The sequence below is a fragment of the Harpegnathos saltator genome, unplaced genomic scaffold, assembly GCF_003227715.2.
Source record: "Harpegnathos saltator strain DR-91 unplaced genomic scaffold, Hsal_v8.6 scaffold23, whole genome shotgun sequence".
Taxonomy (NCBI): domain Eukaryota; kingdom Metazoa; phylum Arthropoda; class Insecta; order Hymenoptera; family Formicidae; genus Harpegnathos; species Harpegnathos saltator.
In genome coordinates this window covers 460,242-529,148 of record NW_020230017.1, presented here as the reverse complement: position 1 = coordinate 529,148, position 68,907 = coordinate 460,242, and the positions used below count along the sequence as shown (strand labels likewise).

The 68,907-nt window shown below is 46.8% G+C and overlaps 1 protein-coding gene across 1 annotated transcript; it reads right to left on the bottom strand.

Annotated features, from left to right (window-relative positions):
* Window positions 1-18,096: 18,096 nt before the first annotated feature.
* Window positions 18,097-18,441, bottom strand: LOC105180639 (uncharacterized). The gene has a single exon (XM_025298660.1). The coding sequence runs from the start codon at window positions 18,439-18,441 to the stop codon at window positions 18,097-18,099; it is 345 nt and encodes a 114-aa protein (XP_025154445.1).
* Window positions 18,442-68,907: the final 50,466 nt, after the last annotated feature.

Below are 68,907 nucleotides of genomic sequence, written 5' to 3'. Positions count from 1 at the left end.
GTTATCAGAGCGTCGAGCAGATAAAGCCTCGCGAGACGAAGAAGTCGAGTTTTACACGTTCGTCATTCGCAAGCTATTCGGAAATTGACCTTGATTGTTAGTGTGAAAGATGGAACTCAAACATTATCCGATTACATTGGGCAATTTTTGAAATTTGATTATATGGAAATAAAGTTAATGATTTCCTTACGCATCTAGTGTATGTAAAATCACCTCTTGCGAATACTATTGAAGCTAATACGCTATAGAGACCAAAAGGGTTTCTAGATGACTCACATCGCTATTATTTATCTGATCACGATAAAATAAATTTAATTATCGATTATTTGAATAGAAAACTCTAGCAGTTTAAGTCTAATGGTCTCTGCTACTTAATTAAAAATTATAAATGCTATGTTTTAAAATTGAAACACGATATTGCTTATGTTGTCAAAATTTGACCTTTCATTAATGTGCTCAATGTTATAGTTCTTATAGATTTAACAATAAATCTATGTTCGATAAATGTCGTTACTGAATTTAAGTTTTGATAATTTAATCGACGATGAAAACAATGTGTTTAGAACCTTATAAATATCTTGTGATTATACGGGCGAATTGCTAAATCTAGCTTTATTAATTAATCATCTTATTTAATTAATTTAATATCCTAATATAAACAATTGTTTAGAAATAATTATTTTCAATAACATTTAGTAATAATTATGCCCCCTTTTTTATTTAATATCGAGGCTATCAAAGTTTATGTTGTACGGCAAATAATAATATATCGAACATCAAGAATTAAAAGACATATTAAATGATCTACAGCTTTGGAATAAAGTCACTCTAGATCTAAATAGTGGGACGTTGTTAATACCAACTAACATATTATATTCTGATTGGAAGTTACGAGAATGAATGTTGCATATAGTAATGTGAAGAAAAATACATAGTGAAAACTGAAATATAAAGCATTTTTATTATGAAGCATACATTTTAAAGATTAAATCTAATCTAACTATATACTAACGTACATGAATTACAAATTAGCCTCCTTTGATTTCTAAATGTCCGACCGATAGGAGCACAATAAATAATTCTTTGAAAATTATATGAAATAAGTTAATTTATAGAGTTTTTGTACTGTCAATAACCATAGTGCATACGCGATAAAATTTCATGTAACGCAAGTATTAAAAAGGTTAATACGTAATTATTACCAAGTTGATGCCTTTTATATACAATTATGATGTTACGCACAAAAAATTATAGTGGATTTAACTATGTGAGTTAAAATAGTATAGATAATGTCTATTAAAACTTCTGCTTGCATGAGTGTAGTAACGTTGGAGTACAGATCATGTAGCAAAATAACTGTATTTTTTTAAAAATATAGATGTGAAGACAATATAATATAGTGTCTTACTTTAATCCAGACCTTTTTCTAACTTTGACTATGCTCTGATGAAGTAACGTTGTGAGAGGTATTAATTCGAAGCAAGTATGTAATGGAGAATGTTAAAATTATAAATATTTAACTATGTATTGAAGTATATAATATATTGGTCATATTTAGTGTGTATTATTAGGGCAATCTTCTAAGAAGGAAAAAAATCTATATTATTATACATGTGAGAAATCTTAATTTTTAAATATTATTAGTACGTTCATACCTATTAGTATTTTACAACTATCAGGTATTTACACGTTAATTTTATAGACTGGTACTAAGCCATTCTAGAAGATTAATCAAAAAGAGGATATACGTTACTAGAATATAATTATTAATATAAGATAAAAATTAAAAGAAGTAATTTGCTCAGATTAGGTGTGAATCGACATCTTATAGTATCGACATAAGCAAAGAGACGAGTATCATCCTCTCGATATGACTGCTCAATGTGAAGCAATCGTTCAAAATTTAATAACCATTAATATAATGTATCATAGAAGATATAGCTTTCATGTGAATGTAAGCAAATAATCTACATCGGTACTATTTCAGCTGTTTCTGAGGTGTAAAGCGACCAAAGCTTCAGCAATGATGGTAAATAAAAAACATTATCGGCGAGACGAGGGGACATTAATTAATATTGAGTAAGAAATCAAGGGGCGCGATTATATGTTTATATTTGTGTCCCTTGTACCGAGCTATGTATTTTTGCGGGAGTACCCGCGACTGTAAGTATTTGTCGCCAAATATTTTTTGTATTTTTGCATATCAGCTTCGGTGTACACAGAATCGTCGGGATTCTTTTGAATATTAGCTCGTAAAGACCGGGTGTTCCAATGTATCTGTTTCGCCTATGATTATATTATCGTCTCTGTCCACATCGATACGTTTATCACCGAGCATCGCTCCGTCGTTACTAAGACGTACGCCGTAAACATAATCTATAGTGTTATCTTTTCCACTACTTAGCACAGTTCCCATGTATTTTTGACCCAACGGACCAAAAATGATCACGTAAAGTTTATTGTCCTTTGTACGTTCGCAACTGACGTCTAACGGATGTCACTACCGGTTTATCGGGGTTTCGAAACATTCTCATCATCATTATCATCATCAGTGAGTAGATTGTCGATCGGTGAAGGTTCATGTGACATTCCATGTAGTTCCTCATGTTGTAGAGCTCCGTCGATGTAGGATTATCAGAGGATCGTTTAATAGTTTCCGTTTCGGTGTAGTCAATGCGACTGGTGAAAGTTTTGCCATACGCTTTATCTTTTTTCGGGTTTAATATTACACTCTTTGTTTCTCGCTGTATTCATTGATAGTGGCTCAGTTCTAACATCAACGTTACTTTCCACATTAGCGCTGCTTCCCGCGATTTGCTTGAGAGGTTCAATAATAGGTTTAAAGTGTCTCTCCAATGCAGCATTTTCCACCATTCTACCGGTTTTCAAAGCGCGATACTTCTTGCGGATCGATTCGCTCGTTTTCGCAATCTCTTCCGCTACCTTTTCACGATTCATGATCTTCACGTTACTATTCATCATTGATATGTTTGTCTTGTGAATGTTGAAGATGTTACCACGTTGAGGTTAAAATGACAATTATGCATCTCACAGCACAGCAAAGTCGTTAAATCCTTTCCTGTATCGTCCATCAGTCATTGAGCTGTCCTTATCAATCACTGTGAAACCATATTTATCCTCCCAACATTTGCAACACAATGTACTGAAATCCTCATATAACATGTCAGTGTTCACATGATTGTTGTACACATGTTTCAAGTTGGTATCATCCTGTTTAAAGAGAATCAGAAAATTTGCATTGTCCCGTATAAGATGCTTGGGTATTTTTGCATACGTTTGACAGAGATAGAAACAGTCAACGCTCGAATGACGACCCATTGCAAAGTATTCTCTTATCGTATCTTGTTTGTCACATGCAACGTCATCAAAGATAAAAATGGAATTTTTGGGCGCTTCGGTCGTTGGAATCATCGCTGTTATTGGAGAATGTAATGTATCTAATTTCATCTATCGATTTCAGCAGATTTTCCAAGTAGCGATATTTGGGTTGTTGCAACAATTTCGAGTACATGTACAAGTTTTCGAAACGTAGACCGTGCGGACTTTCCAACAAGCTGATGAGAATGTTTGTCTTGCCGCAATTCGAGGGACCGCATATGATGCCGCGTATGGTGTTCGGAAGCATGTTTCCATGCCTGCGCGCCTCTTGCTCAAGCATTGATTCCGTTCTATTGTCGAAATTTGTCACGCATATCGACATCGGTTGCTTCACGAACCGCATGTTTCCCCCGTGAGTCGCAAAATTGATTTCGTTAATGGATCGTTGCCATTTAATTTAAATGTGTCGCTGATTTAACTATATATATAAGCGCGACGATCTCGGAAACATTCAGTTTAGAAAATGTTGCTCCTGTTGACAGATACTCATGATATTCGAGAGCTAACTTCCGAACAACTGAAATATATACCGAAGATTGTTCTGTTACGCGAATTTGCAAAGTATATTGACGATTTGCAGGATAGACTCCCGGAACATTTTAGAGTCGATCCAGAGGTTCAGCAGTATCGTCGGTATTTGGAACATTACAATCGTCCGTGGCAGCAAACGCATATCGACGGTCCAGCACCGCTGATCAGGAACTGTAGTGAATGTCGTCAACAAAAGTCAAAGTCAGCAGTGTTCTATTGAATCGCGCGATAAATGCGCTTCCCATCGAACTACACATTCCCGGATATCAATTTTGTGGTCCTGGAACTCGCTTGGTAAAACAATTGGCCAGAGGTGACCAAGGCATTAATTCATTAGACGCGGCGTGTCATGAGCACGATATAGCCTATTCGCGTAGCAATAATCTCACTGATCGGCACGCGACGGATGAGATTCTCGCGGTGAAAGCGCGGAAACGCATAACTTCGAAATAATCAACTCTAGGCGAGAAAGCTGATGCTGCAGTCGTTTGGGCTGCTATGAAAGCCAAAACGAAAATCGGCATGGGCATGGGCATGAAGAAAAAGAAGTCGTCCAAGAAAGAAATCCGAAAACGAGCACTTCCAGTAGCAAAACTGGGTGGTATTTTACCAGTTCTACCATTACTGGGAGTTCTCGGTCCACTAGTAGGTGGAGCGGCGGGTGTCGCAAAAGCGGTGAATGATGGCAAAGCCGCGCAACGCCAGCTGGAAGAATTAAAACGTCATCATCGCGCTATGGAAGGGCGCGCTATGGAAGGTCGCGGAATCTATCTTGCTCCGTATAAGCGCGGGAAAGGCGCTGCAGAAAAAAAACGTCAAAGAAACGCTAAAATTACCTACGGGTGCAATGACTAATGTACAGTTGGAAAGACTAGCGAGGCGTATGCGTATATCTTTCGTTCGAGATGTTTTCATACGTGACGCCTTACCGATAGATGAAGTACGTCAAAACGAGAGCGGTATTATAAATTTAGACAACACAGAGGGACCAGGTACTCACTGGGTGGCGTATGCGAAAAGAGGAAATCGCGCAGTATATTTTGACAATTTTGGTAATCTTCGACCGCCCAAGGAATTTATTTGATACCTTGAGAGCGATGTAGTGAAAATTTTGTACAATCGCATATCATATCAACATTACAACCAGAGCATTTGCGCGCAATTGTGCTTACAGTTTCTCCAAACGGTAGAGGATCAATTTAAATGATGATGATGACATTCCACTAACAGCAGTCAGAATTCGTTCGGCAGTTTGCAAACATGTCGCTAACGCTTACGTTGACTAGTAACAGTAGCACCCTCACGGTGAGCTACATTCCCGCTATAGATTTGAGCGATGGTGATTACGAGCTCGGTTTAACGGATTTCGAAGCATACAATACGATACCAAACGTAAATTCGTCGAATAATAAATTTTACTATGGTGTTAACGATGAAGAAATTACGATTCCTGAAGGATCGTACGAATTGCGCGCCATATACGAATATCTAAAACGTGCAATTTCACATTCTCCAAAAGCAGTGCGTTCCAAAAATAATCTATATAGAGATGACGAGAATGAATATCCTATAATAATTCGTGCCAATAATAATACGATGAAGAGTGAAATAAAATGTGTTTATAGAATAAATTTTAACAAACCAAACAACATTGGCTCGCTTTTGGGATTCTCATCGAGTCATATATTAGAACCGCACCGATGGTACGAATCGGACGCACCGATTAAGATTATCAACATGAATATCATTCGTATAGAATGCAGCGTTGTCAGTGGTGCGTACAGTAACAGTATGCGTGTACATACGATACATAAATTCTCGCCAAAGTGCCACCAGGATATAAGATATCGGAAACACCGACACATGTCATTTACCTTTCAATCATCGCACGGAGCATTACAGATTTAACAGTGCGTGTAATTGATCAAGAAGGGCAATCGCTCGATTTTCGAGGAGAAGAGATTACCGTTAGATTGCACGTACGACGGCGACATAATCTATGAAGTGCTTGTGGTGAATCAAGTGGAACAGGTGAAACAAGGAAATATACTTTTTATGAGACGCGCGATTAATAGTACAAAATCCCTCGTTCGAAAGAAACTCAGCACGTTGAACGTTGAATTTTTGAAATCTCTGGGATTCATCGTACGAAACGATTGAGAAAGATGATTGACATTTTGAACATTGGAAGTGAACCGGTCTTTGACGAGCGCATCGTCAAGATTGAGACACATACGTACAATCCATACGCTAACACAACGTTTGGACATAGCGACGAAATACGAATACCCGAGCAGCAGGATTTATACATATTGCCATATGAGAGTTATCTCTATGTCGAGGGGAAGGTAACGAAACAAGTTGCAGTCGATGATGCGACTGTAACGTTGGGATATAATGGCGTTGCATTCATGTTTGATGAGATCCGTTATGAACTGGATGGTGTGGAGATTGATCGTAACAGAAACGTGGGAATAACTTCAACACTCAAAAACTATGTATCGATATCTTTTGCCATTATGAAAAATGCCGCGTGGGATACGACTGACACTATTTCGCCGGACGGGTATTTCAACTCTTGTATACTGCTCAACGTTTTGCTAGGATTCTGTGAAGACTACAAACGTATAGTGATTAACGCGCGTCACGAATTGACTCTATTACGATCGCGCAGCGACAACAACAGTCTACTAGGATCTTCAGCGCTGGATCCTAAGATTGAGCTATTCAAGATACAATGGCGAATGCTTCATGTAATCTTGAACGATATCAATAAACTTTCCATGCTGAAAACTTTGGAGGATGGACGATACCTGAGTATGAGTTTCCGCTCGTGGGATCTGTATGAATTTCCTCTACTGCAAAGTACGACCAAACACTTGTGGACCGTCAAAACTGCTATTAATTTGGAGAAACCTCGATACGTTATCTTTGCGCTGCAGACTGGCCGGAAGAATGTCATGTCAGAAAATATAATTCGTTTCAATGACTGCAAATTGATCAACGTGAAGCTCTATCTGAATTCAGAGTGTTATCCGTATGACGACATGAATTTGGACTTTACAAAAAATAAATACGCCGTACTTTACAATATGTATAGACGTTTTCGTAAATCGTATGATGGATGAGACAATGCTGAAGCATGGTTAACAACTACCGACTTTCTGCGGCTAGGTCCTTTTGTGGTTGTCGATTGCTCGCGTCAAAATGTGTCCGTCAAGAGTGCCACTGTGGATGTGCGCATAGAATTTGAGTGTAAGGAGAATATACTGGCGAATACTACTGTATATTGTCTCATCCTGCATGATCGTGTAGTTGAATACAGCCCGCTAACCAACATGGTGCGCAAACTTAACTATTAGGAGCGCAAAAAAGTTCTGAGCCTTTTTTGCAAAATTCAAAATTTATTTAAAAACAAACAAAACTATATTAATCAACGAAATATTCCCCGTTTGCATCGATGACCTTTTGCCATCTTTCGGGCATCTTGCGAATTCCCTGATGGTAGAAGCTCACTGGCTTCGAGGCGATAAAGTCATCAATGCATTTTCGTGTCTCTTCAAGTGTCACAAAATGTGTATCAGCCAAGAATGCTGCAGAGATCGGAATAGATAGTAATCGGAAGGCACCATGTCTGGGCTATACGCCGCGTGCGGGAGAAATTCCCAGCCTAACGCAAAGATATGGTCCTGAGTCACTTTCGCAACATGTGGTCGGGCATTGTCATGAAGCAGTATCACTTTACGACGTCCTTTGTCAGTAAATGGCCTCTTTTCTTCAAACGCATCGCTCAAATTGCTCAATTGTTGCTGTTAGCGATCTGCCGTTACTGTTTCACCTGGCTGTAACAACTCGTAATACAATACACCTTTCCAATCCCACCATATGCAAAGCAAAACGTTCTTGGCGTGGACATTGGTCTTTGGCGTCGATGTCGAAGGTTGACCAGGGTCAACCCATGATTTTTTACGCTTCGGATTATCATAAAGTATCCACTTTTCATCACCTGTAATGATTTGGTGCAGAAAATCCTCTTTCCGGAACCTTGAAAGCAAAGTGAGTGCCGTGTCACGCCGTCGATTTTTGTTGTCTTCGGACAGTGCATGCGGAACCCATCTGCCTTCCTTTTGAACTTTTCGCATTGTATGTAAACGTGTGGAAATAGCTTGTCGCGTAACGCCAAGTTGCTCTGCAAGCTCCTTTTCAGTTTGTGCAGAGTTTATATCCAACAATGCTTGCAGTTCGTCCGTTTCAATCTTTTGAGGGCGTCCAGCACGCGGTTCATCTTCAAGACTGAAATCTCCTTGGCGAAATTTTTGATACCACCTTTTACACGTAGCATAACTTACAGCTCTCCATTTTACCTGTAACGTGACGTCTACTAGCAATAGGCGACGGTGGTTTAGAAGGTTCGAGCGCTCGATAGCAACCGCGGGACCCAGATTCGAGTCTGGCCTATACCGCCGCCATGTTTTTTCTTTTGACGTATGCGTGACGTTATCACACACATACTGTAAGAACCTTCACTAGACGTCTACTAGCAACAGGCAGCAATGGTCTAGGGGGTTCGAGCATCCGATAGCAACCCGCGGGGCCCAGGTTCGAGTCTACCTACAGCCCGACGCGTTTTTCTCTCGTGACGTCACGGCCGCCATCTTGCTCATAGAATCAAAAATTCTGGGGTGAAGGGGGAGGGTACCAATAAAGAGGGGGTACCAATAAAGAGGGGGTATCAATTAAGAGGGGGTAGCAATTAAGAGGGGGGATCAATTAAGAGGGGGTACCAATAAAGAGGGGGAATAAATTAAGAGGGGGTATCAATTAAGAGGGGGAATCAATTAAGAGGGGGGATCAATTAAGAGGGGTATCAATATAGGGGGGGTATTAATTAAAAAATATTAATTAATAAATAATGTCTTTTGCATAATTAATTAGCAATTTAGGTTAGAATTCCCCTATTCCATCTACTTATAATAATAGTATTAAAATACGGAATACCTACAAAGATCCTCACCGATCAAGGTACGAATTTTTTGAGCAGCATGTTCAAAAATACATGCAAACTCCTAGGGATAGAGAAGATACAAACGACGACATATCATCCGCAAAGCAATGGTGCGCTCGAACGATCGCATCGAATGTTAATCTGCGATATCTGCGATATTATATAAACACGGATTAAACGAATTGGGACGAATGGGTTCCCTACGCGATGTTTATGTATAACATGACGCAACACACAAGTACGCGTTTCCAAATATTTTTTTACGACTTTTGCGACATGAGGCCGAGCGTTGTCATGAAGAAGAATAACTTTATCATGTCTTTGCTCGTATTCCGGTCGTTTTTCTCGCAATGCACGGCTCAAACGAATCAATTGTAGCCGATACCGATCGCCCGTAATGGGATCTCCAGGTTTCAGCAGCTCATAATAAACAACACCCTTTTGGTCCCACCAGATACAGAACATGATCTTCGAACCATGGATGTTCAGCTTTGGTGTTGATATTGAGGTCGATGGCAACAATTGACCGGGTTTGGCGTAGTATTTTTTCTTCTTGAGGTTGTCGTAGAATATCCAAATCCTCATCTCCAGTTACAATCCGATGCAAAAAAATTTTTTCTTTGTTGCCTTTGAATCAGCTGCTCGCAAGTGAAAAATCGCTTTTCAACGTCTCTCGGTTTCAGTTCATAAGGCATCCAATTTCCTTGTTTTTGAATAAATCCCATGCCTCTCAATCGTACGGAAATGGTTTGTTGAGTCACTCCCAATGATTCTGCAAGCTCTTCTTGCGTTTAACTCTGATCTTCGAGTAATGCCTCTAATTCTTTGTCCTCGAATTTTTTTAGCTGTCCAGAGCGAGGCTTGTCTTCGACGCTGAAATCTCCATCCTTGAAACGTCGAAACCATTCCCTACATGATTTATCAGTTGGAGCAGCGTCACCATAAACTTCAACAAGTATTCGATGGGCTTCAGCTGCACTTTCTTCCAATTAAAGCAGAAAATTAAAACCTCCCGCAAATGCTGCTTGGTTAACACAAAATTCGACATTGTCAACACTGTAAAAAGCAAAGTTTTTGTATGAAACTCAAAGCGATATAAACTGAATATTATTGACAGATGTCTAACCTCTCTGAAACCGCCAAAATCAGATAGGGGGGTAAGGCTGGGGGAGGGTAGGATGTATACGCTGGCGTATGCAGAATATCTAGCGGTTTTGGCGAAAGACGAGGAAGAGCTGAAGGGAATGATAGGGAGGTTAGAAAGATATTTTGAAACGAAAGGATTGGAGGTAAATATAGAAAAAACGATAGTAATGAGGTGTAGGGAGAGTGGAGGGAGATAGAGGAAAGTGGATTGAAGATGAAAGGGGAAAAGACTGGAGAAGATGAAAGAAAATAAATATTTAGGATTTGTGGTGATGAAGAGTGGGGGATAGGAGGTACAGGTGAGGGATAGAGTAAGGAAGGTAGCGAGGGTAATGGGGCAAGTATAGGGCCCGGATAGCTGGCCCCCAGGGTGCACAAAGCCGGACTGGCCGTGGCCAGGCTGTTGCGCGCTCAAGGGGGCCCAGGATGGCAGGCTCGTCGCCTGTATGTCGGTGCAGTTCTCTCGATCGCCCTGTACGGGGCACCTATCTGGGCTCCTCTGTTGCTGACCACCGCGGTGGCCAAGCGGCTAATGAGGCAGGCCCTTAGACCCCTCGTGATCAGGGCGATTCGGGGGTTCCGCACCGTGTCATACATGGCGGCGACCACCCTGGCCGGCTCCCCCCTGTGGAAATCCTAGCCGAGGAGAGGAGAATCCTCTACTGGCGGGTAAAGGAGCTCCGCGAGGGGGGAGAGCTGATAGCCAGGGGCCTGAAGGCCCTGATGATCCAGGCCAGAAACCGGACCCTGCAGCGGTGGGAAGGCTTGCTAGCCGACCGAGGGTCCGGTCTCGCAACGGCCGAGGCTGTCCGCCCCTGTCTGTCAGAAATGACAGACAGGAGGGGGCGTGAAATGTCCTTCCACCTAGTGCAGGTATAGATCGGGCATGGGTGCTTCGGGAGATACCTGCACCGGATAAGGAAGGAGCCCACCGCTCGGTGCCACCACTGCCCCGAGCGAGAGGACGCTGCATATCCTAGCAGCCTGCGCAGCATGGGATGAGCAGCGCCGGGTCCTGCTCGGGGCGGTGGATTGCCGAAACGGGGAGCTCTCGCTCCCGCACCTAGTGCGAGCTATGTGCGGGAGCGAGAGAGCGTGGGACATGGCGGCCTCCTTCTGCAAGGAGGTAATTTCCCAGAAAGAGGCCGCCGAATGGAGGCGTCGGCCTGGCAAACGCCGTCGCAGAGGACGGCGGGGCCGGTGCTCCCCTGGGGGGGGAATAAATAGCGGGCCCGAGGTGGCATCGTACGAGGAGAGGCCGCTGGCCTACACGGGCCGGCGCCTCCCTCGGCCACCTCGGGCCAGGCTCCGCCACTCGGAGGGGAGCGAGGAGGACACCTCCCGCTCCCCCGAGTGATCGGATAGGAGGGAGAAGGGGAGGTGGAAAACCCGATTAGGGTCGGGCCCACCTCCCCAAAATCCCCCCTCTCCCTTCAGGAAGGGGGGATATGGAGGAAGGGTGGGTGTCCCCTTCCTCCAAGGTAACACCAGAAGGCGAACCGGCGGGGTTACCCGCCGGGGACCGCACCTCTCCCACTAATTCCCCGGAAGGGGAAGGGGGTGCGGTACAAGAAGGCGAGGGGCTCTTAGATTAGAGCCCTGGGGCCGGGGGGTTGGGGAGGGAATGCGGGAGCAGTTCCCCTAACTCCCCTCCTCACGGTCCGACAGGTAGACATCCCGCAGGGGTTTTAGTCGGTAAGAGTCCGACATAACTCCCGCCCGTCCCCAAGGGGGCGGGGGCATCCATGATGGATTTCCCCTGCGTGAACAAAAAAAAAGTATGGGGCCCGGATCTTCTGCGTCGGTCGCCACCTTGTCGTGGTGCAAAAGCTTGATGGTCACTATGATCCAAAGTGATCACTCGACTGGTGATGGACTCGACTTGGAATCTTAGGATTCCAAGTTCGAGGGTGATCCGAGGAGAGTGGCTACTAAGTGCGACCGGCCTACCCTTTTACTGGTAGGGGATGGGTTGTACGGGTGACCGGGCTCGTGAGCATAGTTTCCTATGCATCCGGACGAGGGGAGGGAATAACCCAATATAAAAACCCAGGTGATCGGGTTCGTTAGTCTGATTCGGACATCCGAACGAGGGGAAGGAAACCCAACGGAAAAACCCGGGCATCTGGGCTCGTAGTCTAGTAACTAGACAGCCAGAAAGGATGGAAAACCCAACCAAACCCCGGGTAAATACTCGGCAAATAACCCGGGCGTTCGGGCTCGTGAGTCAGGTTTCCCAGATCACCAAACTAGGGGAAGGAAGAACCCCGACAGACAAATCCGGGCAACCGGACTCGTGAGCATGGTTTCTAATGCACCCGGACGAGGGGAAGGAAAACCCAATGGAAAAACCCGGAGATTGGGACTGTCAGCCCAATGGGAGGAAGGTAGTTTAGATGTAGGGTAGCGGAGAGAAAACTCCGTTAAAAAATCCGGGAGATTGTGTCTGTAAGCTTAGGAAGTTTTAGGAGAGGAAAACTCCAATAATAAACCGGTTGGGCGATCGGGCTCAAGAGCATGGTTTCCCATGCATCCAAACGAGGGGAAGGAAACCCAATGTAAAAACCTGGGTGTTTGGACTCGATAGCCCAAGGGCACTCAAACCGGAGAGGAAAACTCCGAATAAAACCGGATGGGCGATCGGGCTCGTGAGCGTGGTTTCCCATGCATCCGAACGAGGGGAAGGATAAACCCACTGGAAAAATCAAAAGAGAAGGAAAACATACAACCCGGATATTCAGGCTTGTAAGTCCGGTTTCCGGATGACTGAACTTGAGGGAAGGAATAACCTCGACGAACAAACCAGGGGAAGGAAGACCCTATTAAGCAAACCCGGGTGATCGGACCTGTAAGCATGTTAGTGCACCCGAACGAGGGGAAGGGAAATCCAGAGGAAAAACCCGGGGAAGGAAATCCCTGATAACAAAACCCAGGCGATAGGGACCCGTTAGTCTGCCTGACAGACACCCAACGAGAGGAAGGAAAAATGCAAAAACCCGGGATGTGGTCTCGTAAGTCCAGTGGGGCAGCCAAGTGAAGGCTGGTTGTGAGTGAGCGTATGGATCAGGTGGTGGTGGCTCTGAGGCATGACCGCGGAACCCCGGCGGGAAGCCCTAGCCGGACCCGCCTTGGTTGGACGCTTTGGCGGGGATGTGTACCTGCTGGAGTTGCGACCGGGGTGGGCTTGATAGCCGGGGTACTCAAAGGGCGACCTGCGGGGAGCTTCGGAGCTGTCTAGCTGGAGGGAGGTTGGGGACTCCTTGCCGGACCCTGGAAACCGCGTCGGCATAATTATCAGGAGAAGGAACTCCGATAAGAAACCCGGGCGATTGGGCTCGTTAGTCAGGTGGCACCGGACACCCGAACGAGAGGAAGGAAAACTCAACAGAAAAACCCGGAGAGAGTACTCCGAGAAGAAACCGGGAGTCCGGGCTCGTAGGTCTGGTTTCCCAGGCCACCGGAATAGTGGCAAGTGTACCCACTGACAACCTGAGCCGATCCGACTACGGGGTAAACCCTCTGTCGGGGGATGGAATGTTCCCCGGCGACGGGAGCACTCCCCATTCTGAACTGCACAGTTACTACGAAGCCGCACAGACTATTGAAATGGAGATTCGTTCCCCGGTGGGGGGGGTGCTGCTGTGGTACGGGGCAAAAGGCGGGTGCTCGGACTCGTGAGCTTGATAGGTCAGGCATCCGAAGCTAAGGGAAGGAAGAACCCTGAATAATAAACCCGGATGATGGGATTCATTAGTCTGGCAACAGACACCCAACGAGGGGAAGGAAATCCCAATGTAAAAACCCGGGTGATCGGACTCGTTAGTTCGGGGGTTGTACTGAACATCCGAACGGGGGAAGGAAAAACCCAATAAAACCCGGGGGTCGGACTCGTTAGCCTAGTGAGGTTGCCGACCATGAGTGTAGTGTGAAGTCCTTGGGTGGTTCCTGTGTGGTTTAATTCCTCTATATAAGAATAACCCGGAGGCAAATAATCCCGGGGGGGGGTGCTCTGCTTTTCAGGGTCCTCATCCTGGTATTGGGGGGGGGGTGTCCTGGGTGCTTACGGGTGCTTCCATGCTTGCTGCGTTCTGCAGAAGTCAGATATCGATGTTAGCGGAAGATGCCCTTTGGCGCCTCATCTAGAGTCTTGGGACTCATCTAAGGCCCGCTTGGTAGTAGGGTGAGGGTGCCTTCGGAGATGGGGCGGACTCACCGGGAGGAAGGATATTGATGGACGTCCAGTGAATGAGAGTGAAAATGAGAGTGTGAATGTGAGAGGGAGAATATGGAGTGAGTGGTGAAAGGATAGGTAGCTATCTGATGGAGGGATGAAAGGATGAATGAGTGAGAGTGTGAGTGGGAGGGAGAGAGTGAGTAAGAGTGTGAGGGAGTGAGTGGGGGTGTGAAAGGGGTGTGGTGGGTGGGGGGAGTGGGGCAGAGAGGGTGAATGATGAGTGAATGTGTGAATGAGTGTAGTGAATGAGTGGGAGAGAAGAGTGGGGGTTGAGAGGGTGAATGATGAGTGGATGAGGTGAATGAGTGTAGTGAATGAGTGGGAGAGAAACGGGAATGAATGAATAAAGGAATGGATGAATGTATAATGAGGGAATGTTTCCTGAAGGGGCTGGGGATGGATCTTCATTCAGGATGGGAGGTTAGCTGAACAGTGTAACTGTTGGCTAAGCCCTGAAGGAATGGGAGTCCTGAATGACTAGTCCTTCCGAGGAAATGAGTCTCCTGATGCTGGATCGGGCGCTGTTGGGGGCAACTCTGATGCGCACCAGCCAGCATTTTGGGGACAAGCCACGGTAGCTGGCTGCCCGGTGGCTGATCCAGGGAGCACGATGGTGATTGAGTGAGAGAGGGATCGCTCTCACCGGAGGACAGGATGGGATGGTTGCTCGGAAGTGCTGGGCCGGCCCGGACGGCTGACCCACGGGTTCGGAGGCAAAGGAGCAAGAGGTCGATCTAGCTGAAGAGCTGTGCGGGATGGCTGCTGGGCTGGTAACTGTAGCGATGGTGGAGCGCGGTGAAGCTGCGCTACCTGGCGGAGTGGCAGAAGATCGGCCCTCCCAGGGTCGCTCCCTTTGAGCGGGGGATACCTCGGTGCATAGGGCCTGCGATGGTCGGCTGTTGCGGGTAAGCGAGCAGCGAGCCTGCACGGCCGTAGGCGCAGGTGTACGTGTGGCGGTGGTCCTGCTCCGGGGTTGAGCGATGGGTGAAGGACTGATCGGAGTCTGACGCCGGAGGATCATTGCAGCTGTCTGTGGCTGGGGAGAGGGCAGGTTAACTCCTCTCCAGTGGACGGTCAGTAGTAGACAGCCTGCAAACGATTAGACCCCCTGTGGTAACAGCAGGGGGAAAAGGGGGAATGGACAAGCCTGGTGAAGTGACGGGCCCCATTCTCCTAAAATCCTACCTCCGATATGAAGGGAGGTGGGATAGGAAGAAAGGGTTTAAGTGCCGCCCTACCTCCTAAGATCAGTTGATCCCGTTTTGGAAGAGGAGGAAAAGGGAGAGGGATAGATGAGGGAGGTGGAGAATTTGTGTGGGGGTGAGGGAGGCGATGGAGAGGGAGGATGAGTTAGAAGGAGCGGCGGAAACGGAAGTCAAGGTATGGAAGGAGAGGAATGAAGAAAGAGAGAGAGAGAGAGAGAGAGAGAGAGAGAATGGAAGAGTGGAGGAGTGTGGTATGTGTGTGCGGAGCGTTCTCTCTCTCTCTCTCTCTCTCTTTCTCTCTCTCTCTCTCTCTTTCTCTCGCGGGTGGTATGTAAGAGAGTAGAATTAAGAGAGTAGCATGTAAATAATAGTGAGAGGTGAGGAATTGTAACCCCAAGGGAAGTCAATAAATCGATCGAGTGCCGGTCCGTAAAAAGTTCTTCCAACGGTGGAATCGATATCTCTGGCATGGTTCATCTGACAAAAACTTAAATATTTTCTTAATCTGCATAAATGTAATTTTCGTTAAGCGTAGCCGTTTTTTTTTATTTTAAAAATTATTATTTTTTAAGGCCTCTTGAATAAAGAAAAATGTTGGGAAAGTCGAGGTTTTTTTAACATGCCGCTTTTTGAGAAAAATTAATTTAAAAAAACGTAGAAATTGATATATTTTTATAATATAAGTAATAATACCAATTGGTATATGTTATATACGAAACTTTGAAGACACAATAGGTGCAGTAAGAAAAGAAATTCTATCACCCTTTCACAATAAATTATTTTGACCAAAATGTCCACCTATAAAGAAAAATGTAAAGAAAAAACCCCTACGGTGATTTGCACCGGATAAGAAGGGGCAACGGTGGAGGCTGGCATACATAGACAGCATATCTTAGAGGATAGCAACCTTTGACTTTGAGAGACCACCAGCTTGTACCACTAGGTACAAGCATTGTTACTTGTACCACTAGGTACAAGTAACAATGCCTCTCTCTGTAGTCGCCGTGCGCTCGGGATAGCACTAGAGATGTCGTTTCCGAACGACATCTCTCAACGTTATCTAGGGAGAGGAGAGTGTCATGAGCGTGGAGCGTCAGGTAGCTCAGTGGTTTAGAGCAGTCGTCCGGTAAGCGAAAAACCCGGGTTCGATTCCCGGTCTAGCGACTACCGCGCTCTCAATATTTTTCTCTCTTCGGAACGAAAATAAGATGCAGGTCCCGAACGCACGGCGTCCCGTCGCCATCTAGTGCGCCCTCCTTCTTTCATGGTGGTCACTTCTCAAGAAAGGCTGCAATATCTTATAAAAAAAGAAGAAAATAAAGACAAAAACAGCGAGAATTAAGAAAAAGAAAAAAGAAGAAACAGTTAGCAAGAGAAAAAACTAGAAGAAATAGCACTGAAAAAGAAAATAGGAGGCAGGAAAAATTAGAAATCAAAAAAATAACTAAATAATGGCTAAATATCTTTATAATATAAATATATTATATATTTTTTATATAGCTTTATTGTTCCCCTTGAGGTTACAATTTTCCCTTCCTCCTATCTTTTACACTCTATTCTCCTATTCTACCTTACAAACTATTCGCATACGACCCGCACGCGCGAGAGAGAGAGAGAGAGAGCGCTCCTCATACCCACTCTCATTCTTCCACTCTTCCATTCTCTCCCTCTCTCTCACTCTCCATTCTTCTCCTTTCACACCCTGACCTCCGTTTCCGCCGCTCTTTCTATCTCCTCCTTCATCCCCCACGCCTCCCTCCCCTCTCCAACACTTCTCTACCTCCCTCATCCACCCTTCCCCCTTCCCTCCTCCCCAGAACCTCCCTCTCCATTTCCTGCCATCCCTTCTCTTCCCCCCACCTCGTACACTCCTCCCATATGGGCTTCCACGTCTCCTCTCCTCTCCCACACATCCTGCATCTCCTTTTTTCCTCTTCCTCCCAGTATCTACTTCCCTTCAATTCACACCCCAGCCTGAACCTCGCTATTCTCTTCCATCTACTCTTCCCCCAACCCCTCTTTAGATACTCTGGTATTCCCCTTCCCTTTACCCTTCCATATCCCTCATTAAACCTTGACTCCTTTATCCTTTCTCATCTTTCCTCCTCCTGTCTTCTCCTTTCCCTGCTTTTTAGTTCTTCTCCCTTTATCTCCCCCCTTCCTCCCTTATCTCTTCTATCTTATCTATTTTCCACCCTCTGTCCTCAAAAACCTTTTCCTCTCCTCCTCCCATCTTCCTACTTCTTTTCCTCTTCTCGCCCTTCCCCTCATCTCTCACCTACACATTCTTGCTATCTCCCCGCCCCCTCCCTCTCCCAACCTCATCTCATACCCCCACGCTCTCATTCCCGCTCTGCACCTCATTCGATCCCTCTGCATCTCCTCCCTCACCATATATCCCAGTGCCTCTCCACCCCCAGTACCCATCTCAGATATCTCTCATGCAATTCCTCTATTTTTCTTCTCTCTCTTCATCCCCAAATCTCCACCCCATAACTTACCACCGGTCACACCAGTTTATAAAACAGCCACATCCTCTTCCCCCAGTCCTTTTCAAATCTCCTTTTCCCCATTCCTCAAACCTGTCCCATCACCTTTGCTGCCTTCTTCATCCTATCCCTCAACTGTGCATCCTGCCCTCCACTCCTCCTCACCACATAACCTAAATATTTATATTCCTTCACCTCCTCCACTCTCTTCCCTTTCCATCTCCAGTCCATCTCCTTACATCTCCCTCCATTCTTCCTACACCTCATTACCTTCGTCTTTTCTCTGTTAACTTCCAACCCCTTCCCTTCAAAATACTTTTCCAGCCTTGCCATCATTCCCTTCATCCCCTCCTCATCTTCCGCCAATATCGCTACGTCATCTGCGTATGCCAACGTGTACACTCTCCCCTCCCCCAGCCTTACATCCCCCATCCCCTTCTCTTTAACTCTTCATCTATGTCTGCTATTAGTAATATAAATAATAGCGGACTCAATGGACACCCTTGTCTTACCCCCCTACCCGTCCAGAACCTTCTTCCTTCTCTCCCCCCTATTCTCATTCTGCTTCTCGTCTCCCCTAATACTTCCTCACACCTTCTGACCAGTCCTTCCCTTACTCCCCTTTCTCTTATCATTTTACCCAACACCTCCCTATTCACCGAGTCAAACGCTGCCTTTAGATCCACGAACAGTACTACCATCCTCCTGACCCTCCTCACCACTTGCCTGTTTATTAAATAATTCAATACATATATGTTGTCCACTGCCCCCCTTCCCCTCCTAAACCCCGCCTGACTCTCCGGCAATATCTTCTTCCCCTTATTCTTTTTTTTTTGGTCACGCAGGGGAAATCCATCATGGATACTCCCTCCCCTTGGGGGGGAGGGGGTTATGTCGAACCGACTAAAACCCCTGCGGGATGTCTACCTGTCGGACCGTGAGGAGGGGAGTCGGGGGAACTACTCCCATATTCCCTCCCCAACCCCCCGGCCCCAGGACTCCCTTCCGGGAGCCCCTTGCCACCTGTGTGCCGCGCCCTGTTCCACGAAGGGAATCCAGGGCGCGGTCCCCGACGAGGGTTACCCCCCGCCGATTAGCCTTCTCCTGTCTCCTGTCAAGGAAGGAGAGGACATCCACCCCCTCCTTACCCCCTCCTTGCTAGTCAGGGAGGGGAGGATTTGTAGGGAAGCGGGCCCGGCCCCAACCGGGGCACTGCTCCCCCCTGTCCCTACTTGTCCGGTCGCTCGGGGGGAAGGTAGGGAAGGCGTCTCGCCGCCCCCTACCACCCCCTACTACCCCCTTACGACCGGTGGCGGGCCCGGGGCGGCCGACGGGTCTCCCGACCATCGCGGGTCTGTGAGCCCCCCTCGGGCCGGCGCTGCCCCGGGCCCGCTGTCGTGTCCCTCGTCCCCTGGGGGCGTTGTCCGCCCGGGTGCTGCTCCCCGCAGCCCTGGTACAGTCTTCGCCCCCACTCGGCGGTCTCCTTCTGGGACATTACTGTCTCACAGAAGGAGACCGCCGCTGTCCACGCCTCCTCGCTCCCACACATGGCTTTGACCATGTGCGGGAGCGAGAGCTCCCCCTCTCGGCATCCCACCACCCCGCAGAGGACACGGCGCTCCCCGGCCCATGCTGGGCACGCGACCAGGATGTGGTGCGCCGTGTCCTCCGCCGCGGGGCAGTGGTGGCATCGAGTGGTGAGCTCCTTCCTTATCCGGAGCAGGTACCGACCGAAGCACTCGTGCCCGGTCAGCACCTGCGTCAGACGGAAGGATAGTCCACGTCCCCTCCTGCCTGTCAACTCGGATAGGCAGGGGCGGACAGCCGCGGCCGTCGCTGGCCCGGGACCCCGGGGGTCGGACAATAGGTCCGCCCATCTCTCCCGGGTCCGGGCCTCGGCCTGGAGCCTTAGACCCCTCAGGGCCCTGACCGACACTATTCCCTCCCTGCGGAGCTTCTTCACTTTCCAATATAGGAGGTGACGCTCCTCTGCGAGTAGCTCCATAGGGGGGACGCCGGCCAGGGTGGTCGCCGCCATGTACGACACGGTCCGGTACCCCCGAACCGCCCTGATTAGCACGGGCCGCAGGGCCTGCCGCAGTGCGCGATTGCCGCCGCGGCAGGCCCCTAGCTGTGGCGTCCATACGGGCGCCCCGTACAGGGCGATCGAGAGCACCGCCGCGACGTACAGGCGGCGGGCTCTCCATTCTGGGCCCCCTTGGTTGTGCGTCAGGCAGACCACCGCCAGTCCTGCCTTGTGCACCCTGGGGGCCAGTTCCCCAAAGTGGGGTCCGAAGCTCCACCGGCTGTCCAGCGTCAGGCCGAGATACCTCATCGTCGGCCCGACGCGGACGTGAACTCCATCTACGAGCACCTGGGTCCCCAGCGGCGCCCTTCGACCCCTGCCGTAAAAATACACGGCCTGGGTCTTATTGGACGCCACCTTGAGACCCAGGTCTCTGATGGTACTCACCACTGACACCAATGCCGTCTCCGCGCGGAGGCGGGCTCCCCCCCAGCTCTCCCCCCGGCTACCACTAACGTGTCGTCTGCGTAGTAGACGACGTGGCAACCGAGGGGAAGCGTAGTGCGCAGCACCCGGTCGAACGCGATGTTCCATAGCAGGGCGTCGAGAACCGACCCCTGCGGAATACCGCGCTCCATAGCGCGCCGGCCTTGGACCCCGCCCTCCACCGGGAAGGCGAGGTCCCTGCCCCCGAAGTAGGCCGATAAGATTCGCCAGAGATAGACGGGCACCCCGTGGTGTTCGAGGGCCCGTCCAATCTCATGCCAGGGCAGGGTGTTGAAGGCGTTCGTTATATCTAACGACACTGACAACAACACCCCGCCCTCCTCCTCCACGACCGCCCGGGTCTGGTCCCGGAAGCACTGGATAGCATCCAATGTTGACCTTCCGGGCCTGAACCCGTATTGGCGGTCGTGGAGGTCCGGCCCCTTCGAGGACAGGTGCTGGACGAGGCGGTCGGCAATGATGCGCTCCAGCATCTTGCCCTCGTCCAGCAGGCATATCGGCCTGTAGGCCGACGCACTCCCGGGTGCTTTGCCCTCCTTGGGGAGGAGGACCAGTCTGGCCCTCCTCCACTCTGGGGGGAATACCCCCTCCTTCAGACACCCGCTGAAAACCCTGCGTGTGGCTTCAGACAGGTTTCCCTCGCCGAGGGCGAGGGCCCAGGCCCGGCCAGGAATTCCGTCAGGGCCAAGGGCTTTCCCCTTGGCCCCGAGCCGAGCCTTTTCCTGGCCGCAGTGAGCTCCTCTGGACTCACCGCCAGACCCTCGTCCCAATCACCCTCCCCCAACGGGGGGGTCGGGATCATGGGGGGCCCCATTCTGCCCTCGGAAAGAGGGCATCCAGGAACCCCTCGAGGGCCTGGCAGTCTAATGTCTCCGTTGGTGGGGGCGCCCATGGGCGGATCTTCCCCATGACCCTTTTGTATGGGCGCCCCTACCCTGGATCGTCATCCAGGGAGCTCACGATCTGCTCCCAGGCCGCTCGCTTGGCCTCGACGATGGCGACCTTGAGGGCTTTCCTGCCTCTCAGGTAGCCCTCTTTTGTCCCTGCGGGGTCCCCGCCTCGTCGCCGGGCCCTATAGTGCGCACGTCTGACGTGGACGAAGGAGTCTCGGAGGGCCTCCAACTCCTCCGTCCACCAGTACATGGCCCGGCGCCGGCGGGGGTGGGATTGGGGCATCGCGACGTCGCATGCCGACGCCACAATGCCCACTATTTCCCCAGTCCAATCCGCGGGGCTGGGGTCCCACTCACCTGGCCCCACATCTAGGTGCCAGGTGGCGGCAAGGACGGCCGCCCGAAACCTGTCCGAATCTAGTCGATTAAGAGCCCATCTTTTGGGGAGGGGAAAGTTCCCCTCCCCTGGGCAGCGGGCCAGCACCTGTGCGGGTTTGGGGAGGCGAAAGGCCCACGCGATATGTCTATGATCAGACAGCGATTCGCCCTCCGCCTCCACCCTCCATTCGTGGAACATCCCGGCGGCCGAGGGGGTGGCCCAGGTCAAATCTATGACCGAACTCCCTCTCGGCCGCACACAGGTGCTAGTTGAGCCCCTGTTCATTAACAGGAGGCCCAGCCCCGCTGCTCAGCCGATCACTGACTCGCCCCGAGGGTCCCTTTGCCGAGGACTGCAACCCCACCCTTTCGAGTGGGCGTTGAAGTCCCCGGCAATCACGACAGGTCGGGGATGGCACCTACGTACCAATTCCCCAATCCTGTCGAGGATCCTCTTCACTGGAGCGAGCTCCCCGAGACCGGCCTTATTCCTGCGGTAGGGGAGATACACCCCCACCACAGTGATGGGCCCCCAATCGACCACCACGTACGAGGACCCGTTCCCCCTAAAAGTACAGGGAGGGGTCCCCGCCGCAGGGTTCGCCACCATGGCCGCCGAGCTGTCCGGGCTGCCGAACCAGTTCGGACCTGGTACCGGCACCCAGTACGGCTCGGCGACCACCCCCAGCCCGGCGCCCAGCTCAGCCATTCTCTGCAAGCAGAGATCCTGAGCCCGGGCGCCGCGGCCGAGGTTGGCCTGTAGGGCCCGGAGTAGCGTGAAGGCTAAGCCTTTCACGCTTCCTCCGGGCTGCCTACTTCAACCCCCTCCTCTTGGGAGACTTCCGACGGCTCCGCCGTCTTGGTCTCCCCGGAGGGGGTTTCGACCGTGGTGGCCCTCAAAGCGGGTGTCTCCGCGGAGACGTGGGGGGTCCCTACTTGCGTGGTCTCCTCCTCTGGGGGGTACGAGGGGGAGCCAACCTGTAGAGTAGTCGGGGGCAGCGCTCCCGCCAACTCCCCTTTTTCTACCTCCGATGAGAGTGGGCCCAAGGGCTCCACCCTTCTCACCTTGCTCGCCTGTCCGTCCTCATCAGGGTCGTTGGCTGCTTCTTCTCCCACTCCTTTTCTCTTCCTTTGAGGCTGAGGCGTTTCTGGCTCGTGAACCATCTCCGGCTCCCACCCTAGGTCGATGAGGTCCATGGAGACGACGTCCACTTCCTCCTCCGGGATACCTGCCCGGGGGGGGGGGCTGGAGTCACTCCGGCCGTCTCTTCCTTCTGTGGGGGGAGGCCCGTCGACTCCCTTTCTCCTGGTTGGTCGAACTCGGTCCTCCGGCGATGGCGGTTCGGGCCTCCCTCCCGCTGGTGACTTCCTTCTGACTGTTCCCTTCCTTCTTCTTCCCCCCACTTTTCCTCCCGGGAGGGGGTTTGCAGGCAGGTCCTCCGATCTTATGACCGGATGGCCTGCCTGCCTCGGCGCACACCGGGCACCGCACCGCCTCTTGGCACCCTTTGGCGCGGTGGCCGGGGTTACCACAGCAGTAGCACATACCGTTGCGGTCGACGGCGCTCGTGCACCGCTCGCGTACGTACCCCCGTTCCAAACAACGGAAGCACAACGCTGCGCGAGCGGGCAGCGCCGTCACTCCGGCGCGGGTCCGTCCTACCGGGACCCGCTCCGCGGCGGCGACCTTAGCGGCCGCCGCCAGCGGACACCGCACCACTATTGCGCCTATTCCTCGCTGGGAGACGCTCATCTCGCCGGAGGAAATTTCCTCCGGCGGGGAGCACTTCGGCTCTTCCCTCTCCGCTAGCTTCTGCTGGGGTCCGCTTGGCCGTCGGATCGCCTCCAATAGCTCCTTTGCCGGCATTCCTTTTCCTCCCTCCCGGGCCCTTCTCTCTTCCTCCTCCTTCCTCTTTCTGTCCCTCTCTATCCTCCTTCTCTTTTGCCTCTTCCTTTTCTCCCTTTTGATCCTTTCCTTGTCTCCTTTCTGCTCCGCGGGTGTTCGCGGGGCCTGCATTCCTCCCTGCGGGGCCTCCTCCTTCTTCCTCTCTCCTATCACCTGAACCCTAGTGGTGGTGGTGGTTGTCGCCGGTGTCCTCACCGCCACAGCCGCCCGGCCCCTTCCGCCCGCCGCCAACAGGGAGTCAAGCTCCGCCCTCATGCGGCGGAGCTCCTCCCCATGGTCGCAACCTTTGTGGGCCGAGACGGCTATGGCAGCGCCCAGCTGTTCCTTTGCCTTTTCGGGTTTCCATGTCGGGGGAGGTGGGTGCTCGGGGGGGTTATCGTCGTAGGACGGGATGTCTATGAGCACCCCCACCTCCGCTTCTTTCCCTTTCGAAGGAGGAGGGGAGGGAGGGTTGATTTCCCTCCTCCTCTTCTTCTTCTTCTTCCTCTTCCTTTCCTCCTTCCTGGTCTTCTCCTTCTCTTCCTCCGCCGACGTTGTTATCGATGTCGATCCCCTGGCCGCCTCCGCATATGACAATTTTTTCCCCCTGGGGAGCAAGGAGGGGAGAGGGGCGGGGGCCGAGGAGGTGGAGGCCTTTAAGGCCTCCAGCTCCTCACCCAGCCTCCTGTTCTCTACCCTGAGTTTTTTCAACTCGGTTCTCAGCTCCTCTGCCTCTCTCTTAGTCTCTGTGGGTTCTTCCCCCCGACTGTCGAGTTCCGCCGTTCGAGCGAGCAGGGTGGCCATCACCGCCTCGGAGGTGGCCACCGCGCAGTTCAGCAGTCCCACGAAGGTCCCTTTTAAAGTGCGGGACCTTCGCGAGACCAGCCGAACCCCGCCCAAGGCTCGGCCCATCTCCGAGGCCAGTTCCGCCACCCCGGCCTCTCTGAGGAGATTAATCGTGGCATTGTCATTGAATACCTCCTCGACCGGGCGCTTGTCCCCGAGCGAACGAAGCATGCCCGTGTCGAGGAGGATTCTGATGTATTGTTCCAGCCTAATATTCTCCTCCTCCCTCTTTCTCTCCATTTCTATCTCCTTCTTTTTCTTTACACTCACCCTTTCGCCCGTGGTGGGTCGTCTGCCGACTCCCCTCCTAGTTGGCTCCAGGGTTGGAGTTTCCCTGCCTGAGGAGCTGCAGCTAGTACCGGTGGCCTCCCGCATCCTTTTCCTGCATCCTCCAGTGTCCCTGCTTTTGCCAGCTTCCTCTGCTGGTCCCAGCATTGTCCCGTCAGGAGCCCGGACTTGTATTCTGCTTCCCTGTGGGAGCAGAACGTCGGAGCGTACCACCACACCGGCGGTACACCCCGACGCCCCCGCTGCCCCGACAGTCCCCTTTGTCCCCCTCTGCTCCCGCTTAGAGCAGAGGGGTCCCGGCCTGCCGGTTCCCGCTATCGGGGCTCTCTTCCCGGACACCGCTGACCCTGCTGTCCCACGTTGGGTGGCCGCCCGCGTCACCCTAACCGGCGGGCTCACCATGCCATCCCCGTGGTCAGGGAGGCGCTGGGTCGAGGACGGTGGTCGATCCTCTATTATACGCGACCCCCCAGGGGCTAACCCCCTGGAGTTCGCTCGCTCAACCTCCCCGGGGGGAGGGGAGGAGGCGCCTGCCAGGCGGATTCCTTCCACCTCTCTTACCTCCATCCCTACATCTGAAAAATCACCCACCGAGGTGGGTGATTGGTCCATGGACGGGCTGCTACGCCCGTCCGTTAGTGACCTTGAACCCGAAGGTTCTGAGTCCAAAGACTTGTTGGGTTTTTTAATAAATTTATCGGAATCCATTTTGTTCCCACGAGTGCGGCAGAAAGTGGGCGTCGACCCCGGGTAGAGCCCCGGGTAATTACCCGGGGTAAGGCTAGCGTGTCCCCTGGGTTCGCCAGGTGCCCAGGGTGAGGAACCACTAGCGACAGGTCACGCACCTGCCATTCATCCCATAAGCGTGGCATGACTCAACCGTAGGATTACGTGGTTTTTATAGAGGACCCGTCTCGCGGTCCGGCCAATTAAGGCAAGACCCCCGGCCCCAGAGACATGACCTAGGGTTACGGTGTTATAGGCTAGGGTCTGCCGGGGATGCCCGAGCCCCCTGCACCAGAGTGCCGAAGCACCCTGGCCCCTCGCAATGAAAGGTGTGTGGGGGTCCCAATGGGACCTCCCAGACCCCCCCTCGGTGAGGAGCCGAGGGGGACCCTACAGCACCCAACCTCGGGGGGTGGGTCTTCCCCCCCAGGGCTCCCTCCTTCTCCGTATCAAAAACCGGAATCGGGGGTCTCACCCTGGGGGGAGGCTGTCCCTCCTAGCGCGGTCAGGAGTGTTCCCACAAGGGGTCGGCCCACCCCTGACCGCTCCTACCTGGCCCATGGGTCCTGGTGCGGGGGCCTCTAGCACTGCGAGGCCACTACCGCACCGGCAGATTCCATGGGCCTGGGGTGAGGGAGTGGGTTGGGAGAGCTACTCGTGCTCATTGCCCCCCACTCCTCCCACCCCGCCTCCGCTAGGAGCGAGATTGAGGCCTCAACCTCCATGGTCTCTGCCTCGGAGACCCTCTCCGGCCTAACCGCCGGAGGAGGGTCCGGCGCAATTGGAGCGGCCGACGCTCCACCCGCCCCAGGCCCTACCTGATCCGTGGGCGGCGGAGGCTGGATCTTTCCAGCTTCCGTCGCGCCCATCCCTTCCCTATTGGCCCGGCAACCGATTCTGTCGCCATATTGGCGGCATCGTCAGGAGGCTGCGGCCGGACGACAGCCGCAACCCCCCGCGTGCCGCCTTCTTCTTTTTCCACCTCCGCTTACGAGAAGGAGGTACCCCCCCTCTCGGGGCAGTCAGGGGGACCGCCCTACACGCCCGGCCACCCATACGGTAGCCGGCATCCCGCCCCTCTTTATCGCACAGGGGGCACCGCACCGCTGCGGCGCACCCCTGCGCGATGTGACCGGCCCCTCCGCACCTAAAGCAGCGGTCTGCCAAACCGTTGTCGATCTGGCAAGTCGCCGCCATATGACCGTAATGGAGGCATTTGTAGCACTGGAGGGGCCGGTCCTGCAGTGCCCTAACCTGGGCCTTCCCCCACCCCACTACGAGTCCCCTGGCTGCGACCAATTTTTGGGCCGGTGCAAGCGGGCACCTGACCCAAACCCCCTAGTCCCCCGGACGACCTCCTGATCTCCCCGATCTGGAGATTATCCGGGGGACAGCCAGTGGCCTTCAAAATCGCGGCTCGCACCATTAATCTGGTCACGGAGTCCTCCAGTCCGACGAGGCGGAGCTCCGTCCTTCTCATCGGCCTGGAGACGACCGCGTCCCCGCACAAAACATCCTGGAGATCCCTAGCCAGGCGGTTGGCTTTACTCCGACCGTCTTGGCCAGGGACCTCCAGGATGACTCCCCCGTTCCTGGCCCTTTTTATTTTAAAACTGCCAGGCTCCAGGCCGACTTCCTGCAGGTCGACCTGGAACCTCGCCTTGGCCATTACCTCCGTTATTGAGGGACCCCTCGGCAACGCGGTCACCGTTACGACCGGGTTGCGCGGGGGGGCCCTCAACTGCGGCTTCTTAGGGGCGGAAGGGGGTCCCTTCTTCGGGGCCCCCTTTCCTCCAGCCTTCCCTCCCTTGGGAAGAGGTGCCGCCTTCTTCGCGGCTCCTCCACCCATTGGCAAAGGAGGGTCAGGGCGCTCCCTCTTCCCTCCCTTACCCTTCCCCTTGCGGGTGGACACGGGTGTCCACCCGCCACGCCCCTCCCCTTCGGCCGCCGATTGCCGTGGAGGGGGGCGAGAGAGGGTGGCCCCGCTGCTCGCAGCTGCCGCTGCTGGAGAAGGCAAGAGCCTCTCCAGCGCGCCTCGGCAGCGGGCCTCCGCACGGGCGGAAGGCCCCACTGGTGGCGCCCCGATCGCGCGCCCTTGGTTCCTCCCTCCCACGCGTTATGGAGAGGAGCCCCTCCTGCCGAGAGCTCTTCGTCCTCGACAGGAGGGAACTTCTCCCCCGGGAAGAGCTCCCCCCATCTTTGCGTGGCGGACAAAGTGTCCCCTCCCCCACGCGTACAGGGAGCTGCACTCCCCTCCCCCCGATGGGAATTAACGCCCCCGAGGGGAGGGAAGTGCATCTCCCTGTCCTGCCACATTTGCAAGGCGGATTCCTCCGCCGCGCGCTTCCTTTTTTGGCGCATTTCGGCCCTGCGAAGGCCGACGGTGGGTCAATCCGACCCATCCTCGGCCTCAGCAGGTCCGAAAGCGCCTCCCTACGGGCGGTAGCCATTTCGGGCGGCGCACCCGCCTGGCACGCGCCGCCTGGCCCGTCGCATGATGACGACGGGGGGGTGCCGGGACCGTACGCCTCCTCCAGCCGTGCCCTGGCTCCGAGTACCGGGGCGCTTTTCTCCTTGGTCGTCATATCTCCATATATGCAGGGGTTTTACGTGCCCCTGCAACATAGGTGTGAGTTCGGGGTTTTCCTTCCCCTAGACCGGTTGCCTGCCAAGGCAAACGAGCCCGCTCTGCCCGCGCTGTAGGGTCCTTTGGGCCCCACGAATGAGACCCTCCAGACTCTGGATAAAACCTGGAGGCAACTGCCCATCCAGGAGTATTATGGACGCTCTTAGTCTGGCCCCTCTGTACAGACCTCTCCGGCATGGTAGAACCTGCCAGGAGTGGAAACCCCCGCCGGCGCAGCTCTGTACTTCATCAGGACACGCAAGCTCCCCCACCACGGCAAGGTGGCGTCCACGGGGGAGTATCTTCTTCCCCTCCACCTCTTCCCTCAGCCTCACCATCAGTATCGCGGCGTATATTTTATATGCCGTCTGAGTCAGTGTCACCTCTCTATACTCCTCTACTCTCTCCTCTTCGCCCTTCTTCCTTATCGGCACTACCACTCCCTCATTCCATTCCTCTGGCCACCCCTCCCCTGCCCATACCCTTTCACATATTTCCCCTAACCATCTCTGCACTTCCTGTCCCCCGTACTTCCATACCTCGTTTGGAATTCCATCTCCTCCTGCTGCTTTCCCATCTCTTAATCCTTTTACTGCCCTCCTTATCTCCTCCTGCTCTATCCCTTCCTCCCCATCATCTTCCCCTCCCCTATTTACTTCCCTCCTTACCCTTCCCTCTACTCCCCCTAATATTCTCCTAAAGCATTCCTCCCACTTCTTCATTTCTATCTCCTCATTCACTCCCCCTCTCCTACTCCTTTCCCTATTTAGCATCTCCCATATCTGTTGTTCCGTCCTCACTTCCTCTAATTCTTTCACCCATCTCTTTCCTTGTTCCCTCTTCTTCTCCTTGCATACCTTCTTATACCTTAACCTCTCTTCTCTATATTTTTCTCCATTTCCTCCCCTTTTCCTCCATTCCCTCAGCTCCCCCCTCAGTCTCTTCTTTGCCTCCCTACACTCTTCATCCCACCACTCCCTCATCTTCTTCTTTTTCTCTCTCCCCTCCCTCCCTCTCAACGTTTCTCTTGTCCCTTCCTCTAACATCCTCCATTCTTCTTGCACTCTCTCCTCCCTTTTTCCCCTCCTCCTGAACTCCTCCTCAAACCCTTCTAATTCCTTCTTTGACCACTTACTCTTTCTTCCCCCACCCCTTCTTACCTTCCCTCCTCCTCCCTTTCCCCTTCTTCCCCTTCCCTCTTTTATCCATACAACTACCGGCTGATGGTCTGATTCCACTCTCTCTCCTACTTCCATCCTCTCTACCCTTTCCATTGTCTCTCCACTTCCCATTACATAATCTATCGCCGATGGCCCCCCTCCCCCCATGTACGTCCATTCCACTTTTTCATCCCCCTTCGTATTCCCATTCAATATCCACCACCCCCTCTCTCCTAGAAATTCACATAGCTTCCTTCCGTTCTTACACACCTTCTCATCCTTGGACATCCTGCTACCCTTTTCTCCTCTCTCTTCCTCCCCTCCTCCTCTCGCTTCTCCTTCCTATCTCCCTGTTCTCACGTTCCAATCCCCCCCTACTATCGTCCTCCCCTCCCCCTCTCTCCTCCACCCACTTCTTCATTCGCTCTAACTTTTCCTCCATATCCCCATTCACGTAAACCCCTATTACTCTCCACCACTCCCCCGCCATTCTCACCTTCCTCACCATCATTCCTTCAACTTCTTCCTCCTCTTCCCTCCTCACTTCCATCCCTTCCCTCACTCCCATCACCATTCCCCCTATTGCCCTTCCCTTCCTATTCCTTCTCTTCGCTCCCTGACATTCCCACCTGAATCCTTTCGGTAACCCTTTTTTCACTCTTCCCCAACCCCTCTCCTCCGTCCACGTCTCTGACAACACCATTATATCCCATCCTTTGAGATCCTCCCAGAATTCCCTATCTTTATTCCCCAACCCCGCCACGTTCTATAATGCCACCTTGTATACCTCACCCCTATCTCTCCTCCCCCTATCACCTCTCCTCCCCCTGCCCCTCCCCCGTTCTTTTCATTCCCTTTACCTCACCCCATTTTAGTTTCCCTTCATCTCCCACCACCTTTCCCCTACTTCATCCCATCTCTTCTTCTTCCCGTCTACCCACATCTTCATATATCCCACCTGCACCCTCCTACCCCTTCTTTTTTCCACCTCTGTCTCTCTCTCTATCCTCCACTTCGTCTTCCTCTCCTCCACTGTTAGATCATCCTCTATCCTTTCTCTCCTCCCTCTCAGTTTCTTCTTCGCCTCCATCACTTTCCTTTCTTCCTCCAAACTTCCTAACTTCACCAATACCATCCTCTCCCCTTCTTTCTGCCCTTTTCATATCCTCTTCACCTCCTTCATCTCTACCTCCAGATCCATTCTCCGCCATACCTCCTTAACACCCTACTCCACTTCTTTCACTCCTATCTCTATAGGACCCCCTCACCACTATATGTTTCCTCCTTTCCTCCTTCTCCTTTTTATCTATCCGTATCTCCAACTCCCTTATCCTTCTTTCTCCCTCCCCATTCTTCCCTCCTTCATCCTCTCCCCTTCCCATTTCTTCCATCTCCCCAACTTTTCCTCCATCCTTTTTATTTTTTCCTCTCCTCCCTCCTTTCTCTCTTCCATTCCTCCCATTCCTTCTTTCTCTCTTCTCTCTCCCTTCTCAATCCCTCTCTTAGTTTCCTGTTTTCACTATCTCTTTTCTCCCCCTCCCTCTCCACTTCCTCTTTATACCCCTTCACTTCTTCTATTAATTTCCATACCATTTTTTTCATTTCCTCCTCTCTTATCCACCCTCCTTTCCCCCCTTCCCTCTCCTCTCCCTCTAATTTCCCTCTTTCTCTTTCTTCATCCTCCTCCTTGTGCCTTCCTACCTTCACATTCTTTCTACCTCCTCTTTCCTCTTCATCCTCCTCTTCCTCTCCCCCCTTGTCATCCTTTTCCCCTCCCACATCATCTCTATACAACTCTCTATACTTCCTGTGCTGCTCGCGCTGTCTCTCCTCAACCTTTCTACGTTCGTCAACCTCTCTCTCCTCTTCTCCTCTCTATTCTCCCCTCTCTTCCCCTCCTCTTCATTCCCTTCCCTCCCTTTACTCCTTCCTCCATCCTCTTGTTCCACCCTTCTTTCTCCACCTTTGCCTTACCTCCTTTGCCTTCAAATTTCCCTCGTCTCTCTCCTAGTTCCCAGCTACGCCACCAGACCACACCACCTCTCTCGAACACCCGTCTCTCTCCTTTGTGCACCCTCTCCCCGCTTCCTAACCTCAACCATCTGCTCGCTCTTCTCACTCTTCTGCCCCTTTTTTCCACCACCCCCCCTCCTACCCTTTCTCACCCTAGATCCTAGTCCCTTCCACTGCCTCCCACACCCTTCTCTTCTCCTCCACTCTCACCACTTCCCACTGAAGTGGTCTTATTTTCGCCCTGTCACTCACTGCTATTACTTATTTTGTCGCCGGAGACGGCAGTCTATAAATATATTATATAATATATATAATTATTATATACTTATAATAATTAATATAAAAAGTGTTTTATAGTATTAGAAAGAAAAATATATGTACATTTGCACATAATTTGCGCGCACGCACGCGCGCACACACACACACACAACATAATATCTCATCAACAAATAAAATACCTCTTCAGCGCATTATAAGAATAAAATATAAAAATAAAAAATAATTAAACTGTTATGTTGTATTACTTTAAATAAAATTTTTATTATTTTTATTAATTTTTACTAATTATTACACCAAAAGAAATGTGGACGAAATAATTAAACCTTTAACTTTAAAAAAAATTTTTTTTATATCAAGATTATTAATATAATTATATATTTAATTATTGAGTCTGCACTATTCAACATTTAGGACATGACTAGTTTCTCTGTTCAATCACTAATATAAACGACATTATCTATTAGGTGTACAAATAAATAATCCAAATTATTTTAAGCAGTTATGAAATCAATTTTAAATTGAATAGATTTTCCCGTCCTTTTGTGATTATGCAATGTTGACATACAGCTATTAAGAGGAACATATAGTTTGGCGAAAGGCCCAACATAACCTTCAAAAGTATTCAGTTCAGTACAGTCGAAAATGGCAACAGATAAGGTGCATATCCGACACTGCATTCTTTACGAATTACAACAAGGAAAAAATGCTGCAAGAGCGTGCGAATCGATTTGTTCCTTTCTCGGCGAAGGTGTTGTATCTTACGATGTGTGCACATTTTGGTTTAAGCGGTTTAAAAGCGGTAATTTCAATCTAATCGACAAACAACGTCCTGGAGGTTCTCGGAAGTGCGATAATGATGATTTGGAACAACTGCTCGCTGAGAATTCGGCACAAACATAAAAAGAGCTTGCAGAACAGTTGAGAGTAACGCAGCAAACGATTTCCAAACGCCTACATGAGATGGGAAAGATCCAGAAAGAAGGAAAATGGGTTCCGCATGAACTCACTGAAACCAACAAAAATCAACGAGTGGCAGCGTGTCTTTCTCTTTTCAATAAGCAGCGTCGGAAGTTTTTCTTGTGGAAAATGGTTACAGGCGATGAGAAATGGATACGCTATGACAATCCGAAACGCAGAAAGTCATGGGTAAATCCCGGCGAATGATCAAAATCGGTCGCAAAACCCATTCGTTTCGGAAAGAAGGTTCTTCTCTGCATTTGGTGGGATATCAAGGACGTGCTTTATTATGAGTTGTTGGAACCGGGTGAAACAGTTACTGCGGACTGCTACCAACGTCAATTAATCTGCTTGAATCAAGAATTGGAACGAAAATGCTCGTATACTGGCAAAGGAGAACGTCCAGTGAAATTGTTGCATGACAATACTAGGCCACACATTGCTTTCAATACAAAAGACACTGTAATGAGTCTTGGCTGGGACGTCTTGCAGCACCCGGCGTATTCACCAGACATTTCTCCATCCGATTATCACTTGTTCCGGTCGATGCAACACGCCTTGTCCGATATGAACTTCCAATGGAGATCCGAAAATGGCTTGACGACTTTATCGTGTCCAAAGACGTAACATTTTTCCGAGATGGAATTCATTAGCTGCCTGAAAGATGGCTTAAAGTTATAGAAAGTAACGGCGGATACTTTGATTAAACAATTTAATTTACTTTCTTTTAAAATAAACCTTAAATGTCGCTGAAAAAATTGGATTATTCATTTGTACACCTAATAAATAATATTTCATTATAATTACAGTATATAACTATTGATTATTTTTTTTCCTATTATTTTTTGATAGCTGATAAACTAAGGTTCTACACAAACATTAGTCTTCTTAGTAATGCTTTAATTACTTATGAATAAAAATATAAAATTGACCGATCTTTATTATTAATTCAATCATTGGGACACACACACATTTACCTCATTTATTAATTCATGTTTATTGTCAAATTCTCTAAGAAGAGAACTGTCACAACTGTTCAATACTGACCTAGGTAAAGCAGAAAATTATGACGTCAAAATGACATAAAAATGACGAGAACATGACCGAATCATGATGATAGAATGAGTTTTTCTCATCATTTTGACGTCATTTTGATGTTGTCATAATTTCCTATTCTGCCTGGGGATTTGCTTTTTCTTACAATATGTTATTAAATATAAAAGAATATTAAAAAACGCACATTCTTTATACGTGTTCACACATGAGATTTAAGTAGTATAAAATATATAACTCTTTAAAGATAATTTACCTTCTTCCCTGTCGCTCTCTGCAACAGCTTCCGGGGCGGCGCTCCCCAGATATATGGAGTGGGCCCGAGGTGGCGCCAGCCGAGGAGCGGTCCCCGATTCGTCGGGGGCTCCCTCAGCTGCTTCAGGTCTGCCTCCGTCCGCGCGGGGGGGAGGGCAAAGGGCGTAAGACCTGCTCCCCCCCGAGCGATGGTAATAGTAATTGGGGGGAGTGGTGGCCCGTTTGAGGGCGAGTCCCCTGCTCCTTGCGACAGGTTCCTGGGCGGCGCTCCCACTCAGCGGCCTCCTTCTGGAACATTACGTCCTTACAGAAGGAGGCCACCGCTCCTTAAACCTCATCGCGCCCGCACATAGCTCTCACCATGCGCGGGAGCGAGAGGTCCCTCTCGACACCCCACCGCCCGGGCGAGGACACGACGCTGCTGGTTCAATGCCTCGCATGTGACTAGCGTATGATGCGCAGTGTCCTCGAGCACCGGGCAGTGGTGGCATCAGGTGGCGGGTTCCTTCCTGATCCGGTGCAGGTACCGACCGAAACATCCATGTCCGGTCAGTACCTGCACCGGATGGGAAACCTCAAAAAACTGATTATCACTTCACTTAACAACATTAAGCTGTATATGGTTGAATTCAGCTTAAAAAATGCTACAATTCTTGTCATTACAAAAATTTTCAATTTGAATAAATAAAGATGGAGGGATGGGGATATAATGGAAGCGCCGACCAGGCCGCCGCCGCAGGGAGCAGCGGGGCCGGCGGCGCTCCCCGGGGTTGGGCAGTGGGTCCGAGGTGGCGCCGGCCGAGGAGCCGCCCCCGATTCGTCGGGGACCTCCTCGGTCGCCTCGGGCCCGGCTCCGTACGCGCGGGGGAGGGTGACAGGTGTAAACTTGCCTCCCCCGCGCGTCGGTAAGGGTTGGTAAAAGGGAGTGGAGGCTTGTTTTGGGACAGGCCCCACTCCCCACCCCCCTCAGGAAAGAAGGGGAGCCAGGAGAGAAGGTGAATATCCCCCTCTCCTTAATTGTAACCGGAAGGCCAACCCGGCCGGGCAACCGGCCGGGGTATCGCGCCCTAACTCCCTTTGTAGGAGGGGCGTGGTAGTCGCGCGTGAGGCTCTCGGTCACAGCTTTGGGGCCGGGGTGTTGGGAAGGGTATGCAAGTGTAGTTCCCCTGACTCCCCTCATCACGGCCCGATCGGCCCGAGAGATACTCCGGTGGGGTTTTAGCCGGCATAACCCCCGCCCTCCTAAAGGAGCGGGGGTATCCATGAGGATTTCCCCACCATTATCAAAAGAAAAAAAAAGAAAAAGGGGGATATAAAAAAATATAATATTTTTAAGAAAGCTAACTCACATAGAATTCTTGTGGAGACTTACGACGACAATGCTCTGTCGGAAACAACATGCAGAGATTGGTTTAGACGCTTTAAAAATAATGATTTTGATGTTGAAGATAAAGAACGCTCTGGTGCACCGAAAAAGTTTGAAGACGAATAATTGAAAGCATTACTCGATGAAGACCCATGTCAGACGCAAAATGAATTTGCAGAATCATTAAGAGTTGATCACACAACAGTTACCAAATTAGGAATGATTCAAAAGCAAGGAAATTGGGTGTCGTACGAATTGAAGCCGAAAGACGTTGAACGGCGTTTTTTCACGTGCGAACAGCTGCTCCAACGGCAGAAAAGAAAAGGTTTTTTGCATCGTGTCGTGACTGGTAATGAAAAGTGGATACACTACCACAGTTTAACTACATACAGTTACGACAGTTGTCCGATTTAGAGGTCCGATTTTCTTTTGCGCATGCGTTGACTGTACGGCTAAAAACATGGCGGACTGTTATTACGAAGTCACATGTGAATAAATGAAAACATGTAATATATATGTGAAACGTATATGTGAAAAAGCAAAAAATTAAAAATCTAAGTGTATTTGTGTACTATCCACATAAAATGAATACCAGAGGTGGTAATTCCTGTTCTTTTTTTACATGTAAAAATATTTGTAGAGGAACGGAAAATAAAATTAGCTTTTTCCGATTTCCTAAGGATATTAAAAGGTATGTTAAGGTTATGCAAGAATTTATTATAAAAGATATATACAATGATGTAAATATTTAGAGATTTTACAGCTTTTAAATAATTAGTTTTAATTATTTTGGAATTTAATACGTTCTTTATATGAGATATATGAAAGTCTCAACTTCTTTAATAATAAAAATTAAAAGAAAAAAATTGTTATAGAAGTAAACTTTAGGTGGAAGCTTATGGGCGTCAGGATTTAATAAAGAAGACATGTGAGGAATTGTATAAAACTTATCGTGTTTGTGCTATACATTTCTCACAAGAAATGTTTCTTAATGACTTACGAAACAGGCTTCAGTCGTATGCTGTTCCTATAAAAGAGTGTAATACACAAAAGAGGAAAACTATTCCAATGTCTCAGTCTAATTGCCAAGAACCATTAGAAGCAGGTAAGTTATTTAAGACCAAAATATTACCCCAAAATTAGTTTTATTATATTTTATCTTTCCTCCGTCTCTTTGTTCTTTCTTCTTTTTTGTCTCTTTGTATAGATATATGTACATATGTGCATATATTTTCATTATATTTTTCATATATTTCATTATTCCAATTGTCATTTATGGTGTAAAAAGTAATATGTTTGTTTTATAGGATCAGCCATTCTAGATAATGTAAAACCTAGTGCTTCAAATTATATACCAACAGAAATGCAGAAAGGAATAGGTAATTGTTATAAAAGGAAATACTTTTATCACATTGTAATATTTTATGAAACTGTATATAGCTTTATATATATATAGCTGTATATAGCTTTAAATTTATTTGCAGATGAAGGATTATCTATTCCTGAACGCAGTAAAAAAACACAAACAGATTTGATTTTATCAAAAAATTCACCTCGGAAAAAATTATTAAGGACAAAAAATTTTATGTTGCAAACAAAAATTAAGAGTTTAGACAAGAAAAGAAATTCAGATAGGGAAGAGGTGAATATTAAGAATTTTACTGTTGAAGACTACTGCAATTTAACAGATCAATTTCTGCCAGCACCTTTGGCAGAATTTATTAAATGTCAAGTTCGCCTACATCAACAATCAAAAAAGGGTAGAAAATATACCTTAGATTTTAAGCAAATCTGCTTGGGCATGTACTTTACCAGTGCAAAATGCTATAATTTATTAAGCAAAACATTTTACCTGCCAACGAAACGAACATTACAACGCATGATAAATGATTTTAAAATTTCACCTGACTTGCATGATTTTATATTTGATGCTTTGCGAAACAAAGTTAATACTTTTGTTGCTTCTTCAGACAAATATTGCATTTTATGTATCGACGAAGCATCGTTGAAAGCAAATTTATTTTATAATATCAGTAAAGATGAAGTAATAGGTTTTGAGGATACAGGAAATGGCAAGTCTTTCTCTCCTGCATGCAATGTTGCAGTGTTAATGATTAGAGGCATGTGTAGGTCATAGAAGCAACCTATAGGGTATTATTTCTTACACTCTACATTTGCAGCTTATCAACTTAAAAATGTTGTCACTGAAGCAATTACTAACAAGGGACATTCGGCAACGCGGAAATTCAAAAAAATCTGAAACTCTGCATAATTGTAGAGCAGATATACCTAATAACAAAACAATTTTTCATTGGTGCCCAAAAACGGTTTTAAGGGTGGAAACAACCCCTTGAACAAAGTTGATTTTTGTCTTTCTAAGCGAATATTATCGAAACTATTAAAGATATGAAAAAATGTTTTAGACAAAAGTTTTATGGTTTTAAAAGTACTTTATTATGCTATATTTAGATTTTTTAAAAATGTAAAATTGTGTATAAAATACCCCCCCTCCTTCTCTTTTTTCAAATTGTTAAAATCAATTGTCCAACCAAAATAAAGCTTATTTTATGACAAATTCAACCATATATAATAACATTATGTTTGGAGAAGGCAATATTGAAAAAAAATTAAACATGCTCTTATATGTATGCTACGCGTACCAAACTTAAGAATTCGCTACTTGACGATGGCATTTCTTTCTTCCTCAAATCTTCCTCATAATTGCAAACTGTAAAAGATAAGGAAGGAAGAAAATAGAAAATCTAAAAAAGCAATAAAGTTGATGTTAAGAAGTAAGTTGAAGAAGAACAGCATGATAAGGATACAGTCACTAATATTTAAAAATGTTATAAATTATAAAATTTCACGTAATAGACGTTTATTTTGCCAACATTGCGGCTACCTTTTTCATTAATTTAAACGACACGCGTAAATATAAATAAATATGTATGTGTGTGTATGTGTGTTTTTGTACGTGCGCACGTGTGTGTACATCATGGCAACATGCAAAACACTTGTCACAAGTTTTATGACTGTGCGACCAAAATAGCACTCTTTATCAAGTACAGTGCAATCAAGGTTCATTATATTGACATATGTTATCTTCATTCATTTGCATATAAAAGCTGTCCATTTTGGAATACATTTCAGTGTTATTGAAGCAGTTATTGAAGCAGTACATATATTATTATTGCTATGAGAAATGTTTAATTAAAATATCCTTAAGATTTGTATCATAATGTCAGTAATAAATCCAGCTAATGTTATTAATTTGTTAATTGCGACATTTCATTTCACAAATATTGCAATAACTCCTGTTAATCATCAAGAGGTGGAACTCCATGATACAATTACTGATTTAATAAAGAGTGCTATACATCACGATATTACGATCGAACATGAGTGGGGACTTGATTTTGACGATCCATCAGAACCGCATGACGTACAATTTGTAGATGTGTACGATATTGATGCTGAAGAAGATAATTATGGAAATGAAGTTTGCACTGTGGATGATGAAGGTGGAAATGTAAACTTAAATTATAAGAAAAAGGCAATCGAATTTTGGAAGAGTGGAAAGAAAGGACATTTATCTCTTACTTCTGTACAACATCGTTTTAGAAAAGTAAAGTTTAATTAAAAAATAAGAAGAATAATATATAGTAAAATACTTGAGGCTTTTACGGTGTACAGTGACCGGCAGTGATTCGTTCCGTGACAGAGAGAACTCTATTTCCCCTCTCGCGGAACACATCATTGTCGGTCATTGTACATACAGCTTTGACTATAAGTATAAAGCATCCCAAAAAATTTATTTAAATTGTGTAACAAAAACATACTATATGAATATATGGAGAACATAATATAGTATAGTATACGAGTATATGGAAAAATAATATAATAAAAAAATATAATATAAGAATATGTGGAAAATAATATTTATTTTACAATATTTATTGTAATATAATATAATATTAATATAATATAATATAAATATAATATAAATATAATATACACATTATATTATAGAATATTAATATAATATTTATTGTAAAGAGATTATATATTTACTATGAGTGTATGCATTGATTTCTAGGAAAATACAATGAGTTAGAGATGCTTTATACTTATGACCAAAGCTGTAAATTATATAGTTAGAGTCGCGTTGTTTTTTATTTTAAGTTTTACAATTTGATGTTTCGTGAACATTTAATTCGTATATAACTTCTTTTATTTTTGAATTCGAATTGTTTAATATTGAGATTTGTTTTCTTCTAGGTAAAATCTATTCAACAATTGCACAGATGGCAAGAACATGTAATGCGTGGGGGTTCAAATACAGACAAACTTGTAGTTATTGCTGAATATGTTCTTATAAAATTCCAAGAAGCTGTTAATAGAGGACTTATTATTCATGATATAAATCTGCGAAAATGGGCACTAGAAGCAAAGGAACAAGTGGATTTTTCTTCATTTAAAGCAGGAAATTGGTGGATATGGAATTTTAAAAAGGCACATCGTATTACATCACGTAAAATAACTGCATTTAAAACGCGGTCTTCTCATTTAACTGATCTAACTATACGTCAAAACGCTGAGGAATTTGTAAATACAGTAAAGCCACATATTAATGAAAACGGTGCTGAATCAACTTATAATGCGGACGAAAGTGGCTTTAATTTAGAAATACATGCAGGAAGAACATTAGCTAATGTAGGAGTGAAGACAGTTGGAGCTACTATCCAATCTTTATCTGCTATGACTCATAACTACACCATTATGCCTATTATATCTGCAGATGGACATCTCCTTTCGCCTTTGTATATAGTATTAAAAGAATCTACTGGTGTTTTTGGACCACAAGTAGAACAAACTCTTTTTAGACCAGTGAATATTTACATTGCGGCTTCAAAATCAGGGAAATTGACAACTGAACATTTCAAAAATTGGTTCCAAGAAGTGTATCTACCAAACACTGGAGAGAAAAGTATACTACTGCTTGATTCATGGACAGGACATTGCCCGAACCAATTGGAAGAACTTGTACCAAAAGACAAACATGTAAATATTCTAACAATACCAAAAAAAACAACTGCTTTTATATAGCCATTAGATGTTTTTGGTTTCAGAATCTGGAAAAATTTTGTTCGAAGCTTTTCTGCTAGTGTTATTATAAATAATTATGACATAAATTTACATTTACGTAATAACATAATAAAATTGCAATCTTTAACACACAATCAACTGTCTTCTCCAAGATTTCGAAATTTATTTAGATATAGCTGGTATAAAAGTGGTTATTTATCAACACGGCCTGAAAAATTTCATAATCCAATCGATTATTGTTATTTTAAAGAAGAAAAACGTATACCAAAATGTAGCATTTGTGGTAAAATGGCTTTTATACGTTGTGCATGGTGCAAGCAATATTTTTGTTTTGAACATTTCTTTGAGCAATATCATTATTGTAATAATTATATAGAATAAATAATATTTTACTGTCCTCAATTCCTGTAAAATTTGTATATATTATAATCCATACCAAAATATAAGATATCTTTCACTCGAATATCTATATCGACTACTTAATTAATAAAACCTATATACTGAATGAAGCAAAACACATACACACAAATGTACACTGAATAAATTTATAAATTATATTTTTCATTATTAAATCCGTGTGTGTTCTCCTTTTTTCTTCATATCATTCATTTCCTTATTTGTTCTTTACAATTAAATTTAAAAGATTATCTATATTAGGGTTATATACACTCTCTCTGCGTCCTCCTTATCATGCTGTTCTTCTTCAACTTACTTCTTAACATCAACTTTATTGCTTTTTTAGATTTTCTATTTTCTTCCTTCCTTATCTTTTACAGTTTGCAATTATGAGGAAGATTTGAGGAAGAAAGAAATGCCATCGTCAAGTAGCGAATCCTTAAGTTTGGTACGCGTAGCATACATATAAGAGTATGTTTAATTTTTTTTTCAATATTGCCTTTTCCAAACATAATGTTATTATATATGGTTGAATTTGTCATAAAATAAGCTTTATTTTGGTTGGACAATTGATTTTAACAATTTGAAAAAAGAGAAGGAGGGGGGGTATTTTATACACAATTTTACATTTTTAAAAAATCTAAATATAGCATAATAAAATACTTTTAAAACCATAAAACTTTTGTCTAAAACATTTTTTCATATCTTTAATAGTTTCGATAATATTCGCTTAGAAAGACAAAAATCAACTTTGTTCAAGGGGTTGTTTCCACCCTTAAAACCGTTTTTGGGCACCAACGAAAAATTGTTTTGTTATTAGGTATATCTGCTCTACAATTATGCAGAGTTTCAGATTTTTTTGAATTTCCGCGTTGCCGAATGTCCCTTGTAAGTTGCAAGGAATTGGGTTGAAAGTAGTTGCGTTAGTTACAGATATGGGTTGTAACTTTATACAAATGGTGCAGTTACTTAATGTTACTACAAATTCTCCGTATTTTTTTGTAAATAATGAACAAATTGTTTATTTTTTCGATCCACCGTATTTACTGAAAGCTTGTAGAAATAATGTTAACAATAACATTATATATGCAAATTTCAGAAAAATATCTTGGTCTCACATAGAACAACTGTATGCAATAGATAGTAAAAAGAATAATCGATTAACACCAAAACTCACTGATTCTCACATTCGACCTACTAATTTTGAGCGCATGAAAGTTAAATATGCTGTACAAGTTTTAAGTGCATCTGTTGCATCAGCTTTAAAAACACTTGTAATGCTAGATCTTTTACCAACAGATGCTCTTGTTACAGCTGAATTTATTGAGAACATGGACAATTTATTTGATACATTTAATTCATCAAATGTAAATAGTAAAAAACAACATAAACGAGCTTTTACTGGTACAACATCTGAAGAAGTTTTTTTATTATCGCTAAAAACGTATCTATCTAATTTAAAAATTTATAATAAAAGAAATAAAGATGTTACTAACACAGTAAAAGCATTTGACAAATGAGTTCATAATATAAATAGTTTATTTTATTTATGGTCTTATTTGAAAAATGTTGCTCCACATATTAAATTTTTATTTATGCGAAGATTTAACCAAGATCCATTAGAAAATTTATTTGGAAAAATAAGGTCTTTAAACGGTAACGCTTTCAACCCAACGCCAATACAATTCTATTTCACATTTAGAAAAGTTTTTGCAATGAACTATTGTAATGCAACTAGTGGGAATTGTGCACAGGATTATGATGACATGTTAACTGCATTAAAAAACTACACAAAAACACATCCTATTATGGAACAAGATGAAGCAAAAAAATGTAACAAAACGCAGGAAAAAAATTCAATTTTACTAGATAATCATGATTATTATACTATGGATGTGACAGAACAAAATGCCTTTCGATATATTTGTGGATATCTTATGCGTAAATGCATTGAAAAACATTCTTATGATATTTGCTTAACGTATGCAAAACAATATATTGATTTAGACAGCACGTCATATTATTGTTTTCTTCGAGCATATAATTCTACTGAAGAAAACCTCTATGACAGTTTATTAATGCCAAATGACGAGTTTATTGAATACATAAAAAAGTTAGAATATAGTTTTTTCGATAATATTAAAGAGTTAATAGTACAACCAAAAATTATTCATAATTTAATATGATAACATAACATAACATAATAACATAACATAACATAACATAACATGATAACATAACATAATATGTATTTGCAATAATATTAAATTTAGTCATCCCTGTCCACAATTCCCAATACAATATTTAATTAAATTATATTGTAGAGTCAGGTTATTTTATATTTTGAAATTTATAAACAGAAAATTCAAACTGCAAATAGGTCACAAAAAATGATAATTTTAAGCCACAATTAAATATAATTTAATGTTTAATTATTTCATTTATTTGTTCTTTAAATATAATACCTTAATGAACATTCTTCTATCTTCTTTATATTTCTACATATTATATAACATATTGCGTTTATCTTTTTGCATGTAAAAATAAAGTTCTTTTTGAACTCTCTGTGTTACTTGCTCTGTGTGTTACTCTCTGTGTTATTTGCTTTCATATATTTTTTAAATATTTTTTCATTTAAACTGTTTCTATTGTATTTTACCCTTTTTTTCCTTGCTAACCTTTATTTACTTCCTAATTCATATTAATTTATTTGATTGTGTGTTGAGTTTAATTTGTATCAATTATTAACATCACTTGCACTATATTTATATTTTAATGTAAATCTGGATTACTTTAAGTTGGAAATAAGATGCTTACTAATTGCCACTAATTGCTATTCTTGCTATAATTATTAATAGTTCATTTAATATTATTTTAGGGCAAAACCGAAGTATCTTGGCATCTAAAGAAGTTTTATTGTAAATAAAACAATTTATGCTGTTGTACAATACAAAGATTCATAATATGATTCAATAAAAGATATAACTTATTTTATTTTTGCATATTTAAGATATTAATTATTTAGGATAATATACATACATACATACATATATATATATATATATGTTATGTATTAAATAAGATTCGTGAATGATCATGCGGCATACATTACATATGAGTTTTTATGGCGACGTTTACTGTCATATGCTTATATATTAGATCTAATTTCATAAAAGTTCTCTGTCATTATTTCCTATGTAATGTATCTTTTTTTAAATTAATAATAAAAAATATATGTGATCGTTTGCAAAAGGGTAGAGAACTTTTTGTTTAGTTTGACTTTATTTACCTTCATAGACGGTATTGCGTGTCATGCGTCAGGCATTCCGTATATTGTTTTTTAATTCCATTAATACATTCCTGAAATATGATGATATTAAAAATGAAAAGTAAATTTACATCAATATATAGCTGTATACTACAAATTATACATAACTTTGATCTAATTTAAAAATATTTTGTGTGAGATTTGCGTGAGTCCTTTGATATCGTTCAAATGGAGCGCCCGTACAGCCCTCAACATGGCTGATCAATGACCGCTGACATCAAAGGAACCGACAGCTACTGTCGTAACTGTATGTAGTTAAACTGTGACACTACGATAACCCGAAGCGTAGAAAATCGTGGCGTAAGCCCGGCCATGCATCAACATCGACGGCAAAGCCGAATATCCATGGTTCCAAGCTCATGCTCTATATTTGGTGGGATCAGCTGGGTGTAGTATACTATGAGCTCCTCAAACCCAACGGGAAATCGCGGAAACCATCACGGGAGATCGCTATCGACTACAATTGATGCGTTTGAGCCGAGCATTGAAGAAAAAACGGCCGCAATATGAGGAGAGATATGACAAAGTAATTTTGCAGCATGACAACGCTCGGCCACATGTTGCAAAACCGGTCAGGACCTACATGGAAGTGCTCAAATGGGAAGTCCTATCCCACCCGCCGTATTCACCGGACATTGCTCCTTCCGATTACTACTTGTTCCGACTGATGACTCATGGCCTGGCTGAGCAGCACTTCCATTCTTATGAAGATGCTAAAAAATGGGTCGATTCGTAATAACCTCAAAAGATGAGTCGTTCTTTCGACGTGGTATTCGTATGCTGCCAGAAAGATGGGAGAAAGTAGTGGCTAGCGATGGACAATACTTTCAATGACATGTTCTTTACCAATTTCTTTAAATAAAGCATTCATTTTCACGAAAAAGCAACGAGAACTTATTCAAGTCTCCTATAAATAGCAACGCAATTGGTTCCCTTGCGCTGTTTTAACCTCCCCACGATCACGCAGCCATAGGCACGATTCTAATATCCACCATAGCTTGAGAGGAGTAGAGTTTATTCGAGGACCATTACCCCTAGATGAGCTCTTGTTTCGGATCCTACCGCCTCAGGTCTGTCCGGCACGGCTGGGCCTATCGGAAATTAACACAATTTCCGCCAGTATAGCCCTGAGAGATCATTGGATCCCAGTACACCCTCCCCCCCACCAGGTAGGTGGCGCATCATGGGGGACCAAAATGCTCTTATCCAGTACTCCTTCTACCTGACCTTTCCACTGGTTACCCGGAGGTACTATCCAGGATGGTTTGAATCACCCGAGCTTCTCCACTACGGCAAGATGGCATCCATCAGGGGAGTCCTCTTGATTAAGCAAATATACTGTCTTTCTATTAAAGTGAACCTATAATAAGTATTAAATCTATAATGTTGGCAACATAAGATTGATAAAACTTTTTATTTTAAAAAAACATATTTTTTTGGAAAAATTAGGATTTAAAATTAAGTAAATTTTATCAATAAGGAACAATTATTATACAACTTAAGCATAATTTTAGTATATATTTATCTTAAATTTACAGTTTAATTACAACATTTACAAATTGCATTCAATAATTTATTTACATGTTGAAATATTACGATGTGAAAGCAAACATTACATTGCACGTTGATACAAATATTTTTTGATCTATAAAATTGAATAAAGTATGATTATATTGGGTCTATGCATAATTCCGTAAAGAAAATCGAATAAATTTTAAACGCAAAATATGTAGCAAAGAAAACGATATTAATCAACTAAATATGTTCCATTCTGTTCAATGACTTTCTGCAATCTCTCAAACTTCATTATCCCTCTTTCATAGAAGTCCTGAGATCTTTGGGAAAAAAAATCATCCAAGTGGTTTTTGAGGACGTCCAGGGAACTGAAGATTTTATTATTCAAATTGTTCAGTAGCACCCGAAACAAGTGATAGTCTGAAGGTGCAAGATCCGGACTCCCCCCCCACCTTAGGCGCCACCTTGTTGCGGTGAGGGGCTTGAAGATCCCAGTGATGTACAGAGCTGTGCCGGCGGGGGTTTCGGCCCCTGGCAGGTTCTACCATGCCGGAATGGTCTATATGGAGGGACTGGACTAAGAGCTTCCGCTCCTGAATGAGCAGCTGCGTCCAGGAAATAACCAGGGACTGGAGGGTCGTACTTGTATGACCCGAAGGTCCCTACAGCGCGGGTAGAGCGGGCTCGTTAGTCTTGAGGCAGCCGGTCTAGGAGAAGGAAAACTCCGAATTCAAACTCGAGTGGGTTGGGCTCGTAACAATCCGACACTTTGGTGGACATACTATGATGATTTAGGCGAATAACGTCCTAGGACTCGGAACTGGGAACCGGCGTGAGGTTGGGTATATTGTCCCTCCCCCACTCCCACGTCGTCATCGTGCGATGGGCTAGCCCAAGACTGTTACGCAGGATCCTGGGTGGAACATGCACTTGCGAAACATCATGGAGAGGATGTAGTTCCGACCCTCTCCTTGTCGTCAACAGACGACGGGCCGTACAAGAAGGCCTACTGTTCGTTTCGGAGCAGGAGTGAGGGAGCAAGTCCCCCTCCGACGAGGACTCCTCGCGGTCCTCCCCGATCAAACACCGAAGTCGGAAATGTCGTTCCTATCGGGGAACTGGCAAGGCGAGCCTGCGCGCCAAGAAGACCAGGCGGCCGTCTAGCGAGGGAGGAACCTCAGCTAACAGCTGGAAGGGCCGCCTCCGTCGGGAGGCAAGCCATATGAGCCTGCGGATAGAAGAAGGACGGCCACGCGGGGAGAGGTCCCCGATCGAAACCGGAAGCACTCCCCATCTGGAGGAGGGCGAGGTGAGCCCCCGGGAAGAAGAGAGGCGGCCACCTGACGAGGGAGCAAATAAGTCCCCGGGGACGAACACCAAAATCCCCGTCCGGGGCCAGGAGGCAAACAGGCCGGGACCCCTCTCGAGTAGAAGGGGGGAACGAGCGTGCGCGGGCGGGAATAACGGAGGGTCTTCGGAAAACCGGTGGTCCGCTCAGATATTTTTCTTTCCCAGGGCCCGAGGATAGAGGTGGTGAGGAAGAACAGGGGTGGAACTGTTGCCACTAGCAACAAAACCACTACTGCCACCACTACCACCACCGCCGTCAACACCATCGACGTCACTGCTCACGGGAAGAGGAGGAGAGAAACAGCGAGCGGGAGCTCGGTTTTATCCATGCTGGGGGAGACACCCCAGCCAGCAACAACATTAGCGCTGGTACCGGTCAAAAGACCGAGAGGTAGGCCGGTAGTATCTGGGAAGGGGATCGGCATACGTAGGGAGGTGGAGGCGTTAAGGAAGAGGGGGGAGGCTGTAAGGCGCCTGGAGCGGGAGATTGAAGACCTCCTCGCATCAGAGGCATCCTTCGCACGATGAAGGATACACGTCCTGCCGAGGAGGTCTACAAGGACCCCGCTCCAGAGCACTACTACGTGAGGCCGGGTCGGCAGAACTGGCCTCGGAGGTGGGCCGTGCAGTCGGTGCGGTTTGACTGGTGGCACGGAGGTCCAACACACTCAAGGGAACCTTCGTGTCACTGTTGAACCGTGGCGACCTCCGAGGCCGTTCTGTCAACCCTCATTGCGAGAGTCGCGGCGCAGAATGGCCGGGAGGACTCTATCAGCGAATTTAAAAGGGAGATGGACAAACTCCGGGAGGAACTGAGGGAATTTAAGCTTGGGAACAGAAGGCTGCAGGAGATGATGGCGGCCAGGGAGGCTCTTACCGGTCCTGCCACAGTCCTTACACCAGTTCCCCTAACTCCGGCGAGGAAGTCCTATGCGGAAGCGGCAGCAGCACATCGGCGGCAGAGAGGACACGTATTGGAACATAGAGGACAAAGAGGAGCAGGGTGACTAGGAAGAAAAGGGAAATCATATTAATCTTCCAGCTCCTAGGAGGAGGATAGGAGGGGGGACCCACCGGCAAGATTCCGTTGTATAACGACGACTTGCCGGAGGAGTCCCCTCTGCATGAAGATCTGCGATGAAAGGGGTCTCCAAGGCCTTAGATGACTCCCTGGCTCATCTGGGCCTCCCCTCTGACGGGGAGGCGGAGTACAATCGCTTTCACAGGAGATTAACCGCTTCCTCGATGACAGAGCGAGGCTCGTGGGGGCCAGGGGTCTAAGGCCTCTATTCCTGGTCCGGCGCCGCCGTTCCCTGTTCCCTCCCCCGCTCCGGTCCCTCCGACCGGGAAGGCAAAAGCCAATCCGGTTAGAGATGGGAGCGTGGGAGGGACGAGACGACGGGCGACGCCGGTTAAACGGACCGAAAGAGGCCCATAAGGGGAGAGAGCAGAGGATGAGGCAGAAGAAGAGGGAGATCGAGGAGCAGCAGCAGCAACAGCAGGAAGAAATAGCCGAGGCTTGAACATCAAGCCAGGAAGGACCCAAGCCGGGCCTTTCCCAGATTGCCAGGACGACTTCCTCTCAGAAGGAGAAGGCGAAAGGACCAGCTCAGGACCAGAGGGATCCTGGAACGAGTTCCTCCAGGAGGACCAAGGGGAGGAAGGATGGCTTAACACCTGAAGGGCTGAAAGGGACCCGGGCCGAGTCCCCTTCCAGCGAGCCCAAAGGGCTTCCCAACCTCGGAATGTTATAGGGTCTGAAACATGGTCCAAGGTGGTGAGGAGAAGGAAGAAGAAAAAGGCGAAGGAGGAGGAGAAGAAGAGGAGCGGCCCTCCCCCCTTTCAGCTTTTCTCCGGATACAAGAAGAGAGGACCGGTGGCGGCGGCGAGGACGAAGCTGCCCAGATCGGCGATCGTCACAGTGACGTGCCCCCTAAAAGCTTACAAGGACTTCAAGGTCGAGGCCAGGCACCGAATTAAGCCGACGGACCGGGGATCCCAGGATCCCTCAGGGTCCGCCAGACCCTTACGAGGGGCCTTGCTTATTGAGGTGCCTGGCCTCAACGCGGAGGTACCCGCTGACCTGTTTGCGATGGAGTTCTGCCGGCTGACGGTGGTAAAATGCCTCAGGTATCGGGTCCAGAGACCGGTGGAGCTCGCGATGATGCGACTCATCGGCCTGGACCTGACAACCGGGACCGATGAAGTGGTAACCGCCGTGTCCCTCGCTGAGAGATGCCTACCCGCTGAGGTATCCGTGGGTTAGCTCAGTCTCTCCCAGCGAGGGACCAGGCGGTGTCCACAGAGGCTGTGGTGGTGCGGTGTCCGTTGGCGGCGGCCGCTAAGGTCGCCGCCGCGGAGCGGGTCCAGGTGGGTTGGACCCACGCCAGGATGACGGTGCTGCCCGCTCGCGCCGTGCTATACTTCAGTTGTCTGGAGCGTGGGCACGTGTGCGAGCGGTGCACGAGCACCGTCGACCTCAGCGATCAATGTTATCGCTGCGGTAACCCCGGCCACCGCGCCAAGCAGTACGGGGTGACAACGGCGCATTGCGCCGTTTGCGCGGATGCAGGCAGGAAAGTCGCTAGAACGACCATAAGGTGGGCGGATCTGCCTGCAAACCTCTCTCGAGCCGGAGGAAAAGGAAGGGAGGAACGAAGAAGTCGGACGGTTCCGGCATTGGGGAGGAGACAGAGAACGCTCCCCCTTCCCCGAAGGACAAGGGAGAGGTCAGGCAGACCTCCCTTCCAATGAGGGAAACGGCGGATAGGGGGGAGGTCAGGCCGGCCTTCCTTCCAACGAGGAAGGCGGAACCTATGACGGTGGAGGAGGAGGCCAGTGCCTTTACCCCTGCCATGGAGATCCCGGAGGAGTCGTTGCCCCAGAGGGAGAAGAGAAAGAGGGGAGTGATGGAGGTGACCACCGCTCCTACGACGGAGCTGGAGGAAGAGACAGCGGTGGAAGAGGCAGTATCATCCTCCCAACGGCCGTGGCGGAAAAGGTGAGGAGGCTGGAGCCTAGCGCACTACCCCCAACAACTGTAGACTGGGGGGAGTTGGAGGACACGTCATTCCCGACTCCCCCATTAGATGACCCCCCCTCATACTACTCAGAGGTAGGGGGTCATAGAGGTTGGTATCCCCCATGTAGTCTCCGTGGCCTCCGCGGAGGCACCCGTCGTAGAGGCCACCACGGCTGATATTCTCTCGGGGGAGACTGAAGCGACGTTACGATGTCGCCCGATGTCTCCTCCGAGGAGCCTAAGGTAGAACGCCTGGAGGAGGCGTGAACGGCTTCGCCTTCACGCTACTCAGGGTCTTTCAGGCCAACCTCGGCCGCGGCGCCCGGGCCCAAGACCTGTGGGTACATAGGCATACGGAACTGGGCGCCGGGCTGAGGGTGACCACCGAGCCGTCGTAGGTGCCGATCGGTAATTCAAACTGGTCGGGCAGCCGCGACGGCTCCGTAGCCGTGATGGTTAATCCCGCAACGGAGTCCCCCCTTGCAAGTTCAGGAAGAAGGGGATCTCGTACGTGGCCGTTGATTGGGGGCCCATCACTGTAGTGGAGGTTTATCTTCCCCACTGCAGAAATAAGGTCGGTTTCGGTGACTTTGCCCGTATTATGAGGATTCTCGACAGGATCGGAGACGTGGTGCGCCAGTGCCACCCTCGACCCGTCGTTATAGCCGGAGACTTTAACGACTCGATTGAGTGGGGCTGTAGTCTCTGGCAAGAGAAGCCTCGGGGCAGGGCCGTGGTCGACTGGCGGCAGGACTCGGCTTCCTGTTGATGAACAGGGGGTCGACCAGCACTTGCGTGCAGCCGAAGAGGGAGTCAGCCATAGACTTGACATGGGCTTCCCCTTCGGCCGCCCGGATCTTCCGAGAGTGGGTGATGGAGACGGGGAGTGAAACGTTATCTGATCATCGATACATAACGTGGTCTCTCCATCTTCCAACCCTCCAGCGGGTGCTGCACCGCTACTCAGGGGAGGGGGATTTTCCCCTCCTCAAAAGATGGGTCCTCGGTCGGCTACGCGGACAGTTTCCAGGCGGTCATCCTTGTGGCCACCTGGCATCTCGATCAGAGGCCAGGTGAGTGGGACTCCAGCCCCCAGGAGAAGGCTAGGCAGATAGTGGGTATCGTGGCGTCGGCTTGTTGGTGGACGGAGGACATCGCTGATCTTCGGCAGGCCTCCGTCCAAACCGAACGGGAATATACACGGGCCCAGCAACAAGACGGGGATGCCACAAGGGTGAAAGAGGGCTACCTTCAGGTGAGGGGAGCCCTCAAGGCCGCCATAACCGACGCGAAAAAGAGAGCCTGGGGGCTCCCTGGATGAGGACCTGTGGGGGCGCCCCTATAAGCAGACTGTCGGAAAGATTCGTCCGTGGGCGCCCCCGCCGCCGGAGTCCACGGTCCCACAGGACTTCGAGGGACTTCTCGACCCTCTTCCCGAGAGTGGAGGTAGGCCTCCCCTCCACCATGAAAGAAGGAGGGCGTATTAGGTGGCGACGGGACGCCGTGCGTTCGGGACCTGCATCTCATTTTTCGTTCCGAGGAGAGAAAAATATCGAGAGCGCGGTAGTCGCTAGACCGGGAATCGAACCCGGGTCTTTCGCTTGCCGGGCGACTGCTCTAGACCACTGAGCTATCTGACGCTCCACGCTCACGACACTCTCCCCTCCCCAGATAACGTTGAGAGATGTCGTTCGGAAGCGACATCTCTAGTGCTATCCCGAGCGCACGGCGACTACAGAGAGAGGCATTGTTACTTGTACCTGGTGGTACAAGCTGACAGTCTCTCAAAGTCAAACGTTGCTAGATGGCCCCGTTCCTGAACGACAGGACGGGGACTGGGACGAGGGCTTGGAGGTCTCGCCAGAGGAGTTCGCCAGGGCCAGGAGAAAGCTCGGGGCCAAGGGCAAAGCCCCTGGCTCCGACGGTATTCCTGGCTGCGCCTGGGCTCCCACCTTCGGCGAGGGGAACCTGTCCGTCGCAACGCGGGAGGTTATCAATGAGTGCCTCAAGGAGGGGGTGTTCCCTCCAGAGTGAAGGAGGGCCAAGTTGGTCCTCCTCCCAAAGGAGAGCAAGACGCCCGGTAGTGCGTCGACCTACAGGCCAATATGCCTGCTGGACGAAGCGGACAAGATGCTAGAACGCATCAATGCCGACCGCTTCGTCCAACATCTGTTCCTGGAGGGCGCGACAACCAGTACGGGTTCAGGCCTGGACGATCGACACTGGATGCGATCTAGCACGTCCGGGGCCTGAGCCGTACAGTCGTGGAGGAGGGGGGCGGGGTGTTGCTCGCGGTGTCGGTCGACATTACGAATGCGTTCAACACCCTGCCCTGGCCGGAGATCGGACGGGCCCTCGTGCATCATGCTCGTTCATCTCCGACGCATCCTGTCGGCCTACTTCGGGGACAGAAATCTCGCCTACTCGGGGAGAGGCGGGGTCTAGAGCCGACGCACCATGGAGCGCGGTGTCCCGCAGGGGTCGGTTCTCGGGCCCCTGCTATGGGACATCGCGTTCGACCGAGTGCTACGCTCTCCCCTCCCTCCCGGCTGCCACGTTATCTGCTATGCAGATGACACATTAGTGGTGGCCGGTGGAGGACTGGGGGGAAGCCCGCCTCTGCGCGGAAGTGGCATTAGCATCGGTGGTGGACACCATCAGTGACCTGGGGCTCAAGGTGGCTCCCCACAAGACGCAAGCCATGTACTTTCATGACGGTCGTCATGAGGAGCCGCCGCGCTCCCGGGTCCTAGTGGATGGAGTCCGCGTCCGCATCGAGCCCACGATAAAGTATCTGGGCCTGATGTTGGACGGCCGATGGGGATTCGAATCGCACTTTAGGCAACTGGCTCCCCAGGTCCGCAAAGCAGGTTTGGCCTTGGTCAACTTGATGCAGACCCAGGAGGGCCCAGGTTGGCGTGCTCGCCGCCTGTATGTTGGTGTTGTGCTCTCGATCGCCCTTTACGGGGTGCCCATATGGGCGCCCCGACTCATGGCCACTGACAACAATAAGAACCTCGTGCGCCAGGCCATGCGGTGACGAGGGCAATTCGGGGTATGGCACCGTGTCATACATGGCGGCGAGCACCCTGGCCGGCTCTCCTCCTATTGAACTCCTCGTGGAGGAAAGGCATATCCTCTATGGGGTGAAGGAACTCCGCGGGGAGGAAGGGGAGGGGTTATCGACTAAGGGCCTGGCGGTCCTGAAGATCTAAGCCAAAGCCCGGGTCCTGGACCGGAGGTCGGCCAGTATGGCCGAAGTTCCGAGCTCCAAACGGCCGAGGCCGTCCGCTCCTGTCTGCCAGAGATGGCGGACAGGAGGAGACGTGGACTCTCCTTTCACCTGGTGCAGGTGCTGACCGGACACGGGTGTTTCAGGAAGTACCTGCATCAGATCGAAAAGGAACCAACCACGAGGTGCCACCACTGCCTGGCGCTAGAAGACACGGCGCAACATACGCTGACTGCATGCAAGGCATGGAATCAGCAGCGCTGTGTCTTGGCCCGGGCGGTGGGATGTCGGATGGAGGCACTCTCGCTTCCGCGCATGGTTTGTGCCATGTGCGGGAGCGAGGAGGCATGGGAGGTAGCGGTCTCTTTCTGTAAGGACATTATGTCCCAGAAGGAGGCCGCTGAATGAGAACGTCGGCCCGGTTGCCGTCAGAGACGGCGACGGAGAGGGCGGCCTATCCCCGGGGATAGACAGCGGGCCCGAGGTGGCGCCGGTCGAGGAGGAGACGCCCCCGATTCGTCGGGGACCCCCTCGGCCGCCTCGGGCCCGCCTTCGGACGCGCGGAGGAGGGGCGACGGGAGGAGGTTGTAATCCACCCGTCTTCCCCCGCGTGCCGGTAGGAATAGGTAGGGGGGTAGTGAAGCCCCGCTTGGGGATGGGCCTCACTCCCCCGCCCCATTGACTAGCAAGAGGGGCTAGGAGAGATGGTGGGTACCCCTCTCTCTAGAAATTGAACCGGAAGGTCAACCCGGCCGGGCAACCGGCCGGAGTACCGCGCCCCCGACTCCCTCAGTGGGAGGGGGCGCGCTAGTCGGGTGTGGGACATGAGCCCTGGGGCCGGGGTGTTGGGGAGGTAATACAGGCGTAATTCCCCTGACTCGCTCCCCCCCCCCCACTTCAGCCCGACCGGTAGATATCCCGGTGGAATTTTAGTCAGTAGAAGTCTGACATAATCCCCGCCTCCCCCAAGAGGCGGGGGTATTCATGATCGATTTCCCCACCGTTATAAAAAAAAGTTATAAAAAAAGTGCAAGATCCGGACTATACTGTGGGTGCACCAAAAGATCCCAACCAAGCCGCAATAACTTTTGCCGGGTCATCACTCAAGTAGAACAGGTTGCCTTTTTGGTCAGGGGAAGGAAAACCTAATGTAAAAACCCGGAGATGTCGGACTCGTTAGCACGCAGTGGCACATGACGATTGGTGGTCTGGATGAACATCCGGAATCTGCCACATGAGTTTGGCTGGCCAGGGCGGAACTTCATGGGGGGATGGGGCTGATGGTTAAGGAGACAAGGGAAGCGTGCTTACCTCCTCTCCCCTCGGTGTCGTCGTCGCATGAGTCCCTAATGGGCATGGGAACCAGCTCTGACGATGGGGCAGGCAAGCTGGGGGGACTCCCTGTCAGGAGTCCCCCCTCTGCCCTGAACCAGAACATATAGGGACCCATGTCCGTGCCGGCCAAGCCCGGTATGAGTGAAAATGTGTCCGGAGGTGGGACGGCGGTGGTGCGGAGTCCCGTGGCACAGTGGGACAAATGGGTCTTTTTGTGGACAAAAATCGCTAGATGGCGTAATTCTTAACCGATTTCTATACTTTTTTTTAATTTACTCGCGATGAATTGCTCTACAATCGTATAGAGCCCGTTTTTTAAATCGAGGCCCTCAATTCAAAATGGCGGACGCGCAAATTTGTCAAATGTATAAAACCTGCAAAATATCGAATATTTTTGGAAGGGACAAAGTTTATACGGGCTTTCAAGGCCTTCGAGATACATATCGAAATTCTCAGTTTTTGCCAGTGGAGAGGGTCTGCAGTGGCTCGATATATCTTATACATCTGCCTGATATCCCCACATACATTATCAATGTATTTTACTAATGAGTTTGCATATATATTGGGTCTGGGAAAAAGTTCGTGGCGTTATTCCCGATAGATGGCGTCAATTGCAAATAACTTGTGGGGACTTTGAGCTCCCCAAAGCGCACACATCCGTTTCTCCGTGCGGCGCTATAGAGAGCGCAAGTGTCACTCGTGCGGGGAAAAAAGAGCAACGAATCAGTAACCGTTGGAAGCGCTCACAGAGTTAACGGATAACACGATCGCTAGTCATAGCCTGAGTATTTGTTTTTTGTCGTGTGTGACACCGCGATTTTTGCACGCGGTCGCGATTGTGCGAGAGCTGGCAGGCAGGAGCATCGGCTCCGTTCGGCCCACACACACATATACGTACGAGTCCCGCTGTGACTTATATGTCGTGCGAGCGCAAGAACTGTCTTTGTATCTTCGAGGCGCATAAGTTGTACCTGTGATTCACGTGCTCTATAGCTGGCAGGCACGTGCGCAATAAAGGGACCAAAGAAGAACAACACGCCTAGGTTAATTTAGGAACCTACCCTCCACTTGCATCGGCGAGAGAGCAGGAGGGCACAAAAATCCTAAAAACTCAGGAAACACAGATCGCAGTGACACCACTAAACGCTCGTTAGAAAGGTGACACTTCGAGCGTTACTTTGAGTGTACCAAAACGTCGAAATTGGTGCAGTGGTTGGAAAGTTGTTTGCGTTTGAAAATGGAGAAAAGTAATGAAAAATTGCGCTATATTATGCAATATTATTACGACAAAGGGAAGAACGCTGCGCAGGCTTGTGAAAAAATTTGTGCTGTGTACGGTGAAGGTACTTTATCAAAATCTGCTGCGCGGAAATGGTTCGCTCGCTTTCGTTCTGGTAATTTTGATGTGAAAGATGAGTCACGCTCTGGTCGTCCAATCACTGAAAAAGCTGATGAAATTCTTGAAAAAGTCCAGCAAGATAAACATATCAGCAGTGTCGATATTGGTATGGAGCTAGGCATTGACCACAAAACTGTTTTGAACCATTTACACAAAGCTGGTTACAAAAAGAAGCTCGATGTATGGGTTCCTCATGAGTTGAGCGCGAAAAACATGGTAGACCGAATTAACATCTGCGATGCGCTGCTAAAACGCAATGAAATCGAGCCATTTCTGAAACGTGTCATAACCGGTGATGAAAAATGGATTACGTACGATAATCGGAAGCATAAAAGATCGTGGATAAGGAAAGGTGAGTCGTCACAAGCGTTCGCGAAGCCAGGATTGACGCCGAAAAAGGTGATGCTGTGAGTGTGGTGGGACTGGAAGGGAATCCACCATGAGCTACTTCCAGTTGGTCAGACGATTGATTCTCAACTCTACTGTGGACAACTAGAGATATTATGCCAGGCAATTGAAAGAAAACGGCCCGAATTGAATAATAGGAAAGGTGTTGTCTTCCATCATGACAACGCCCGACCACACACTTCTTTGATGACCCGTCAAAAATTGCGAGAGCTTGGTTGGGAAGTTTTGATGCATCCACCGTATAGTCCAGACATAGCAACTTCTGACTATCACTTGTTCCGGTCTCTGCAGAACACTCTCAATGGAATTAAGCTGGTTTCAAAAGAAGCTTGTGAAAACCACATGATTCAGTTTTTCTGAATCACCACAACATCAGTTTTTCAACCAGAAACCGCAGAAGTTCTTCACCGATGGCACTATGGCTCAATCCGAAAAATGGCGAAACATTGTCGATAATAATGGATCATATTTGGTTTAAATAAATTCACTTTCACACTATAAGAAAACTAGTTAAATTTTACTAAAAAAACGCCACGAATTTTTTCCCAATATATTGCACATATATATACAGGGTGTTTGATAGCTGATCATGCAGACGAAAGTTGGAGATAGATTGGGTGTAGCCGAGAAGAAAAGTCATGTACTATAATGTCAAATTGGCAATAGTTACCGAGTTATTAATTAAAACATGTGAGCCAACGAGCGCGTAGAGAGCGGAGGGCGGCCGCAGTAAGCACGTAGACATTTGATACAGGCGGAGTCAGCGAGTGGCGGTAGGCGAACGCGCGCGGCGAGGGACGACGTAAGCGACAAGTGACAAGCGCGCGCGACGAGGTGCGAGCGAGCGCAAGCGACAAGTGGCGAGCGAGCGCGACGAGGAGCGAGCGAGCGCGAACAACGAGGAGCGAGCGAACTTTTTCTTTATAGTTTTTTCCTTATAGCTCGCTCGCTCCTCGTCGTTCGCGCTCACTCGCTCTTTGTCGCGCTCCTCGTCGCGCGCTCGCCTCTTATCGTTTATGTTGCCCCCCGCCGTGCGTACTCGCCTACCGTCACTCGCTGACTCCGCCTGTATCAAATGTCTACGTGCTTACTGCGATCGCCTTCCGTTCTCTACGTGCTCGTTGGCTCACATGTTTTAATTAATAACTCGATAACTATTGCCAATTTGACATTATGGTATATGACTTTTCTTCTCGGCTACATCCAATCTATCTCCAACTTTTGTCTGCATGATAAGCTTTCAAACACCCTGTATATATATATATGTAACATATATTGCTGGATTATTTATGAATTCCATAGTTTAACGTAAAATCCTGATATAGATGACAGCATATCAAGTCAGTACTCAGATGAAAATAACGGAATAAAGTCAATCGTGTGAACTAGCTGTATTAATGATGGTAATACATATCTCTTTTTATTCTGACGATTTCGTCATGTGCTAAAATGTTTAACATATTTTTGTCTTTTTTGTAATTAACACGTTGAGCGCCGCGTCAGCCATCGGTGGCTGACACTGGACTTTCCGTTTAGGCCGCGTCAACCACCGGTGGCTGACACTGAAATTACATTTAGGCTGTGTCTGCCACCGCTGGGTGACACTGACCTTTCACATAGGCCGCGAAAAACAGCTGGCTGACAGCGTATAACATGATATAGAACTATAAAATTTACACTCTTTTATGGAATTGCAGAAAATTTATTCAAAATTTACTTAATTTTGACATATTACAGGATTAGTGGATTTCATTGAAGCACGGTAAACATAAAAACGGTTCTCCTTTACAGATATTACAAAATGTGACAACTCGCTTAGTTTTTTTCCTGGCCATTTCTCTACTATCTTTTGTTACATTTTTATCGTAACATGATTTACAATATCTTCGTACTTTGGAAACGTTTCCAGGTTTTCTTTGGAGTTGGTGTTGTTTTTAGACCTTCTTGCAATATTGTCCGATGAAATGTCTTCTTTTTCACAATTTGTAAGATATACTGCTAATTTCTTCCGGAATTCTGTAATGCTGATTTTCTGCGATAAGCAGAACTGCGATAAGAGACATTGGCCCTATAATACCAGCGCTTCTAAGTGGCGCGCGTGGCCTGATGGGGACTGCCTTCAAAATCGGCGTGGCGCTCAACGTGTTAAATAATATTTTGCAATATTATTTTTTATAATTTTATATCATTTTTCATACTTTTTATATGTTATGTGGTTTTGATATTTTACTATGTTTTTCTGCTTAAACCACTTTGTATATACTTTTGTTGTATATTCAAACATCTAAAGCATCTATGATATATTTATAACACATATATAACACAAAACACTTACAACACAACTCATCTATAACACAACATATCCATAACATAACATACAGGTTGTTATAAAGGTCCCGGAAGTACAGAATAACTCGAGAAATAAAGTCCTAGAAAAAATGCGAAATACTGGGTTCTTATAATTTTTTCCTGGCTATCTGTCGGTTCCCCTGGCTTTGACCTCGACAATGACTTTGAAGGTCACTTCAAGGTCAAGTCAATTTTTTTAAACGGGACCCCATACTTTTGACCCCAGAAATGAAAAGAACGGAAAATTTTACGTTCGGACATTACCTTGAACACTGCCAAATTTGACCTCTGAAAGTCACAAAAAGCTTGTTTTAGGCTGATAACGCGAATATCATCGAAAATGCACCTGCTAGGGAGTAATGTTACGCATAAGAATAAGAATGTAGAGGTCAACGAGGGACATTCAGCCCTGACCTTGCCCTTATTCTCAAGGTCATGAGTTAAGATTATTATTAAGGTCAAACCGGACTTTTTTAGGACTGAAAATCCATACTTTTGACCTAAAAGTGTCAAGATTGAAAAATTTTACGTTCGGATATGACGTTTTTAACCTTGACCTTGCTCTCAAAATTATGCGTTTTACGTTACTTTACTGATCGTGAAGTCTACTGAAAGTAAAGTGTCTCGGAATCCGATCACTGAAGGCAAGGTGTCTCAAACCCGACCACTTAAGGCAAGGTGTCTCAAACCCGACCACTGAATGCAAGATGTCTCAAACCCAACCACTGAAGGCAAGGTTCAATTAATCCCGGCCACCGAAGGCAAAGCATCTTGTAACTCGGCCTGAGATTACAAGAGATGTTCAAAATGTTCCTCATTGAGCGTTTGACAGTGTGCTAAGCGGACGTACAAATTGTCAGTCGCACTCCTAATCATTTCTGGAGGTATTGCAGCACATTCATCTATGATCCGTTGTTGAAGCTCATCCAGGTTACGAGGTTTAGTGAAATAAACTTTATTTTTTATGTAGCTCCAAAGAAAGAAATTAAGTGGTGCAATGTCGGGCGATTTCGGTGGCCATTCGATTGTTTCCCTTCTACCTATCCATTGATTAGGGAAAGTATCGTTTAAATAGTTCCGGACAATGCGTCCATAATGTGGTGATGCCCCATCTTGCTGGAACCAAACGTCATCAAAATTATCACCAATCAATTATCAACAATCTCCTGTATTGATGGGACAATTTGGTCTGTCAGAAGCTGCAGATAGGTTTCTGAGTTCAAATTCCCATTTATAAAAAGGGCCCAACCACTTGATTATCATAAAGACCTGCCCAAACATTCTATTTTTGAGGTAGCTGCGTATGTGCTTCAAGCATCCAATGAAGATTTTCGTTGTCCCAATATCTAAAATTATGACGGTTTACCTTACCAGTAATTTCAAAAGACGCTTCATCTGAAAAACTATGTTATGCAAAAAATTCGGTTGCTGATCAATTCTTTGCATCATAACTTCTGAAAATTGCACCCTGCGGTCAAAATAATCCTCATTCAACTCATGGTGGAGATGGATTTTGTAAGGGTGGAACTTAATGGTCTTTAGATTTTTGGAAATTGGCAATACACTCATTTGAAGCTGTTGAGATGCTTTTCTAATTGACAATCTGGGATTTTCAACAAATGATTGAGCTACTTCAAATCGTCGCTCTTCTGGGACCGTCGTTTGGGACCTTGGCCCCCCAGATTTTTGGCAGTTTCTATTACTCCCAGTTTCTACAAATCGTCTGCTGGTGCCAGATACAGTCGATATTGAAATACCTTCGCCTTATAAATAATAATAATAACAATAAGTAATGAAATGAAGTAAAGTAATGAAGAAATAAAAATAATAAGTAATGTACCATTGATCGTTAATAATAGTATGATAATAATTCTAAACGGACTAGAATGACATCAAAACTTGTTAAATCGATGAAAACTCAAAAACAATCTATTATCTGTTTGACACGGATAGAATCGAGACAAATAAAAACCTTGAAGCATACACTTTATCGATGGCGAATACATTTTTCGAATACCGATCCTGGGATTTTTGAGCTCGCTAAAACCGAATCCAACGTCGGATTTTGTAAATTCAAGATGGCCGATTCAAGATAGCGGCCGATATTTAAGAATAACAAAAATTGGATCTCGTTTAAGGAGTTTTTGAAGTCGTTTCTGAAATCGAATCCGACGTTGGATTTTACAAATTCAAGATGACCGATCAAAAATGGCGCCCGATATTGAGGAATTACAAACAATCGGAGTGTGACCTCGTACGTAACGTAAAATCTCACTTTTCACATTATGGGGGGGGTAAAAGTATGTGTTTCCAGCCTAAAAAAATTAATTGACCTTAATATGACTGACACATAACCTTAAGAACAAGGTCAAGGTTGAAGCCGTCATATCCGAACGTAAAATTTTTCAATCTTGACACTTTTAGGTCAAAAGTATGGATTTTCAGTCCTAAAAAAGTCCGGTTTGACCTTAATATAATAATTTTAACTCATGACCTTGAGAATAAGGGCAAGGTCAGGGCTGAATGTCCCTCGTTGACCTCTACATTCTTATTCTTATGCTTAACATTGCTCCCTAGCAGGTGCATTTTCGAAGATATTCGCGTTTTTAGCCTAAAACAAGCTTAGACCTTTATGTGACTTTCAGAGGTCAAATTTGGCAGTGTTCAAGGTCATATCCGAACGTAAAATTTTCCGTTCTTTTCATTTCTGGGGTCAAAAGTATGGAGTCCCATTAAAAAAAATTGATCTGACCTTGAAATAACCTTCAAAGTCATTGTTAATGTCAAATCCAAGGTCACTGTTAGATAGCCAGGAAAAAATCATAAAAACCCAGTACTTCACATTTTTTCTAGGACTCACACTTTTCGAATTATTCTGCTCTTCCGGAACTTTTATAACACCCTGTATATATCTATAATGTATCTTAACAAACTTATATTGTAACATATTTATAACATATCTTATATTTATTGTAACATTTTGTCAAAATGTACAAAATTGTCATTTTATGTATAAAGCTGTTTTGTTTCAATTAAGTAATAACTCTTTAGTTTCTGCAGATAAATCTTTCTCTTTTTTTTGGGTGTTAGACTACTAATTACCAGATCTGATGATGTTAGATGATACTGCATAATATCTTAATTAGTAGTTCGTCGCGACTGCATTCTGCTATGTTGGGCACAAGATTTTCTAAAACTCTTATTGCTTGCTTCTTGCGCTTCTCCCAAGAAGTAGCCAATGAAAAATAATATAAAATTATAAAAAATAATATTGCAAAATATTATTTAATTACAAAAAGGACAAAAATATATTAAACATTTTACCACATGACGATATCGTCAGAATGAAAGGAGGTAAGCATTACCATCATTAATACAGCCAGTTTACACACGATTGACTTTAATCCGTTATTTTCATCTAAGTACTGACTTGATATGCTGTCACCTATATCAGGATTTTACGTTAAATTATGGAATTCATAAATAATCCAGCAATATATGTTACATATATATACAGGGTGTCTCAGAACTTTGGGACACGGGCTCCGTAGGGACATAGAGCTAAGTGAGAAGAACAAAAGAGTCCTCTACCATAATGTTACGTCCTGCGGACTTCGTGCATTCTAGACCTCTTTTATAAACAAGGAAAATTGAATTTATTATTATTATTATTATATGTTATCACATGATGCGATAACCCTAGAATCTTTGAAAATTCCAATCTCCAAACCAACTCCGATCTTGTTCCCACGCGCTGAGTCTCCGTTAACAATACCACGACATCCTATTTAAAAATTATCGACATTTCCTTCTTAAGATAGCTGCCACATTTTGTAAACTATCTAAATCCTCTTATTGCCACATGCTCCCTATCTCCTAAAAAAAAAAGTTTATCTTACGCTCTTGACTCAACCTCTAAAAACATTCGAAGCACAGCCCTATGACCATATTTGGGCATAACAGTTTAGACCCCACTCCCTCAACCGAGCTGACTTTTTGAGAAAAGTCAAAAGTCTCAGCCACTTCTCGCCGAGCCAGCAGCCAAGAAAGAAGCTCCTCTTAAATCACTTAGTGTCTAGTGGATATACCAAGCTACATTTTTTTACTCATTCGGTTCTCTATAAATTGGCTCGGTTGACTCATTATCATCACCAACGGTAACCAGTCTTCACACTAACCCCGAAAATACGGACGCTGTCCAGAACCTAAGGCAGTCATCATACGATATCCGGAGTCGAAGCTGACAACAGGCTATTATCCTTCACCCAAAGGGAACCACCATACAGCAACAGTAAGCCTTTCTTTTTGTTTTGTTTTCTCATTTATTGTTTTTTTTCCTCACTACCTGCTCTCTTCTCTTATCTTTCTTCTCTCTCTCGTTTTTCTTTCCTTTTTCTCCCTTTCTCTATCCCCGTTGACATGTCTCCTTAATTGTGGAATCCGATTGCAGTGGCTCAATGTTATCAAGTTCAAACGGACCTAACTACCTCAGAAAAATATGAAAACTGCGAACATTTTGAAGTCGCCTCATTAGAACTCGCATTACAAGATCGCCCGGACTACATTGTTCGCCGTAACGAATCAGAAGTTTCAAGATTTGCACGTTCTCATCTGTTGTTCCTTCCCGATTCTCCCCACGGAACTCTTTCTATATCTTATTCCCCAACATCCCTGAGTCCCACCGAATACCGATCTCCTATAGGTTCTCCTTTATTTTGGAGCCCATCCTCGACACCTTCCCCTCCAACCTCACCTCTACGAAGGGGTACGCGTGGCTTCCACGCGGCCTTACTCCGTGGCCACATTCCTATTTATTCTCCCTCTCCCTCGGAGGCATCCTCGCGTCGATCTTCTCCCTCACCACGCGCTTCCCCGACACCTGATCTTCTCGTACCTGAATATCCCTCGGAATAATTAAAAGTTGCCTCTAGAACCGCGACCACATATATATATATATATATATAATTACACAACGTATATATCTGAAAATCGATTTCCTTGCAACTTAAAGTTAATATTTATATCAATAAATGCACAATTTGTAAGTAATATGCAACCACTCGTCACCAATAATTATTTAATGTAAAAATCCTCCCTTTCCTCAATCGTCGCTCACGGTCCTATCCCAGGTAAAGGAATTCAGTTCCCTGACCTAAATAAAGGACCACCGACGTACGTCCGCGTCAGATAAAGGGATCATTCCGATCCTTGATCTATACTGCAGACTTGCAAGTACGTCGGAGCTTGCGAAAACAAGCGTCAAGTTGCGTTCCTCCTCCAGGACGTAACAATAATGTGAAAATCGTAATAGTTTTTTAGTAATAACAGCCTAAAGTTAGGCGTTTTCCACGCGCAGCGCGGCCTATAGACGCTCCGCGGCAAGCTGTATGCGTAGGGGCTGAGCGATAACGCGGCTCGCGCTGACCGTCGCGATGGCGTCATGGTGCTTTGACGCCGCGCGACGGTCAGCGCGAGCCGCGTTATCGCTCAGCCCCTACGCATACAGCTTGCCGCGGAGCGTCTATAGGCCGCGCTGCGCGTGGAAAACGCCTAACTTTAGGCTGTTATTACTAAAAAACTATTACGATTTTCAATATGGTAGAGGACTTTTTTGTTCCTTTCACTTAGCTCTATGTCCCTACGGAGCCCGTGTCTCAAAGTTCTGAGACACCCTGTATACAGGGTGTTTGATAGTTGATCAAGCAGACGAAAGTTGGAGATAGAGTGGGTGTAGCCGAGAAGAAAAGTCATGTACCATAATGTCAAATTGCCAATAGTTATCGAGTTATTAATTAAAACATGTGAGCCAACGAGCGCGTAGAGAGCGGAGGGCGGCCGCAGTAAGCACGTAGACATTTGATACAGGCGGAGTCAGCGAGTGGCGGTAGGCGAACGCGCGCGGCGAGGGACGACGTAAGCAACAAGTGACAAGCGCGCGCGACGAGGAGCGAGCGAGCGCAAGCGACAAGTGGCGAGCGAGCACGACGACGAGTGAGCGAGCGCGAACGACGAGGAGCAAGGGCGATCGCACGCGACGAGGAGCGTGCGAGCTTTTTCTTTATAGGTTTTTCGTTATAGGTCGCTCGCTCCACATCGTTCGCGCTCGCTCGCTCTTCGTCGCGCTCGCTCGCCTCTTGTCGCTTGTGCTCGCTCGCTCCTCGTCGTTCGCGCTCGCTCGCTCCTCGTCGCGCGCGCTCACCTACAGTTACTCGCTGACTCCGCCTGTATCAAATGTCTACGTGCTTACAGCGGTCGCCCTCCGCTCTCTACGCGCTCGTTGGCTCACATGTTTTAATTAATAACTCGACTCGATAAATAACTCGATAACTATTGGCAATTTGGTATTATGGTACATGACTTTTCTTCTCGGCTACACCCAATCTATCTCCAACTTTCGTCTGCTTGATCAGCTATCAAACACCCTGTATATATATATATATATATATATATATATATATGCAATATATATACGGAAATTCATTAGTAGAATACATTGATAATGTGGGGATATCAGGCAGGTATAAAATATATCGGGCCACTGCAGATCTTCTCTACTGGTAAAAACTGAGAATTTCGATCTTACATATGTATCTCGGAGGCTTTGAAAGCCCGTATAAACTTTGTCCGATCTAAAAATATTCGATATTTTACAGATTTTATACATTTGACAAATTTGCGCGTCCACCAGTTTGAATTGAGGGCCTAATTTAAAAAACAGGCTCGATACGATTGTAGAGCAATTCATCGCGAGTAAATTAAAAAAAAAAGCATGGAAATCGGTTAAGAATACGTCATCTAGATTTTTGTCCATAAAAAACCCATGTGTCCCACTGTGCGTGGTCCTGGATCTCCAAAACCGTACCAGGGAGCCGCGCTGCGTCGCAGTCTCACCTTCGAAGGAGGACCTTCCGGGTGCCCGGGGTGTGTGTGCTGGGCTTCTCCTTGAGAACGTGCTCATCGATGTCCCGGGTAAAGAGTCCCTACAATATGGAAGAATGGACTGTGCTTGGTGTGGTGCAGAAGTAGTGCCGGTGCGGTCGATGCGGCCGCTGTGGACCTATCAGCCGAGCCGTCGCCTCTGCGGCCCGAGGGAACCCGTGAAGCGCGATAGTGGGACCTTGTAAGGTTTGGTGAGCAGGTTGAGTGGCGGGAAACCGTTGCCCCTGCTGCCTGAGAGGTCCTGCGGCGCGCGTGCCGGAACGCATGGAGCCCAGAAGGGTTGGTGAGCAGGATGAGTGGCGGCGATGGGATTGGCGTCTGCGGTGGTGGTGGCGGTGCCGATGCTGTCGTGGCGGGGGGGGGGACTTGCTGGATAAGGTTGCGGGAATGGGACTCCGGCAGCGGGAATAGGACCCCGGGAGCTGGATGCCCTTGCCCCTATGTGGTGTTCCCGGAGGAGGGCCTTCTTAGCTGCGGCACCGTGTTGGGGGAGGTCCATCCGACTGACCTTAAGGCCACAAGGTGGGTTTGGCGGCGGCCGCTGGGAGGGGAGTGGAATAGGATCCGGTCGTGCTTGTCTAGGTCTCAGGATCTGGGGCGGGAAACAGGCCTAGCCCCCGCTGCAGCCATAATGCCGAACAGGTACCCTCCATGGGAGTGGGACCCTTGTGGTAAAGGAGAGCGGGGTAGCCCGGTACAGGGACGGATCCCGCTCTCCCCTGCACTAACCTGCGGGTTGGTGGTGACGGGGGAAAGGGTGAATGTCCCCTTTTCCTATAGTATTAGTTAATACATGGATGGAGCTTCAGGCCAGTTAGATTGGGGGGTCGAAGAAATAATGGTAGCCCAGTTCCTTCGGCTCCCCAAAAGATCCTCGTGACAACATTCCGATGGGGTTTTTAGTGGATGCAACTCCCACATAACCGCCCGCTCCCTCTGAAAAGGAGAGTATCTGTTAGGGATTTTCCCCACCATTAACAAAAAAAAAGGTTTTTGGTTAACGTTTTTGAAATTAACTTATGGGATGTATCTATAAAATGACAAATATATATCAATAATTCGTCTTCATTAAAACGTTAGCGATTAAATAACAGTTAGCGGTTGATTAATAGTTAATTCATTAATGTATCTTATAGTTATTATTTGGTATATATTTAATGTATATCCATTTATTGACTTCAAATAAATATCTTGTAAACGGTAACTAATGATCAGTATTAAAAGTTGACATAAAGTTATATATTATAATAGGTATCATTTTTTAGTTATCATAATGTTATCTTTTTAATGTATCATATATTACATCTAAAATAAAATATAAAATAGATATTACTTTTTTAGATATTTTTATAAGCCTTAGAACTAGTTATCTATTTTTCGTTTTTTACGTTTGATATATTTGGTATTTTCACTTTTTCACAAGGTAACGTCACAAGGTAACGACAAGTTACCTTATTTCTGTCGCCAATCCGAAGGAGAAATAACATTCGAATAGATATCGCTTAGACATCGATTAGGTGTTGATTAGATGTCGATTGTAAGGTCTAAAAGACGTCGATGATATAACTATTCGATTTACTATGTGAATGTCTGGAAAAGCATCTGGAATCTGGAAAACGAGCAGTATTTCAAGGAGATTAGAAACAGCCTGTCGCGATCTCGGCGTCGACTTACAAATTGCACAGTGTAAGCGAATAATATTCACAATACCAACGGAATATTTTATATATTTGTTATCATTGAAAATGAACTTCAGTTTTTAGATTTGGACAGAAATGGAAAATTATCTTGCATCATTTTCAACGCACACGAGTCAAGAAATCTTTCAGAACGTATTGACGTTGATGCAGTTCACGGCGTTTTCTGTCGAAAGGTTCCTCAAGACAGCGGAATTGCTGCTGATCAAAGGACAGAGCACAGTGAATGAAGACAATTCTTTGGTGCAGCTCGCAAATATTTTGACAGAGCAGTAAATAAAAAGGTAGGACGATATTTGACTGATTCAGCTAGTGCAAAAGCCTAACCTAACAATGCTTTCAATACTTATCACATTTCTCGGTGTAACTTCTTGTCTTATTTATGTTTTGCTTATGATAAATGTAACTCGCCAACGAAAAAAGTTTTTGGATTTATCTCGTAAGCAACAGCGCAGGAGAAAGCACGTTAGCTAATTTAGAGTCATTGCGTACTAAAAAGGATTCCGTTTCTAACGTAGGTCATCAATCTAATAGTACAGAAGCAGTAAATATTTCGGAAAATAATTTATTTAATTTTGAAAATTTTAATACATATCAATTTGATAATAATATACTTGATGTTGAATATAAGTTAGCAGATGATTTAGAAGAAAACGAAGAGTCAGGTAATGAAAGTAATGAATGTAAAACCTTCAATCTTATGAAATTTTTACAAATATGGCATATTTTTAGCATTTTACAAATAAAACATAAAATATCTCAAACTGCAACCGATGATCTTCTAAATGATTTTAGAGCTGCTGGTCATATAAATCTACCTTTGTCAACTAAAACTTTAGTACAAACACAGCGAAAGAATGAAATTTTTAATATTGGTACAGGAAAACATATACTATGGTTTGCAAAAAGCATTAATAGATCAATTACGAATAAATATTTCTTCCTTTTCTTCGGATTTAAATATTTATGTAAATGTAAATGGTTTACCTTTACCAAAAAATTCGAAGAATGAATTATGGTCAATTTTAGGCAAACTCATTGATAAACAATTATATCAACTATTTGTAATTGCCGCTTATCATGGTACGGGAAAACCGATATCTCTTGAAGATTTTCTTTCTAAATTTTTACAAGAATATACATCTTTAAATGCTGCAGGATTTCATTTCAACAATAATCTTTTCACTGTTCACATCAAGGGAATTTTAGCTGATAATGTGGCAAGAAATTTTTTACGTAATTTTCCGTCTCATAATAGTCGATGCGGCGAATTCATACAGGAAGATGTGACTATGTTAAATCGTATAATCTTTCTAGAAATTGATTCTCCTCAACGTACTGACAATAATTTTAGAATTGGCGTTCCAAAAAGTTATAAAAACTCTAAATCTCCATTTGAGAATAGTAGTATTAGTATAGCGAATGATTTTCCTTCGGATTATATGCATTTATTTTATTTAGGAGTTACAAAAAAAATTATTAACAAAATGGACCACAATATATCAAAATGGCCGGTCACCACAATTTCCGTCAATTGATCAAATATATTGTTCTTCAGTTACAT

Bases quoted from the DNA above. Each gene is read 5' to 3' on its own strand.
- LOC105180639 (XM_025298660.1), bottom strand. From the start codon at position 18,441: ATGGGGGATGTAAGGCTGGGGGAGGGGAGAGTGTACACGTTGGCATAC.